Below are 72,089 nucleotides of genomic sequence, written 5' to 3' on the forward strand. Positions count from 1 at the left end.
TTTTATTACCACAAATGAAATTTAATTAATAGTTTAAAAGACATTTAAAATTATACGCCTGTTTGACACTTAAACTGGTACAGTAGACCGGAAATCTAATCCTTTATTACTTCAACCTTTACCTGTCAGGTAATCCAATTACCCATTCAGTCTTGTGCCGGTATAGATCAAAGTAGGATAAGGGCAATTAATTCCTCGGTGTAGAGAGTGAGCTCGTTATCACAATAAACATTTACCTGATTTTGGGAGAGATTACTCCCAAATTCCTCCCAACATTTTGGGAGGAATATCGGAGTTTTTCGGAGTGGCTCCGACATTTTCCTCGGTGTAGGGTGTGAGAGAGTTGGTACTCTTGAAGGGTACTGTACATGTACATTTGAATACATTGTATGAGACAACAAACCTTTACAAAATGTGAAATAAAAAGATAAATACAAAACATAAAATGTACAACAAGAGAGTACACACTGAAACGTCTCACCTGCTTTACTTTTCACTGATATTATGTTGAAAGTCCTAAATATAAAGCTTAACTATAACTATCACACATGATCCAAGAAAATGAGGTCATATAAACCAATCAAGAAATACAGCTGAAGGATGTCTCCGGCTGTGGGAATTTCTCTCTACATTGAAGACCTGTTGGTGACCTGCTGTTGTTTTTTCTATGGTCGGGTTGTTGTCTCTTTGACACATTCCCCATTTCCATTCTCATTTTTAGCTCACCTTTCCTGAAAGGAAATGTGAGCTTTTGCCATTACTTGGCGTCCGTCGTCGTCCGTTGTCCGTTGTCCGTCGTCGTCGTAAACTATTTCAAAGATCTTCTTCTCTGAAACTACTGAACCAATTCCAACCGATCCTTAGGGTATCTAGAATAAAATTTGTGTTTTATTTTCCATTTCTTCAAAAAACATGGCCGCTATGGCTAAAAATAGAACATAGGGGTAAAATGCAGTTTTTGGCTTATATCTCAAAAACTAAAGCATTTAGAGCAAATCTGACATGGGGTAAAATTGTTCATCAGGTCAAGATTTATCAGCCCTGAAATTTTCAGAGGAATCAAAAAACCCATTGTTGGGTTGCTGCCACTTAATTGGTAATTTTAAGGAAATTTTGCAGTTTTTGGTCATTATCTTGAATATTATTATAGATAAAGAGAAACTGTAAACAGTAAAAATGTTCAGCAAAGTAAGATCTACAAATAAGTCAATTTGACCAAAATTGTCAATTGACCCCTTAAGGAGTTATTGTCCTTTAAAGAAAATTTTACACAATTTGTTCATCATATTTGCTAACTTTAAAAAATCTTCTCCTCTGAAACTACTGAACCAATTTCAACCAAACTTAAGGTAAATGATCATTAGGGTGTCTAGAATAAAGTTTGTGTTTTATTTTCTGTTTCCTCAAAAAAGATGGCCGTCATGGCTAAAAATAGAACATAGGGTAAAATGCAGTTTTTGGCTTATATCTCAAAAACTAAAGCATAAAGAGCAAATCTGACATTGGGTGAATTTGTTCATTAGGTCAAGATCTATCAGCCCTGAAATGTTCAGAGGAATCAAACAACCTATTGTTGGGTTGATGCCACTTAATAGGTAATTTTAAGGAAATTTTGCAGTTTTTGCTCATTATCTTGAATATTATTATAGATAAAGAGAAACTGTAAACAGCAAAACTGTTAAGCAAAGTAAGATCTACAAATAAGTCAATATGACCAAAATTGTCAATTGACCTTTAAAGGACTTATTGCCCTTTAAAGACATTTTACTTAATTTGTTTTACTTGTTAGCTTACTTTAAAAAATCTTCTCCTTTGAAACTGCTGAATCAATTTCACCAAACTTAGGCTGAATGAGTTTCAGAGTATCAAGTATAAATTTTATATTTTATTTCCTTGTACGTCAAGAAAGCCTGTATGGCTAAAATAGAACATAGGGGTAAAATGCATTTTTTTGCTTTTGAAGAAGATATGACCAGATTCAAGAATATTTATATAAATTGAAAAGCCAAAATAATCATTGATGAAAGATTTAAGCAAATAATTTAAGGTGAGCGATTCAGGCTCTTGAGAGCCTCTTGTTATGTCGTGTACATGTTACAATCATTCTATACACTAAATATAGTAAGTTGACCTATTGCTTATAAATAGCTTCAAAGAAACAGACTGAACTATGGAAACTAAACAATGAACGATGAAAATGAGGTCAAGGTCACATGAACGATACTTGGCAGACAATTACAGCCTACTATACTTCCATACAACAGACATATTTGACCTATTGCTTATAGTTTTACACCAAAACACCTTGCAATGAACAGTGAAAATGAGGTAAAGGTCAAATAAAACCTGTGAGACCGACACATAGATCATAAAATATTTCTATGCATCAAATATAGTTGACCTATTGCATATACAATTAAATATTACAAAAAGACTAAAACTAAAAAATAATAATTTTTTTTATCTCTGAGCCATGAAAATGAGGTAAAAGTCAGATGACACCTTACAATCATTCCATATAGTAAAAGAAAAAAGACAACAAAAAAATAACAACTGAACCATGAAAATAAGGTCAAGATCAGAATGTCAGTTTTCCTATCGAAGGTCGGTGGTTTTCTCCAGGCACTCCGGCTTCCTCCACCAATAAAAACTGACCGCCACGAAATAGTCCAAAAGGGGTGCTTAAAAAAGGCGTAAAAACACCAAAAAAAAAAAAAAAAAAAAAGGACAGATGACACTTGCCAGTTGTACATTTTCACCTTTACAGTACTTCCGTACCAGAGAAAAACGAAGACCATTTGTTCAGGACATGTCATAGATCATGACTCTTAAGTTTCAAGATTTTTGAAAATCGGAGGCTCACAATGACCCTGCATGTGTAGCCCTTTTGGCAATCCTTTTTTGGTCTATCTTAAGAGCTTTATAATATTCAAATATATGTATGGTTTAATTTGTTCATATATCAGCTACTTTGTACTTGAGAAATTGGAAAAATATGATTTCCCGTAGGGTTTCTATGTAAACTTTGAACCCTGGCTGTGGCCATTTTTCGTCAGACCAGAACAAAATAAGGATTTATGTAAAGTTTCAAACCATTTTGTCTAGTAGTTTCAGAGACAATCTTTGAAAATTGGCCAAACAGAATCTAAGATTTGCTCTAGCGGACATGTTTTTCATTGGACTAGAACAAAGTAGGGTCATTTGTTAAGGACCTTGCACTGACCATTCATGCGATTTTTACTTAAAATCTGTCAAGAGGTTTCAGAGAATGAAAATGTGAAAACTTTATGACAAATGATGGTCATAACTTGATGGCAATTGGACTTTTACTTAGGTGAGCTAAAAAGTGTTTATGAAAATCTTCAAAATTTATTATAAATTTCCAAAAACATACATGTAAGAATGTGGGTTTTTGCACTTGGACCTATATATACACATAACACATACTTTAATAAAACATTTTAATGAAAATAAACCTGACAGTTATGTTCTCCATAAATTGCAAAACAAAAGTTCATAGTATTATGATAACATTAGATCTAAATATTTTATTTTCAACAACTCATCAGTTTCCCTAACTGTTATACATGTTTTACAAAATAATCAAACTCAGATGTCTGTGCAGTTTGAGTCAAACAACAATTTAACATATAAAGCACCCAAGTTTCTTTTTGGAACTTGTTCAAAACTATAACATAATAAAATGTTTGGCAGGGCACAGCTTGACACGACCGCAGAAGTGGAACCCTGAAAATGGGGAGCAAATATGGACACAACATTCGAGTTTCATACAGCTCTAAATTTGGATTGTGATTAAAAAGTTGACACTGCATAGGTTTCTGACACAGAATGAATGGGGTCTAAAAGCTGAAAAGTTTTAAATTGGACATTCACTTTTTATGGTCCATTTTCCAAAATTTAAATACATGGTTAGATTCAGCGTATCAAAGAACCACAAGAACTCAATTTTTGATGAAATCAAATAAAGTTCCAATTTTGGACCCTTTAGACCATAATGTGGACCAATTTGATAATGGGGACCAAATATCAAAAATCTAAATACATGGTTAGATTGAGCATGTCAAAGAACGAACCCCATATATTCAATTTTGGTTGAAATCAAACAAAAGTTTAATTTGAACCCCTATTTGGACCAACTTGAAAACTGGGCCCATAATAAAAATTCATACATTTTCAGATTCAGCATATCAAACAACCCCAAGAATTATTTTTTTGTTAAAATCAACTAAGTTTAATTTTGGACCCTTTGGATCTTAATGTAGACCAATTTGAAAACAGGACCAAAAATTAAGAATCCAAATACACGATTAGAATAGACATATCAAAGAACCCAAATAATTCAATTTTTGATGAAATCAATAAAAAAAAAAAAAAGAGTTAACATTTTACCCTTTTGGCCTCTTCCTCCTAAACTGTTAGGACCAAACTCCAAATATCAATCCCAACCTTCCTTTTGTGGTAAAAAAAACATGTGTTTAAATTTCATAGACTTTTATTTACTTATACTTAAGTTATTGTGTGAAAACCAAATGTCTATGGACAACGACAACATGATACCATTTGTATAAGAATTTATATAATCAATATATTTATACAGAAATATTCAAATTTGTATTTGTAACAACCTTTGTACCAGGCAAGACAAAAAATGAAGATGAAGTATGGAAGAGTATTAAAATTAAAGACTCCCATGAATGGTTTATGCCAGTCCAAAGCCTGGTGAGTTTGCAATTCCAAAAGTCATGTTTTTTTTGAATGTATTAAAATCTTCTGAAACTGGAAGCTTCAACTCCATTGAGCATGTGTTTGCTTTTGGAAACAATCCTGAGTCATGAAGAAAAGTAATAGATGGTGATGGATCAAATCCTAATGGAGGTACACAGTCTGCTCCAGTTGCAAATGATAAAACATCACCTAAGGTAATTTCACCATCCTCATCTTCTGAAATAAGACAAATATTAAAACTTTATACAAAATGTTGACTTCAGTTGAGGTTTACTCATGTTTATACAAACCAGGTAAGTAATTGATCGACCAAAACCAACAGCCAAGCTGGTAGTAGATTGATCACAGGGAATGTCCATATAGTCATAATTATACAAAAATCAAAGAGGATAACTGATTCATTAAATGTTATGTAACAAAGTTGAACTTTAGTTGGCTATAAAAGCTAAACAACCTCACTCAATAAACTTTCATATTACTACATGAACAATATTTTTTATGCTTCACATCTCAATGAGGTCCCAATATGAAATCAAAGCCTTAAAGGCTGTAAAAGCAATTGCTGTATACTAGTAGTAGTTAACATTTTTTGAAACATCTTATTGACAGTTTCCTTGTTTTAGCAGTGGCGGATCCAGAATTTTTCATAAAGGGGGGAGCTCCAGTCATGCTTCAGTGATTCCCTATATAATCAACCAAATGTTTCCCACGAAAGGGGGGCCGGACCCCCAGGGTCCCTCCCTGGATCCGCCTATGTTTAGCTAATTGTTTACGTCCACGTACGACTTCGGACCGTGCGTCAAAGTTACTGTGACAGAGTTTTGAACGTGCCCCGATCGCAACTTCTCCTTTCTCGTGAAGAAATTGCAATGTTCTTTTATGCATAGAAAAAAAACACATTAAGCTCCAACTGTCTGTGTCAACTACATTTCACATTCCGTTGTCGGCTAAGTTTTGCAAAGGCATAATTGAGGGTTTGGATGGGGTTAAATGATTATAGAATAATGCCCTTAAAAAATGAAGATTAGAGAATAACGGGCAAAAAAATGAAGATTAGAGAAATGTGTGGTCTAAAAATATAATGAATATTGAATAATTAATAAAAGAAAACGCTAAAAGTTAAGTGTTTACAGAATTTTCCCTTCTTAAAATTTAAAGAAATTTGTAAAAATATAAAAGTGAAAACAAACTCTGTAAACTTTTTTTGGTTTCGTGATAACAGACTATAGGATTCAGTCAATGTGAACTGGTTTCCGATACTTCTATCAAAGAAAACTGGGGAAAAAATTAGAGAATAATGCGTAAAAAAATCACTTTTGAAGAATAGACTAATTTTTTGAAGATTAGAGAAAAAAAGGGTAAAAATTAAATGTTTACAGAATAACAGACCACCCCCCCCCCCCCCCCCCCCCCATCAAGACCCTCATAATTGACGAAATCGTTTTTCCTCAAAAGTCGTAATTTCACCACGAATTCCAATCAAATGAGACGCAAGGGACATCCTGCAACTTGAAATTCGTCCACCAAAATCAGGGTTTGATATATTTCCGACGTGCAAACAGAGGATTCATTTCAAAATCTCGGCAAATCGGTGATTCACAGATCTATGATGAAAGCGGTCTCACTAATTAGAAACAAAAAGCGTCAACAAGCGACTAAAAAGGCGATTTTTGAAATTAAAAAAATGGCGACAAGGAAATTAAATTAGCGATACCAAAGGGGAAAATAAGCAACAAGAAATCAAATCAAGGGTCAATCGAGTTGAAAATATGTTTGCAATCTTGTAACTTATTTCCATTTTCTTGTCGCCAATTTCATTTCATTGTTGCTTATTTGCCCTTCCTAGTCGCTTGTTGACGCTTCTTGTCTCTAATTAGTGAGACCTTGTTAATCTATTTATATTTTCGTGGGAGTTGATTTGAACAAAATCGTGTTTTGGGGCTATTTTAACGACCCCTAAGATGAAATTGAACAATTAGGTTAGTAAATTCAGTGTCAATGTAATCAAAACGGGAACATTGTGCTTCTTTAACAGTGAATAACCATCGGTTTCTTTACTATAACGTGCGTAATAATTTAAAACAATTTTATGAATGAACCATAGTTTTATGAATGAAAAAGAGAAAATTTACTACATGCAAATAAAAACACGAAACAATCAAAATAAAATCGTATAAGGAATAATTCATTGAAATAATCAATATTAACTCAACAACAAAAATGATTTAAAATTTATATGAAACATAATGAGAACGAAATATCAGGGGTAAAAAACGCACTTTTTCCATGCGGACTTTCAAAATAATTAGAGAAAACAAATGGCAACTTAAATGTTAAAATGCATCTTCATGAAAATATTTTGTAACTTCACAAAACAACGGTTGTTTGTCTATGTTTGTCTTTATGTATGTAAGAAGAAGACAAGTAGGATTTTGTCAGAATATTTAATGAAAAATCTGTTTAAAATTTGGCTTGATCTTGATCTTGATAGGCTTGATTATACGGGATTATACTATGTAATGTAGGTCAAAATGGCTATGTCCCATAAGAATAAAGCAACTTGCCTGGCAATTGCTTTAAAAAAACAAAGTCTGTCTTTACATGGTTTATTATATCACTGGTCCCTAATTTTTTTAAAGATAAAAACAATGACAAGAATGTGTCCTAAGTACAGGGATGCCCTACTCGCATTATCATTTTCCATGTTCAATGGACTGTGAAATTGGTGAAGTTTCAAAGTTGAAGGCACATAATTTCAGTCAAATCAGCAGAGCAGAAAGAATGGTATACTTTTATCTGCAAATTTTTGAAAAAAAGTTGGGATTGACTGTGGACAAGTCAAAAACATCATTTCCTTCGCAACTTGGTTGCCTTCGGTATATTAACATGCATTGTGAGATAGAGGCTGAATTTGGATTTTAATTAAATATTTGACACATAATAGTTTTCTGTCACAGAATAAATGTAGTCAAAGAACTTTAAATTGGTTAAATGATTTGAATTTATTTTCAATTGAAGATTTCATGCTGTTGCGCAATACAATTTGCTGTTGCGCAATACACTGCTGTTGTGCAATACCTGTGTTTAGACTATAGACAAAAAAAAAGCAAAATAAATTGTGAGAAATCCTAAAATTAAAAAAAAAAAATTGCCCACCCCCCCCCCAAATATTTTTTCCAAAAAAAGGGTAATTTCGTTAATCTTGAAGAAAAAAAAATCCCCCCCCCCCCAAATATTTCCCCCCCCCCCCCACAAAAAAAAAATGTTAAGAAATTTTATTTTTGTAAAATGTGGTACAATTTCAGAGATATCCATAAACTTTAACACAAGTTAGTCTGAAAACTAGAAAAATACTTGATTTGGGCCCCTTTTTGGCCCTTCATTCCTAAACGGTTTTGGCAAATACCCCCAAAATCAATCCCAACCTTCTACTTGTGGTATTGAACCTTGTGGTACAATTTCAGAGCAATCAAAAATTTATTCACAAGTTATTGTCCGGAAACTAGAAAAATGCTTGTTTTTGGCCCATAATTCCTGAACGGTTGGGATCATTACCCCCAAAAACAATCCCAACCTTCCTTTTGTGGTATTGAACCTTTTGGTTAAGTTTCACAGAGATCCATTCACTTAAACTGAAGTTATTGTCCGGAAACCAATCTGTCTACGGACGACGACAACGACGACGAAGACGTGATAGCAATATACGAACGCAAATTTTTTGCAGTCGTATAAAAATCAAAAGGGAGCACATGTGAATAGAATTAAACAGTTTCTAGTAAGTTGGTGATTTTTTTTTTCAAGTTCTTGTCCAAAAACTGGAAAATCACCCCTTTAGTAAAACTCCCAATACTTGGAAAACGTAAATTTGAAATTTGTAAAAAAACAAAAGGGAGCTCAAATCAAAAGATATAACAATTCAATACAGTTTTATGCATAGTGGTTAAAGCGTATTTGAGATAATGTCGGAAATGTTGAAGACGGACGGTAAACGTTATACCATAAGTCTTGTAAAAGGGCATACATGTATAGAAAATATAAGAATGCTATTCAGTCCTTTTGGGTAGTTTTACCCTATATATCCAAACAAACAATATTTACTTTCTTCTGTTTCTGATAATGCTTGGTTTCATAAGTTTCTTTCTAATGACTGTCCCTTACAATATTGCAATGCAGGAAACTCTAATTTTGGTTAAGAATTAAAATATACATGTATTAAAGATCAAGAGCATTCTTATGTTTTAAATTAAGCCTTCATATAGAAAAATTAAAATTCCAGATCAGAATATGTGCTTCCAGAAGTGGTGGTGTTGAATCAAATTTTATGTTTATATAATAAAAAGAAGATGTGAGGCATATATTTTACAAGTACCTTGCAAGTCAATTAAAAAATCTCTCCAATATCCAACAATGTTCTCCTCGTCCCGTCTTCTGTTGCTGCCTGGAACTGACATTTTGATATCCATAAACACCACCTCCATCATTTCAGCGGTCAATTTTTCATTTCCTTGACAGACAAACAAATCCTTAAATGCTTTATAATGCTCTTGAATGTACGTTAATACATCAAGTGTCTGTAACCCATCACGCAACCTGTAATTGTATACCAGTTTATTAAACACCAACATATCAACCATGTAAACATATTTAAGATATGCATTGTATTCAGCTGAATTAAACAAAAATAGAACCTATTAGAAGAATAATATTTGTGATAATCTTTAAATGGCAATCTTGAGAATGATAAGTGAAAGACACGACAGACAATTCACCTCATCTCACTATTTGTTTGGTGGAAGAAAATGCATATATCCCTTTTGTGTTGCACTTGAAGATGTTGGGGACATAAATAGACTTCATTTAATTATTTGACCTTAAAGTCAAAGGTCAAGGTCACTAATTTTTTTAAATTAGGTGATATATACTCACATACAAAATACCAAAAGCCTATAGCCTAGACAAATTTTTGAATGTATTTGACTTCGAGGTCAAAGGTTACTGTGATTCGTTACTGACTCTAGTTAGCAACACATGTCCTCGACATGATGCACCCATGTACCAAATTATAGATATCTACTTCAAAAGAGAAACAAGAATGTGTCCCCAGTACACGGATGCCCCATCCGCACTATCATTTTCTATGTTCAGTGTACCGTTAAAATGGGGGATAATTGCTAATTTTGCATTAAAATTAGAAAGATCATATCATAAGGACTTCAACTTCATCAAAAACTACCTCGACCAAAAACTTTAACCAAAACTTTAACCTGAAGTGGGACAAACGGACGGATGCACAAACGAACGAATGAACAAATGCACAGACCAGAAAACATGGGGCATAAAAAGTCATGACATGGATAAAATTTTGTATGAGGAATTCACACTTAAATAATATGTCTTCATTCTTTGAAAGAGAGACATCTATATTAACTGTTCACAAAAGAATTACACATTATATCCTGCAACAAGACTTTAATGTTGTTGAAAAAACCTAAGTTAAAAGTTTCATAATAGCTATATAGTTTACAAACATCTTCAGGTCACCATTTCCATTTTCAGCAGGGTCTTTTAGATGAAACAGGTTATCAGGTTAAGGATGCTTTGTAATACATTCAAGTTCAACAGAAATGATTGCATGTGAAAAACTTCTCATTGATGACTTTTAAAAAGAGTTTATACTTAATACCCTCCACTTTTCATGTCATTGCATGTATTGATGACATTTTCCTTTAAGGAGATATTAATCTATAATTTACCCACTCAGTCCAGAGTATTTCATTTTCTGTTGAATGGAAGTGTCAGTCCTGTCTCTCTAATACCATACAATACTTAGGAAGATGATGTATGAGTGCCAATGACATAACCAACTGATAACTCTTCATCCAAATAACAATTTAAAAAAGTAAACCGTTAGAGGTCAATGTACACCCTTCAACACGGAACAATAACCTATAAAGGGCCCCAGTTTTCCAATCAAAAATAAAATATTACTCACTGGTGAAGAGGAGTACTGGTTCTTTCCAGGACCAAAAATCTGACAATATCCATGATTAATTTATCTTTTTGTTGCATGTTCAATATAGGCCTGAAACATCCCGCTGTTATCAACAGGGTTGACATTGCATTCATTTGTTTGTTCAAGTCTTGCAAACTTGATGCATCTTTTAACTAAAAAAGAAAAACAGGTTATTAAAACTCTATCAACAATCTAAGTGTCAGGTGACATTTAGCACATAGGTATATAGCCAGCAAGAACTACATATATATATATTTAGAAAATAGAATTATCTGCTAATTTGTTTAAATTGGGTTAAAACAGGCATTCTGTGAGTATTGCATGACATTATACAGTCAGTTAAAAATTCATTTTATTGGAACAATATGCGATCATGATCTATAACTTGTAACAGTGTAAAGTATATAACAAGCATCAAGTCAAATTCTTCAAGCTTGAAGAATAAAAAAGTTTAAACTATCCAACGACCATAACTGTGCTCAACATCTCATCAAACCAGAACAACATTTGATCTTGATCTGTAACCAATAATCAAATCAATATCTTCAAGCTAATTAACAAAACTAGAGGCTCTAATGAGCCTGTGTCGCTCACCTTGGTCTATGTGAATATTAAACAAAGGAAGCAGATGAATTCATGGCAAAATTGCATTTTGGTGATGGTGATGTGTTTGTACATCTTACTTTACTGAACATTCTTGCTGCTTACAATTATCTCTATCTATAATGAACTTGGCCCAAGTAGTTTCAGTGGAAAATGTTATTAAAAATTTACAAATTTTATGAAAATTGTTAAAAATTGACTATAAAGGACAGTAAGTCCTTATGGGGTCAATTGACCATGTTGGTCAAATGTTGCCTTATTTCTAGCCTTCGAGGTCTTACTTAGCTGTACATTATTGCTGTTTACAGTTTATCTCTATCTATAATAATATTCAAGATTATAACAAAAAACGGCAAAATTTCCTTAAATGACCAATTCAGGGGCAGCAACCCAACAACCGGTTGTCCGATCCATCTGAAAATTTCAGGGAGATAGATCTTAACCTAATTAACAATTTAATCTCGTCAGATTTGCTCTAAATGCTTTGGTTTTTGAGTTATAAGCCAAAAACTGCATTCTACCCCTATTTTCTATAACAATTCTTATTATCAATCCAATACTTTCTAAATACTACCTTTTGAACTTCTCCTCTCAAGTCACCATCTGCTATATCTTCAATATTCCTTTCTCCAGCTTGTCCTACCAACGCATTGTACATAACTGGAGAAAGGAATTTTGGTGATGGTCCTCCGTGTACAATGGATAGGGAAAAGAATAATCCAACATCTCTGTACAGATTGTCTTCTAGGGCTACAATAAAACAAAACTAAATATTTTGCTAAAATGTGATAAAAGATTTAAGATATATTAAATTTAACATTTAGAGGCCTTAATAGACATGATAGATGTCAAAGAATAAATTTTACTATTCATAACTATATATTATCAATCCCTGATTCAGTGATATAATATATATCATGTTTGTTTTGTGTTTCACAGACCTTCCAGAAATCAGAACCAAAATGAGGGAAACAAGAATGTGTCCCTAATACATGGATGCACCATCTGCATTATAATTTTCTGTCTAGTGGACCGTGAAAATGGGGTAAAAACTCTTATTTGGCATTAACATTTGAAAGATAATATCATAAGGTACAAGTATACTAAGTTTCCTCAACTTCATCAAAAACTAACTCAACCAAAAACTTTAACCTGAAGCCGGACAGACAGACGGAAGAACAAATGAACGAACAGACCAGAAAACATAATGCCCATAAATGAGGCATAAAAATGGTCCTTCCCTTTAAAACCGTAACAAGTGTCTAGATCCCCAAAGTGTCCCCTATTGTAAATGGTGTGAGGGTTATTGTGAGAGATGGGTCAAGATCCCTAATGCACCAGCTCTAGATGAGGAACCCCAAGTAATGTGTACAAGAAATCTCTGTGTATTGATATTGGACATGTTTCTATTTTTTACAAATGATTGAGCTTAACCATTTGTGGTGATAAGGAAAGTAGAGGGACATAGAATAAATGTGTAAAAACTATGGAGCTATTAAAAGTTCAAAGAACTTATTGTGTTAAAACAGGGATTTTTGACCACAAGGAGCCGCATCACAAAAGAATACTCTGGGTTTGCTAATTTACAGAAAAAGTAATCTCACTTCGTACCCTGAAAATTTAACCACAAATAAGAAATTCTCAGCTTCAAAACGAGCCATCATATATATCCAAGTTAACGATATGGACTGAGCAACAGAAGAAAACGTTACCATTACGGCCTATGGAGAAACAATTGCAAACCTTCACCCAGATGACTGATAATTAAACATGACAAAATACCTCTCCATCCCTATAAAGTGGGAGACATAAAAATGTAACTGTATAGAGAATACATGAAATTCCTTTTTTAATCTTTCACCAAGATGAGACAATATAAATTCACCTGATGTACTATAGGCCAAAATTCTTCTGTTTTCAGGACCTTCAAAAATGTGCAGGTATTGGATCTTTTTCATCAGCATTCTCAAGAACTCTCTTTTTGGTCCACCTTCATCTACGGCACCTTCTGCGATTCCTACATCGTCCGTAAACTTCACACTTATCTTGCTTTTAGCACAGAAGGATTTCCTTTTGATGGCTCTCCGAGCACCATCTAAAACAAGGTTTCTGTTGATATTGAATTTCGTTATCTTCTCCAGGTCAACCTGTGACTGTAACTTTATTAATAACTCTGGCAAACTGATATCACTAAAATGAACAAAAAAGTATCACCAATGAAAGGGATAACCAGATGCTCCGCAGGGCGCAGCTTTATACGACTGCACAGTTCGAACCCTGAACATTGGGGCAAGTATGGACACAACATTCAAGCTTGATACAGCTCTGAATTTGGATTCTGATTAAATAGTTGACACAACAGAGGTTTCTGACACATAATGAATGTGGTCTAAGAACTTAAACTTAAAAACTTTAAATTGGACATTACCTATTATGGTCCAATATCCAAAATCAAAATACATGGTTAGATTCAGCATATCAAAGGACCCCAAGAATTCAATTTTTCACGAAATCAAATAAAGTTCAATTTTGGACCCTTTAGACCTCAATGTGGACCAGTTTGATAACCGGGCCCAAACATCAAAAATCTAAATACATGGTTAGATTAAGCATATATCAAAGAACCCCATATATACAGTTTTTGTTGAAATCAAACAAAGATTAATTTTGGACCCCAATTTGGACCAACTTGAAAATTTGGCCTAAAATCAAAAATTTAATACATGTTTAGGTTCAGCATATCAAAGAACCCCAGGGATTCAATTTTTGTTGATATCAAACAAAGTTAAATTTTGGACCACAATTTGAACCAACTTGAAAACTGGGCCCATAATAGAAAATCTAAGTACATTTTTAGATTCAGCATATATCAAATAACCCCAAGGATTCATTTTTTGTTAAAATCAAACTTAGTTTAATTTTGGACCCGTTGGACCTTAATGTAGACCAATTTGAAAACAGGACCAAAAATTAAGAATCTACATACACAGTTAGATTAGGCATATCAAAGAACACCAATTATTTAATTTTTGATGAAATCAAACAAAGTTTAATTTTGGACCCTTTGGGCCCTTTATTCCTAAACTGTTGGGACCAAAACTCCCAAAGTCAATCCCAACCTTCCTTTTGTGGTCATAAACCTTGTGTTTAAATTTCATAGATTTCTATTTACTTATACTAAAGTTATTGTGCGAAAACCAAGATAAATGCTTATTTGGGCCCCTTTTTGGCCCCTAATTCCTAAACTGTTGGGACCAAAACTCCCAAACTCATCCCAACCTTTCTTTTGTGGTCATAAACCTTGTATCAAAATTTCATAGATTTCTATTTACTTAAACTTAAATTATAGTGCGAAAATAAAAAAATATGCTTATTTGGGCCCTTTTTAGCCCCCAATTCCTAAACTGTTGGGACCAAAACTCCCAAAATCAATCCCAATTTTAGTGCAATTTAAGTATACATAAATAAACATGAAATCTTCAAATACGTACCCATCCATTGGTATGGTTTTGTCACCTTCATCATCGGAGTCATCAACTGTTACTATTTCAGTTTCAAACAGCTGGACATATGACCTAAGTAATAAATAAATCTTGGTTTGATTAACCTATTATTCATTCTGTTTTCCTTTTTACTCAATGCTATTTTTTATGTCTGTAATGTTTATATGAAGTTAGACATTTATGACACAACTTACGTTGAAACCTCCAGGTTAGGTACTTGTCACCAATACGGATATTCAATTGAAAAAATACATATAAAGTATGCTGGATTTTTGTATCAAATCTTTGACAAAAATATAAATAATCAACTATCACTTAGTTTGTCTTGTTCTTAATATTGTCTGAGTGTTCAACTGCGAAACACATGACTTTGCCTAGATGATAATCTACTATCTAGGATGCATGCAAATACAAGGTTAGATGAATCTACCATGTATAGTTATAACACTTCACATACACAAATTTTTCTTACGATTGCTTACGAATCTCAAAACTTTACCAGATTCATAAAACTTTCACAAGCTGCTGATAGGGCATTAAACCTTAACCAATCAATCAAACCTAAATCTTAAATCAATATCAAATACATTTGCAAAGTACTCGAATATATCCCAAAACAATCGGAAATGTATATTCATATACATCAAGAAAGTATTTAAATTTATTCCTAAACTTGTGGCCAACCAATTATAAACTATACTCAATCATTTGTAATTGATTCATAAAGCAATCGTATTCAATTACACACAAAAGACTTTTCACCATTCTTTAAGAATAGTGTTTGTGTTGTTACATTAAGTTAACAATGCTTTACAAATGACTAAGACTGGATGGCGAGCTATTTACGAATGAAGTTATCTAAAAACAATCAGCCATTTGTTGAAAATTATTTGACATGTCAAATCAGGGATCAGCAGAATGTATAAGAGTTGTTTTAAGAGTTAAATTCCAATGCTTGCTGTGAATGACAAAAAATTTGTAGATTTGTGAGCATTTATAAGAAAAAAATTCTGTATGTGAATTGGTATTACTAAGAAAGATGTGAACTTTGAAGTAAACTTAAATGTAAGTCAGTCAACAGTCAGGGGTATGACTCAAACAAGTGATTTCATTATCGCTTATTTCAGTGATTTTCAAATTTCAGTAATCACTTATTTAAGTGATTTTGGTGTTTTCTTTGATCTTCAAATGCTGATTTCACTAATTTTCCATAAAATGGCAATTTTTTCTGTAATTTGTCTACATAGATCAAATATCTTAATCTTGATATATCAATTTCATCAGTGCGCTGGGGCAGTAAGTTAGTGTGCTGAAGCTTTTAAAAGAACCCTTGGGAATTTTTCTGTAATCAAATTTTCATTAACTACTCTATCAATAACATAAAAGTCAACACATTTATGTAACCTGATTTGTTTTCTTTATAATTAGAATGATTTACTTCAAGGTTTTGACCTTATCTACAGATTATTCCAGTTTAAGCATAATCCAAATAAATTGTTAAAACTGACATACTAATTTAGCAAAAGAGCATTTTTGTATGTATTCAGTAGTTTTTTCAATAGAATAGTTGTTTTTTAAACCCAATGTAGATCTAGCTTGTGGATAAATTATCAAGAAAATGTTATAATCACTTTCATAAGTGATTTAATGTTTACATCTCAAATCACTTATTTCAGTGATTTTAAAAAGTCTGTTTCTAATTTTGTAAACATTTTTCATTTTTCAATAGCGAAATCACTTTTAAAGGTGATCCTGAAATCACTTGTTTAAGAAGTAGCCCTGACTGGTCAAGTAAAAAATATAGGTAACAGTGATTCATTATATCAAGAAATTGTGTCCAGATTATCTACAAATAAAATACCTGTAAGTTGAAGGACATGCCAGAGCATCATTACCAGTAGATGACCGCAAGCTTAATCGAGATCTACGCTCTCTACGTTCTAAGCACGATGGATGAAATGTTATCTATAAAACAGGGTAATCCGTCTTAAAATTAACCAATTTCAAATTGTAAAACAATTGCAGAGTATTCTTGGTCAGCACATATAGCATTTCAACGTATCATACATGCATGTTATTTTAATTCATTTTGATTTTTTAACAAATGTATACTGCTTGTCATCTAAATCAGGTTTCACTTTCTAAGACCTACTGCTCACTATTTACAGATTCAGTTAATACTGCCATTTTTCTGAAATGAAATCTCCCTAGCCACTTTTGTTTTCTTTTTGACATTTCTTTAATAATAGTTTCGGCAGGCATTGAAATATCTGAATTGTCCATTACTAAAGATTACAGAAACTCAGTTCAGAACTGATACTGGTAGATTTAAATCAAAATTGATCACCTGTGGCGTAAAGAGCTATTTAGAACAAGAGATTGAAATAAATTTGGGGCCTTTCTTTTAATGCAATAACAAATTTTCAGTACTTGTTGTATGTAAAATGCAAATTTTGTAATAGTGCCTCCTAGAACATGTAGAATACTCTGTAACTAGTTTAATCAAAGTCCATTGAAATATATTAAATCCACAGTGCTCACAAGGATGAAACAAACTGAAAATTTTGAAGTTCTGTTTGCATATGACAATCAATCTAGGATCTTAAAAAAGCAATAACATTTGAGGTCATGATAAAGACTTATAATGTAATGAGTTTGTTAAAAAGATGCATGACACACATTTCATAATAAAACCTTTTCACATCCATTCTAATGGAATAGCTAAGTTACATGTAAATACAAACTGTCGGTGTGCCTGTATCTTCCGGATCACCTTCCACTATATCTTGACTTTGCACAGTTTTGGTGATGTCTGTTTGTGGTTTCTACAATATTCATAAAACTATATTATCCTAGTTCAATAAATTCCTTCAGGATTATTATCCTACAGGAGTGTGTCAAAAATACACACCAGAAACATACACTTCAAAATATTGAAGTAATATTTAGCACTAAATTCATAGAATACTGCATATAATAATTTATTAGTTTAAACATATTTAATTATACTGGATTGGGAAACAAGTTTTTCATCTTATATTAATCCCTTTCCACTTGCAGGTGCTAGTGCTGCTTGTAGCGGCATTACCCTGCTCTTTTTTTCGAAATCTACAAGGGTGTCTTTTACGTGCAAGAGATATGACTCTCTCTGAACACTAATTCAATTTATTGCATACAACATGTACAAAGAGCTGTTCGGGAAGTAGTTTCATACTGTACACTTAAAACTTATAGCACATCATGGAATGCTGTTTGCAATTGGATTTACATTAAACATAAACACTGTCATTGAAGCAAATGCCATTTTTTTTTAAAATAAAGCATATGTTGTGGAGCCCAACAATAACCATATTGTATATTTCCATGAGTGTTTATTCATTTCATCACAAAAAAACAACAACAAAAAGTCTAAAACTTAAATCATAAATACTAACTGCGGATGAGCCTGTATTTTCCTGGTCACTGTTCATACTTGCATTTGTGTCTGCTTGGGGTATCTGCATATTAACACATGAAAAAAGAAGTGTACATTTAATTGCAATTCAACTCGGAATATCATGTTTACCATTAAAATAGCTTTCATATGCTTTTGACTTTGATACAATAGTTTACATGCAAAAATAAGCAAATAAATGCATATTGACCCCTTTATTTTGTTCTGTACCCCACTGCTAAGACCTATTGTTTGTTATTTTTTCATTTTTTGTTGTGAGGACTTTTTAAAGCTCTAGTAGATGAGCTCAACATTAATTTAGTGCTTATAAAACTGTGTAATGGTTTTCAAGATACAAGCAAAAACATGTGAAATTCTGACAGTTTTGCCCCTGATGATTTCATTGTAGCCCTAAATCAACTGAACAATTTGCAATTTTTTGGATCTAGCTAATGTACCGTTTTCCAGAGTCATAAGCAAAAATATGCGAAGAATACAAAACTTGAAGTATTTAAAGTGAGATACATCATGTACATCATGTACATGTACAATAAAACTGACAATTTTGCCCCTGCTAACTTTTTTGTAGATCTTAATGAGCTGAACAATTTGCAATTTTCATTTTGCAGTTTTCAAGTGCACAAAAGAGAAAAATTAAATAAAAGGCCATACCACCTGGACTGGTTAATATCAGATTGACTTTAAAATGTCTGTATGGGTAGATCTTATTATGTACTTATCAATTTAATCTTATACTAGAATTTTGATATCTGTAACAGTTTTTAAGTAAATACATGCAAAACCCAGGTGTTGGATGCCATGGTCTATTTTTAGCCATGGCAGTCATGTTTTTGACGAATCAAAATTTTCCTTACAATTTTAAATAGAAACCCTGATAATGTTTTTGCCAAGTTTGGTCCCAATCTGTTCAGTTATTATCAGAGTGGGAGAAGATTTTTATTTAAATTTATGACAAGGACGGACGCTCAGTGACAACAATAGCTCACATGGCCCTATGTTGTTTGCTCATTTTCAGACAATTTGGATACTCAATATTTTTTCTTTCCCTTTCCTAGACATCCCCCCTCATAATTTTAATGCAAAGGTGTCATTTTTCTTCTGAAAAGTGTTAATATGGTAAATGTCACAACCATAAACAAACTAAAAAATCATTTTTAAAAATGCATGAATTTAGCTAACAAAGTGTGGTCATGAAAATATGTTTTATAAAAGAATGAACGTCAGCGAGTCAATCGATCTATATAAAAAAAAATTGTTGTAGGGGCAAAAGATATAAAATTTATTTCATGAAAAGCTTAACGTTAACATCATCATGATGGTCCATTTATCTGAATGTGTCACAAGATTGCTATTTAGTGTTACATGCACAATTGTTAATTACAAACTAGACTGTACTGTCTTCAAGGGAACCTGTATGTCGCCTGCATTTTATTGATAGCATTGCACACATTATTTATGTCCGCAGTCCACCATGTGTAATTTCAAAGTTTTTGATAAACAGGATGTAGTTGAGTGACAGTGCAATGAAAAACAATTCTAAAGGATAAAGCATAGAGATGCAAAATATCAAATGTCTGTACTGCATGTAGTTGTAAAGAAAACTGCAATGAAATTTTGCATACATATTTGACCAGCATGCCTTAAATATCAAAGTTTTTGGTATTAAATAGGAATTAAGCAAAGCCATGAAAATGCTTTACGCGTCATAGTACTTCCAGATAAAGCATTCTCCAAAATATTAAAAGTCTGCTGCATGTAGTTAAGAAAACTGCAATGAAAATGTGTGACAACATTGCGGTGCATGCGGCAAAGGTTTTGGAAAGATGGATTTTGTCAAAGTGACCCCTATATAAAAAACAGGCGACATAAAAATATATTATATGTATCAGTATATACATGAAGTGCACTTGGATAAGAATATTAATCTATAGGTACATAGAGTGAGTATGATAGGATTACCAAGCATTTCATACCTGTTGTGTGTCGAGTACGAATACAATTTTCTGCCACTGTACAAATATTGTTTTTATCCTGTATTTATAAAATGTACAAATTATTTTTTCATACAAAACAGAATTACAGAAAGACATTCTTAAAAAAAATGATTCCATATGAACAGTGAACACATCATATAGGAAAGCATGAATCATGTAAAATTGAAATGGGTCAAAGACAGAAAGGGCCAGTTTTTGTTAAAACAAGAAGAAGAGCTACAAACCTCACTCTGAAATCACATCTCATTGATGTGAGAGCCCATACAGAAGCTGCATACCAAATATGAAGAGCCTGCGATTTTTAGTTCCTGAGATAAATATTAAAAATACAGTATTTCCCTGCGACCAACATTCACATATTATAATTCAGCTGATTTTTCAACTCGCAAAATCCAGCCAAAAATCATTAATCTAACTTGAAGGTAAAAGACCATCATCCTACATGTAGCAAGAGCAGATTTTATCACCTTCATGTGATCTATCCACATGCAAAATAATAAAAGCCTAAATCACAAATTTTAGGTACATGCTAGACATGATTTTGTTTTGAGTGGCAGCTGTAGACTGATTACTATAGTGCGACCACCACTAAGAAACGTTTGATTTATTGTCGATTAAAACTACATGTGTTATATCCTGTGTTCTATGGTTTTGAGCTCTAAAATGTTATGATGCTGCATAATTACCTGTAAAGAGTGTGTCTTGCCGAATACTGGAAGTTCCTCGTCTGTCATGTCTGTGTCATCTAATTTGTTTTGATCCATCATGTCCTTATCATTTTCAAACTAAAAATTAATTCATACTTGTAAAACAACTAGCTATCAATATTTTTGCAGTAATATACTATGTCACTAATTAGAAAACTTTTTATGTGTGTTAACGAACATTGTAAAAATCTGCACCTAAAATAAGAACATTACATTAAATTATATTTCTTTCCTTTAAATGGATATTGCAACTCCCTCAAGACTCATAATACATTTTGATGAGGGGGGGCAAGGGGTATAACTGTTATGCTGTTATGGGCCAATTTGAATCTTTGATATCTGTTATTCTGAAGAAAAAAAATGCTGTTATCTGTTATTGACTATTTCTGTTGCTGTTATAGGACTTTTACTTTTTTTGTTATCTGTTATTGTGAGAATGTATTTTTTGTTAACTTTTATTGGACCCCCTCTTGCCCCCCCCCCCCCCCCCCCCCTCTTTGATGTTATTAATTCTTTAATAAATATTTTGCGGCCCATATTTTGTCATACAACTATAAGTAGGTGTTTTACTGTTTACTTTCTCAGGTAACAGTTAACTTTGTGATCAATGCTTATGTGTAGTTGTCCTTCATGTATAGTTATACAATATTAAACTGTATTTGTCATATAAGTAACATTATACTTTTAACATAAACAAAAATAACAACAACAATAAAATAACTGAGTGGAACACACACATATCTAAATATACACAAGTAAAACTAACTAAGAGTTCCCTGTCCTCAGTTCTTAAAAGACTGTTGTTAAAAACATAATAAAGGAACCTGTTTTTTCTGACACTTGGTTTATATTTGACGGATTTAGTAGGACTACTAGTTTTTCAGTATCAGATAGATTTGGAAACATAGCATTATCTATTGCCATGGCATTAAAAGGTTTTATATGTAAAGCATTATTGATTTGACAGTGGAGGAGAAAGTGATTTTCATCTAAGGTTTTACAAGTTGGACACGACGTAACGTTCTATTGTTTTGAGGTATGTTTAGATTATCTGCCCTTCAATGATCAAATTATGGTAACTAATTCTAACTTTTTGTAAATAAATGTCTAGTTTGTTTCAAAAATTTGGATGAAGATAAAATTTTTGGTCTTGTTTGACTTTAATATTTTTGTATAAAAGAAAGAGTTTGTTATTTTCCTTTAAACTGTTCATGTTATTTTCCAGTAATTCTGAATTAAAGTTGCATGTAATATTCTTAATCAAAGTCTGTAGTTTTTCACTTGTTCCATATTTTCACAGGACACTATTTTTTGTATATCAATATTCATTTCTTGTGTTGAATCTACCAGAATTTTTCTAATTCCATTTTTTTGGAAATATTGTACAATGAATGATAAAATACAATGTACAAACCTCAGGGCCCTCGACGAGAACATAAAGCTTCCCTTGACCAATCAGAGCCTTCAGCCCTATTCCATCAAATTTGAATGTTGATGGTACATTTGGTTTGGATAATTTTTTGTGTGAGCACGATAAAAAAATGATCTTGGTGGGATCTTTGTCAGTGCTGTCAAATATGTCAAGTAGTTTGTTTTTAATAGTGTCCTCTGTATCCTCCGAACTTATGTTAATTAATCCTTCTTCTAGGATAATATCTGCACACAGAATGCCTGGCAATTTTATATTTCCAATAAAAACAACTTTATATGACTTTTCAAATAACTTCTTCTTCTTTTTCATTTGTTGTCTAATGTCTTTTCTGGAGGCAGCTCCCTGTATTGGTGAGAAATGTGTCCTTGGGTGTGAAGTGGCTTTTGACGACTTAAACACAGAAGTAATCTGCTGAGCCAATCCACTTGTACTTGGCCTGTTGCCAATGATATCTCTTGCTTGTCCTATATTAAGTAAATATTATCATAGTAAAATTAAAAAGATAAAATTAAAGCAGTTGGCGATTATCATGACAAAATTTTAAACTAAACAATTATTTGGAAAGATATTACTTCAGGTACATGTATCCCAACTTAAAGACACAGATGAAGACGGTATCATACCATAATTTTTCAACACATTTTTTGGCCGTCATGTACTCAACTAAAAGTACTGAAGTTTAAATTAGGTATCAAAAATCCTTTCACCCTTTTTATCATCTGTTTCAACCCTTATTTTCCAAAACAGTAGAAAGCTCAAAATCACTCACAGTCGTCGTATAGTACTCAGATATCTTATTTTCAAAGTTCCTATAAAAGAACAATCAACTAATACTTTTAAATCCTTCGATAGTATTGCAAAAAAAATTCATGAGAATTTGCTCAAAATATATAGGTTTAAAAAGAGCCTGTTCGAGACATAATTCATTGAACTTTTTTTTCATCAATCTGCAACAAAAGTGGGCAACTGATCTTTGCCAAGCTATTAGGTTTTTTGTTGAGTTTCATCAATACAAAGAGCTCAGCACCTGTACATCCTGTAGTTCTGTTGTACAAAAAAATAATTGATTTTTCTACCAACCATGAATGTACATACCAGCACATTCTGCTGTTGTTACAACAATATATCTTCTTGTTCCCCAACCTCCATCTGGAGAAGAAAACCCTCTTGTATCAGCTGCAACAGCTTTCAACACCCCTCCTACATGGTACCTCAAACCCACTGCTGAAGGAAACTGTGATTTGAGTGTCTCCCTCTCCAAAACATCTTCTTTAAGTGGCAATAAGACCTCAGCATCATAACAAAGTTCACTATGTGAAACCTTTATATGACCTGACATCATATAAACCTAAAAACAGAAATATGGAAACCAATTATTGATCAGAGCCTGAATCGTTCACCTAAAATATCATGACAATTGCCACCAAATATTTGAAATTTGGGAACACAACTGGACTATTTTAACTCACTTGTGCATATAATACTGGTTTCCATTGGCATTGATTTTGAATATTTTTTCTAATACATGTATATCCCTATCCTCTCCTCTCTATTTATATTTCACAGGCACTTGGGTTCCCAGCCAGATATACAGGGAAGTAAGAATAGTCCATTTTTATAAAAATTAGCAACCACGGGCCTGTGTTACAATGTATCTGAGTGCCCAAGAAACCCATAATGGCATTTATAACAAGAAGTAATTGTAACAAGATGCTGTTACGAACTTACGAAGTCTCCCAAACAAAGCTCCCTTAATTTGCAATTCCTATGGTCACATATTCATTTGATTTGTTTTATTGTCCCATACAAGAACATATATATGGTCTAGGTACAAAGATCTTGATCGTTTACAATTTATCAAACATGAGGGGGCGGGGGTGACCCTCACAGACTTTACCTATATTTCATTTGAATTGCATTGTTATCCCATGCAAGAATATGGTTAAGGGGTGGGGATCTTGACCATTTACAATTTAACAAACATAAGGGGATGGGGGTGCTCCCCATAGACATCCCCTACATGTAATATTTCGTTTTATTTGTTTTATTGTCACATACAAGAATAAATGGTTTAGGGGTGGGGATCTCAACCATTTAAAATATGTTCAAACATGATGGGGTAGGGGTGACCCCGATGGCAATCTCCAATTTTTAATGTATTATCAATTGAATATTCAATTAATAAATTAAGATGAAAGTTGTAGTGCAAGATGACTGAATTCAGTCATGACTTTGGTATACAGATAACTGGGACAAATAGATTTTCATCAAAAATTAGTCACAATTTAACAGTTTGAATAAAACGTAAATTCTCATTTATTTTGTTTTTGAACATGCTAAATAAAATATTGTTGTACTGTTTTCTCTGGCTTCTTGCATATATGTTACTGCATGGTCCTATTTAAAAAAAAAATAGTATATCCAGCTTCAGATTACACAAATGGAAGCAAGTACCCATTGTGCCTTATATATTAAAAAAGGGACTGAAATCCTCAGACTAAAAAAATAGTATATGTACATTTGCAATCGTGTACTTCTCACAAAATAGCTGAAAATACTTAAAGACAACGATTTGCATCAACAGGAGTCAAATTCTTCTAAGATATGGGGAGAAACCTCAGTTATCTAAATTTTAAGGAGGTGTTATTAAGCAGATTCTTGCATACTCTCCCTATTTGACAAAATCAGAATATTGACAAGTTGAAACAGAATGTGTTATAAACAATTCACCAATTGAAAGTTACAGACAATGGTATACAATAAAATGTCCAGTATTAGACAGGCGTTAAAAATGACACTTTTCTGTCAAACAAAGAGCCATAAATCCTGTTCTTGGGCTTATGCATTTTAAGCAAAAGTATCCATACCGAGGTGCCATAAAGAGAGAAAATCAATGGATGGAGAACAAAACACCAACAAGATGGTGACACATTCAACATACAATTTGGAATATTTACTTGTATATTAAAGGACTAATTCCCCCCTCCCCTTCCCCATTTTCCTAATGTAAATATAAATTTAATCCATTCAAAATATAAAACAAGTGAAACTACAAGCTACTGCTCACTGATGATACCCCCGCCGCAAGTGGATAATATTAATAGTGTAAAAATATGCAAGTGTTCGGTAAACAGGAAGTTGTTCAGTGATGAATCTGAAAACACATCACACAGTATAGCTGACTTATATAAACCCTGAAACCAAATTTCAGAAATCATTGTATTGTAGTTCCTGAAAAAATGTGATGAAAATTTTCAACTTGGCTATCAAAGACATGTGTAAAATCATACAAGTATTCGGTAAACAGGAAGTTGTTGAGTGATGAATCTGAAAACACATCAAACGGTATAGCTGTATTACATAAACCCTGAAACAGAATTTCAGAAATCATTGTATTGTAGTTCCTGAGTAAAAATGCAAAAATATTCATGGGACGGACTGATGGATGGACAGACAGAGTTAAAACAGTATACCCCCCCCCCCCTTTTTTAAAGCGGGGTATAATCCTAATCAGTGCTAACAAGTTGGAAACGACAAATTTTCAATCATATAAAGGGCAATTTCTCCTTGAAATAAAAGTGAATCTGGCTGAAATTCAAAATTGTCCTATGAGAGGCTATGAATAATATATAGCTCGTGTATAAATATGAACAAAATATGCTGACAAATAAAAGTTCTAGAGAGCTAACAATTCCTGAAGAAAAATATGTTTTGAAATATGCAAAGACATATAGTAATTATTAACCACAGTGGGGCGTTGAAAAAAAATCTACTTCGGGGATTCAGAGATGGGAACTAGAACACATTCCAATTTTTCCATAAACGGCCATTGTGGTGCATATTTCGGCAAGAGAAAAAGCAAACTAGAGTGTCACGGATTTTTCGTTAAATTTAAAAAAAAAATTATTCCCGGGATAAAACGGGATCTTATGGTACGGCGAAATTTATCTAACATTCTTCTAGCTTTATAGATTGTTCACTGATGAGTCCTTGGTCGGTATAGCCGCGGAAGAATTGATATCCTTTCCTTTAAATAATTTCTGAATTGTTAGCCAAAAAAGTATGGTCTCTTCACTATATCTAGTGTGATGTGTTGTTGATTGTGAGAAAAAAAAGTGCCAATATCTAGGAATAGATGGACAGCTATATTGTTAAACAGGACTCAGTTTATTATAGCAATAAAAGTAGATTTAAAATATTCTAAAAGTTTCATTGACCTCAGGGATTTAATAAGATCGGGTATCAAATCATACACATCTTCTTGAGAGGTTTGGACTGATTCATCTATGTATTTCTGCTAAGGATTGACCTCCGAACTTGTTCTCCTAAGATCATTTTCATATGTGCACTATTAATGTAATATCTACAGTTGGAAATGGTGAGATTTATAACCTGCATGTCATGATTTATCATCTAAAACTTAAGCAGTAACGATCTATAAAGCCAGTAGAATGTAAGATGCATTAATTTTGCCGTACACTTTTCTACATAAGAAAATGCCTGTACCAAGTCAGGAAAATGGCAGTTGTTATCCATTCGGTTGAGCTTTGGATTTTTCCATTTTATAAGGGACTTTCCTTTTTGAATTTTCTTCAGAGTTCAGTATTTTTGTAATTTTACTTTTTAATGCCTGTACCAAGGCAGGAATATGACCGTTGTTTTCCATTCGTTTGGTGTGTTAACTTGAGCTTTTGGCTTTGCCATTCTATAAAGGACTTCCCGTTTGAATATTACTAGGAGTTCGATATTTTTTTTATTAATCATTTCTTTTTTTTTATAATTACATCTACGAATAAAGATTCTTTGAAAGTTACCGACATCATCCTAAAGTTACGGACATCCCTATTGGTACAAGGAAAAAAGTAACGGACAAGTTGTTTTGAAGTTACGGACATCATAAGTGTTTTGGAAAATCGTGCTGTAATCGTTTATTGTGTAGTAACAAACCACGTTTTACATTGCAAAGTTTTCCTAAAAGATTTATATAACTTTTTAATTACTGAACATTTCTTTTGTATGCATGGTATTGTAATTATATAGGAGCAAACTTCCTAACCGAAGCCAGGCGGCTCCATCTTGGGCTGTGGGTAACTTAAGTTACCCACGGCCGTTTAAGCACAGTGAATATAGAATGATAAAAACATGATTTGATAATTTTTACCAATCGTAATTGTACATGGCTAGGTTGGGCTTATAAGATTTTGTTTTGCAGCAAGACTTAGTGTTAAAAAAAGCGATCAACAAAGAAGCACGTTGACAGAATTCAATGCCATTGCTTTAACTTTTTTTTAAAGAATGAGTGGATACAGGGATGTGGGTTAACGAACTTTATTTTCTTCATAGCGTTGTACTTTCCGTTCGTTAGATTTATGCTATTTTTTACGAATCATGACAGAGCGTCAGAACATACTTCCCACTCAGTCAAGTTTTAAAAGATTAGAAATTGTGAATGTCGATTGGTTTTCTAAATGTGCTCATTTATTCTTATGAGTATAAGTAATGTAATCAATTTTTTCCAGGAATTAGTTAGAATTGAAATAAAATTTCGCGGTATTATTGTTTGTCCTTTAAAAAGAATGTCTGTCAAATCACCAGTTTAACGATATACTGTTCGATAAGCTAATCACATGATTGGAAATTAAATCTAAATATAACAGTGTTTAATTTAAGAAAGCATGCGACCGTAGCAATTTGAGAACAATAACAGAAAAAAACAAATCATATCACATGCTTTTGTCAAATGCACCAGGAAGACAACTTCTAAAATCCTTGAGGTAAGTTAAAAGCTTATACATGTATTGGACTTGAATAACAAAATTACTTTGTGATAAATTTCAGATCTTCATTTATGGACAGCATATACTTTTTTCTCGGATAACTTATTAGTGGTATCAACAGGTATAATCATCAAATCAAAAGATTTATTTTAAAAGAAGAACAACAATTTAGACGCTCATTCTTTGCTCTTGGTGAGGATTTTTAAGTTCCATGTCATGATATGAAACAGTGTATTTCTTTTCCTGGGATGAAAAGCTTTGATAGAATGACCAAAAATATAAAACTTTACCTTCACTAGTAAACGAATTTTAGTCTGAAAATAAACTCATCACAAATACCAGGACCAAATTTAACAAATACGCCAGACGCGCGTTTCGTCTACAAAAGACTCATCAGTGACGCTCGAATTCAAAAAAAGCTAAAAAAAAAAAAAGCCAAATAAAGTTCGAAGTTGAAGAGCATTGAGGATCAAAATTTCTTAAAAGTTTTGCCAAATACAGCTAAGGTAATCTATGCCTGAGGTAGAAAAGCCTTAGTATTTAAAAAAAAATAAGAAAATTGTAAACAGTAAATAACCGTGAGTTTGAGCTTAATATCATCTAAAAAGTCTGAACATTAAAATTAAAAAGTCAGGTTCTATCTTTCAGACATTTCACATATTTATCAAATTCAGTACTAATCAAACCATTCGCTCAAAGTTAATTCAGTACTGTTTAGAATCTTTTGAGATAATTCAGTTCGATTATAATTTGTACAGTATTAAAGTAACTTCTAAACAGTCTGAAAAAATAAAATAAAAAAATACTGAACTGCGAGGAAAATTCAAAACCGAAAGTCCCTAATCAAATGTCAAAATCAAAAGATAAAACACATCAAACGAAAGGACAACTACTGTCATATATATGAACATTACTCTTAACAGATATTGACTACAAGCGATTTGTCTGAACAGTTCTTATTTTTTACCGTAGGGGAAAAGTTTGATAATGAGTTCATACTAGGTACTAGGTATAGGGGGAGGGTTGAGATCTCACAAACATGTTTAACCCCGCCGCATTTCTGCGCCTGTTCCAAGTCAGGAGCCTCTGGCCTTTGTTAGTCTTGTATTATTTTAATTTTAGTTTATTGTGTACAATTTGGAAATTAGTATGGCGTTCATTATCACTGAACTAGTATATATTTGTTTAAGGGCCAGCTGAAGGAAGCCTCCGGGTGCGGGAATTTCTCGCTACATTGAAGACCTGTTGGTGACCTTCTGCTGTTGTTTTTTTATTTGGTCGGGTGATTGTCTCTTTGACACATTCCCCATTTCCATTCTCAATTTTAGTATTAAGTGAAATAGCCATAATATCGAAATCCAAGAAAAATCGAAACGGAAAGTTCTTTGTCCATCAACAAAATCCAAAGTTCAATTACATCAAATTGTCATACTCCTGACTTGGTTCAGGCATTGCCTTAGGATGAAAAATTATGATATACACAGGTTTTATAGCTAGCTAAACTTTTCACCTGTTTCACTGTTGTATTTTATTATTCAGTCTGTAAACAGTGCTTTGACAAATGTATATGGTCTTTTTTATAAACATTTCGAGTCCACTGAGTTGTTATAGCTAAATAAGTCAATCTTGAGGTCAGGGGTAGGGCGGTTGTTTTCAAATTCTTGGATATGTTTAAGCTTTTAATTCTGTCATTTTATGGGGCACTTTCTATTTTGGATTATACGTCAGTTCAATTTCAGAGTTTCATTCCGAGTTATGTTTTTTTGTTACTTTTAGTTTAAAATCAATAAATGAAAGTCCGATGAATATAGTCTAACGAAATAGTACCTTTTTTTTAATAGCACTTTTAAAAAGTCTTTATTACCTAAATATATTGCATAATTTAAATGGTCAAGTAGAAGATGATTCTGTTTGTGTAATTGTATTATTGTGTGTACTGATCAATCCACACTCAAATAGATGTGTATGTTATGTGTGGATATAAAACACTCATCAGATATACTCGGTTTGAAATTTTGTTTAACGCCAGAGCAAAAGCTCATTTGTGTCACTTGAATAAAAAAAAAAAAGATATAATACGAATATGCTAAGTTATATTCACTTTAAATATATGCATGCATTTACTTCCGCGAATACTGTTAACCTAAATACATTGTTTCGACGAATTGTAAAATACAATAAGTTTTGTTTTTAAAAAGAACATCAATTGTTCAATTCCACGACAAATGTTATCCCACCTATTAGAAGAACTTCATTATACCATTTTCTATAAATAGAATGTAAAATGTGTTTTCTTTGTAGACAGATTAAAATCACCACTATGTGTTATTTAATTTGACAATACATGAATTGGAGCATTGGGAAATATTTTTACATTACAAAGATCCTACAATCCTCCATTCAAACAACATAACAAAAATATACGATTTAGTTCAATAACCTGTCATCTGTGGAAAATAATTGCAAAATCCAATTCTGACAATAAACCTTTGTAAAAAAAAATATGATTTAACTACCCTCCAGAGATCAAATAACATAGAAATTTACACTTACTGTAGGTCACTGTACAATCTCCAACATTGAGCAAAAACTATAAGGCTTAGTAAGGTTTAAATCCACGAAATGACAAACAGAGAATTTGAAAAAGAGGGACAAAAGAAACCAGAGGAACAGTTAAACTCACAGATCGAAAATGAACTGACAACGCCATTGAAAACTATCGGCTTGATTTAAGCATAAAAGAAAAATATGACATACATGTACAAACCATTGGTTTTCCCGTTTGGATGGGTCAACACTAGAAATGTGTGGGGGCCTTTATAGCTTGATGTTCGGTGTGAGCCAAGGTTCGTGTTGATTACGTTTTTTTTTTACCTGTAATAGTTATCTTTTATAAATAGTGACTGGTATGAAGCATTGTCTCATTGCCACTCATACAACATCTTTTTTATATCTAAAAAAATATATTTAAAATCACAAAAATACTGAACTCTGAGGTAAATTCAAAACGGAAAGTCCCTAATCAAATGGCCTTATCAAAAGATAAAACCCACCAAACCAATTGACCACGCCTGTCGTATTTCTGACTTGGTACATGCATTTTCTTATTTAGAAAATGGTATATTGAACCGAACCTGGTTTTATAGCGCTAAACCTCTTACTTGGAGGAAAGTCGCATCAAACTCCATTGTATAAACAACGATGCGTGAACAAACAAATATATAAGTACAGGCACAGCAGTCATCGCCGTGTCACAATCCCAATCAAAACCAAACCAAACAAATATCCAACAAAGAAGCACAAAAATGCATAAAATCAGATTTAAAAACCACGTTCATTGCTTACTTATCTTTGTATTTTATTTATATTTGCTAAATCAACCAATAAAGGAATGAAATATTTTAAGTCCTGTGATCAAATGGCTAGATAATCATCAACTCTAATGTAGAAACGTGTGTTTCACGTGACGTCAGAATGTAAACGACACTCAAATAGAGATATGAAATAATTTTGTCGTTCAAAACATTATAATAGAACAATGACATGATGGCGGAATGTTTAAAAGTACAGAGCCACATCATGTGTACAAAAGAACACAAAAAAAGCTCTCATATCAAAAAAGAGTTTTCAAACCTATAGCCGTTTTCAGAGTTAAAGAGGCTTAAGAGACTTACTCAAAATCGCACTTCTGCGTTTATGATGAAACAAAGAAGTATCTACTGATCACACAATTCAAAAATAAATATCTATCGTTGCATGTTAATATTCTGGTCCGAGACCACAATTGTCGTCCCTTGATTTTCGTTGTTCGGACCTACTATTAATAATAATACTCTGTCTTGGATAAAAAGCATGTTCTCAATAGTAAGATGATCTTTAACATATACTAGTCAACAAAATAAACGATACACGACTTTAGAATAAAATTTATCAAAAAGTATAAAAACTAAAACAAAATAAGATACACTAATTTAAAAAGATTTCAATTGCAATGTATGCACATATGATAATGAAAATCAAAACCTGTCGGAAAGTAACTAAATTCCATGTAAATGATCATAGGGTGCAAATTATTTTTGCGGAAAGTTGGACACAAAATCGACACATAACTTTCTAAGTACTAAATGAATTTTCAAATTTGTTTAAAAATATTCAATATGCTAATCAAGTATTTAAATGTTTATATTGTCACTAATTGGTTGAATTGTTTTTTGTTTTTTTTTTATTTTTGGTAAAATAAGTGCTATATGAAATCTCACAAAACTACAAAAAAAGAAAAATAAATGTTTTCGTCTCAATTAATGTTTCAGATATGAAAACAACACACTGTTAATTTGGAACCTTTTGGATTAGTTTTGAGATTAGTAATATTTAAAAAAAAAATCAATTTACACATATTGTCAATGTAAATCAATTGATAATGTTTACATTTGAACGATTTCTTATGGGGCCGAACTTTGCTTTACAAATACACAAAGAACCTGTACGATTTTTGAAAAAAAATTGATGGCAAATATTGTCTTTATCTTTGAATGAGAGGTTGGCATCATTAATTGAAATTCTGTTTTTAGAATTTTCGTTTTATGCAATTGTTGTCAATTTTTTTTTTTTCCATCGTCATTAAATATATCTACAAACAATATTAGTTCTATAAACGTAAAATTTCATTTTTAATTTGAAAAAAAAATCGTGCATCGTTTCTTTTGTATACTAGTATATTTGTAAATTAAGTAACATAAACACTATCATAAAAAGGATAACTTATTATCATTTGTACTTGTCTATTTAATTATACTTTGATTGTGTTTCGTTTTAGTTATTATTTCGCCTAACATGGGAAATTCTGAAAGTATCCCGGAAATTGTGATTTATGTATGGGTACCACGAGATGGAAATATAATTGGTCACGCTTCTATGACTCTAAGTGATGAGACCCATATCAGTTGGTGGCCTGATAATAAGGATGAAGATGAAATAAAAGACTTTAGGGTGTGCTTTTATTTTTAGTTTGCTTGTTGTTGTTTTTGTTTAAGTGCATCCGGTTCATAAATTATTACTTTGAAAAAAAAATGTAGCTGAGTAGAGAAAATACCGGAACCTTATCCAGGCCTCGTTAAGCATTTAAGTAGACTTAAAATTATATTACTCCAAATTCTGAAATATACATTACTATATCATTTTGTATTCAATATTTTCATATATTGTTCTATGAAGAAGGATCTTTATTTAAGAAAGGAAAAAAAACCCGATAAATAACAAAAAAATAAGGACATCGATTGGCCTAGTAACTTTTTATTCGATCGTAACTGAAAAACCGCGCGTCTGGTGTACAATATTATCGGTCTGGTATCTTTAATGAGTTTTATTACTGGGTATGTCAAATAAGACAGAACTATTTTTTTCTGAATTATCAACATTGATCTTATTAAGCAGATCACGTTACTGTAAAAAAAAATACATATACATAGTAGTTGTGTGAATAAGATATTGATATTGTGTAGCCAGACTGGCTTAAGAAACACAAACGCACTCATGTTTTTGTTTACAAAGAGAAATCATACGTTGTTAAAACACTATGGTACAAGCATAATATTCGCAGAAACGCAAATTATCAAAACGGTCTGTATTTTTCTATAAACAACATATATTATCAGAACTGGGGCGTTTCCCCTTACATTATGATATTGTAAAGTCAATTGTAAAATACTGGTATAGATTTGAAAATCTTACAACTGAATTCAGTCTATTGAAAATGCTTATAAATGCAGCCAAGAGCTTCGCAAATCTAACATAACTTCTTGGTACTCATTTGCTAAGAAAGTATTAGAAGTTTTTGAAATTAAACAAGAAGTAAAACATTTCGGACAATATAAATTTTTGAACATATCTAGCAAATTAATTCACACTAAATATATTAGCAATTGGTATGCTAGCCAAATTAAAGCTTCTGATGGAAAACTGTTTAATTATGTGAAATTTAAGCAGAATTTTGGTTATGAAAATTATCTTTCTTTAATTAAGGACTTTGATTTAAGAAGATCTATATGCAAATTACGTATTTCTGCTCATAAGCTTCAAATTGAAGTTGGACGTTTTTCAAATATTCCACGAAATGAAAGAATTTGCAAAAAATGCTCCTCTGGCTGTGTTGAAGATGAAATCCATTTTTTAACTAAGTGTGAAAATTTTAAATCAGAAAGAGATGCTCTCTTTGACTTTGTTTGCCAAAGAATTCCAAATTTTTCTATACTGGATAATCAGCATAAATTTATTTATTTATTAAACTGTGAAGACAATCAGGTCCTTAATGCTGTTGGTAAATTTATTAAAGTGAATATGAGTTAGTAATTGTATTGTTACTGTATGTAAAATAATGTTTGTATCTATGTATCTATCAAATTAATATTCTTTTTCCTTATTCATGTATGCTCTGTATACCCCTTGTGGGCCCTTAATTGGAAATAAAATATGTTCTGTTCTATATGGAACGCAAAGAAGACATAATTTCATACATACTTATTTGAAAGAAAAAAAAATAACGTATGAATAATAATTCTCTCAAAAATGACTATATTCTGAATGCAAAGCCGACTGCCCTTAGTCTTGGTGGTCAACTTCTTTGTCATTTATTCGGCGTTGGTCTGTTGTCCTGCGGTCCCTATATATCATTCAAAGACCATTCTGAGGCGATATCTTGTTCTATGTTCATGAGAGTTGTCTATATTTCTAAATTTAGTGCAAGAATACCGCTGTCATTTATATCGGTGCAATTGTTATATTATCTGGGATAAATTATTGAACCTACTTTATTAGTGTTTGACAGCCAAAATACTCGCACAATGTTTTTTTAGTTATATAAAATATTAATGTCTAACTTACCATAACATGCAGCAATTTATGAACTACTTGTTTATTGATCATACTATTTCTCCTTTTTTCAGGAAAACGTTAGAGCAGAAACAGTTTGCAATTATGAGGTCGATAAGATTTGGCAAAACAGGGATGCAGATCACATTATAAGATTCAGAAAAGGTGATCTGGACGAAGACGACATTAAAGAATGGTGGGATGACTTCAAAAGTAATCGAACATACCATCTGTTGACTAATAATTGCTGTAATGCTGTGTATGATGCTTTAAATGCTGGAGGTGCAACTGACATTGTGGGTGGTCATCTGCCTAACATACCACATCCAAATGCTGTAAGACGATATGCAGAAACGCTACGAGAGGCCGTGCAACAACGCAACCATTAAAAACTATCTATAAAATTAAACAAATGAAACACTTTGATAATAAGTACAGAAATAAGGGAATTACAGATAAACATTTGGTACCTATTGTAAAACATATATTGAATTAACATAAAGAAACTCATTAAACGAAACATTTATTTTCTGTCAGTGGTGTATGGAAGCCAGTTTCTCTTGACATATGGGAGGTAACTCTGTCCATACTCCAATTTGGGCCAAATGAAATGCAGAAATGGAAACAGCACTATATACATTTTAGCAGTCATAATGCTATATTTTATTATTCTAGTGCTCAAAGAAAATAGGAGGGGTTCATTTATGTTTTACTTCAAGAAGCGTTAGTTGAAAAAAATGTGGAAAGTGAAGATTTTGTTTTAAATTGATGTTTAGAACTAATTGGAAAAAAACTCCTCAGTACTAAGTTATTTTAGAAGCTTTTATTTATGCTTGTTAACTTCTTATCTAACTTCAAAAGAATATAGCTTGAAAAGAAGCACGGTTGCTAAACACTTTCTTTGCACCAATGGATTCGTCGTTAATTTTGAATTTTGAATTTTAAATTCTGTTTACCAACGAACAAAAAATCATAATATGATGCTGTCAGTTTAAAAAGATTGTATCTGAAAACGAAAACGGCCACCTCCTTTCTTATTTTATATTCTGTTGTATATTTAGGAGCAGCAGAGTCTACATGCAAAAAAAATTAAAATTATGTGGAGTAGTTAATTACGTTTACTTCGCCGTAGCACACAGAATAATGCAAAAAATTACTGTTTACGGTTTTATAGGAAAATAATATGTATTTTGTCACAAGTTGTCTTTCTTTTAATGCTTGTAGCCAAATTATTAAATGATTTTAGTAAATTAAATCTGTCAAATTCCTTAAACGTTTGTGCTTTTCGAGGACAATGAACAATCATTGTAATTGCCATTTTTGCGGGGATTAGAACTCTGGCATTAAATGAGAGAATCAGTATTTTCGACTTTAGATTTACTTTAAGATACATTTCTACTATAAAAATTGAGAGTGGAAAAAAACTCTCATTTTTGCAGTTTAGATATTTCTAATGCGAACATGCACACAATTATAACTCCTGAAGTGGTCAAATTCAATACACCGTTAACATAAAATACAACTATGATTTTTCTAGAGTCTTTATCAAATGAAGCCTGGATCCTTATATTTCAAAAGCGTAGATATAAGAAAGTTGAAGCAAGAGATAAATTTTGGGTTACTTCCCTTAAAACATTGAACCGTCGATAGGTAAGGGCTTGCATACTTGTACATTCTTAATTACAACTAAATGGCTAGCTGAAACTTCTTAAAAACAGGGAATGTCAAATTTGTTTTATATTGGGATCAAAATTGTGTAGTTGTGAGAAATACAATTCGGTAAAACCCCGTGAAGAGACAGACTTTTATTTTTATATTCTTAGGTATCTTAGAAAGAATAAATCTAACTAACAAATAACATTGCATGGAATTAACTGCTGACGGCGTGTTGCATTTTAATAATGAGGTGTTTAAGACAAACTGAAAACGCTACGGCAAAATACGATGAACGACGACAAACCAAAATAAGTCGCAAAAAAATAAAGCATATAAAGCTAATAAATGTGCAACTTGAACCCAAAAACTAAATTGAGGTGATATCTGGTTCTCTTGAAGTTTAAGCAGATTTGATCAGAACATGGTCTTGTCAAGTCTTAATCGGACGTAAGAACAATCGGCCTATTTTATCTTGACATGTCTAACAGGACTTAACACGGCGTCTGAAAGTCTGGAAATTCTTGATGTTTTTCTCTAGTAGTGAATCCTGTCGATTAAAACTTACAATGTAAATGATCAATGAATTAATTTATATAATTATAATCGGTCTGTTGGATTAATTATACAATAATTTAATTTTAGATGTAACGCGTCTTCTTATTGGCTGACGTTGTTTGGCTATCAGCTCATCGACATAATTTTGTCATGTGACCGTGACGTCATCACAATTTTTCATGGTTTACAACGGTTTAAAATGGAATTAAGAATAAAATTATAAGAAATGACTGTTAGATTTGTTTTCCTATCTATTCGAAATAACATTAAAAAAAATGTGGTGCACTCTTCAGAAATAACTGATGCAAGCTTTACTTAATTGTAGTTTCAACACGGGTAGGCATTTAATTCGTGATTATTTTTGACCGAGCGACAGTGATTAGGACAATTAAGGTAATTTCTATGTCCGATGTGTATTAAGTGTAGAGCGTTTGTGTAGCCTCTCTCCTTTTTGTTTGTAAACAAGCAAACGACTGGCAATGTGATTTTTCAGTGGGAGGAGTTTTGAACAGCCAGCATGAACGGTTATCGTATGTAGGTCAAATATGTCAATTTCGAACTGCAACACATTACAGTCATAATAAACGAATTAGTAACAACATGTGCATCATTCAAGAGTTTGAAAATGTTTTAAATTAATGAAATATGAATGCTAATTTGATAACATTCATTATTCTGCAGATGTCAATATACGCATGTGCAAACAAATTTTATTGGATTTAGAGCATGGGTTTATTCACAAAGCGAAAGAAGCACGTCATATTATAATTTAAAATAACTCGCTCCGCGGGTTATTCAGTGTGCACCCTAGTTTTTATAATATTTCTTCATAGACAGAAAAATTTACAGTCATTCCTAAATAATTTTGTTCCAAGAAAGATAATTCAATAGTATTTTTATCAATTTGTCGGTATCCTTCTTACTTGACTTGACAGTGGTTACAGAGGTACTTTGGGGTATTAGGCTAAGTCTAGATAGTCGTGAAGAGGAGGTATCCTCTTTGTCAGTAGTTTGTTTACCCTTTTTCTCTTTTCTTTATATTAAAGCACCAGTTGAATCTCTTCTTTACATTTTTGACCAATTTTCCCTATTCTTTGTAGTTTAAAATTTTATATCTATTTTGTATCATTATCAGACCATAGCTTAATTTATAGACAGGAACATTCACTCTCGCGTTAAGATCTTAAATCTAGTACAGTATGGGTTGTTCTAGACCAAAACAAATTTACTTTTTATTTGTAAGCAAATTATCGCCATTTTAATGCTAATATATATTTTTTTCTTTTAGCATACGAAGCTGTTCTGATAAGTAATTGTTTTGATGTTAAAGCAAAACTGTTGTTTTATGTTTTGATTTTAATTGTTATATCTTTATTTGAAAACTGGTGAAATGATAAAAGAGATTTCAAAATGAAAAGTCATCCTGTGCGTTATTTTTATATATATATTGTTCCAGCCCGTTCTATAACTGTTTTCTTGATGTTAACGTCAAAAAATATTGGTTATCTGAGATCATTCGAATTTTTTTTATGGGTTTCGTAATGCTTAGTCTTTAGTTTTCTATGTTGTGTCTTGTGTATTATTGTTTGTCTCTTTGTCTTTTTCCTTTTTAGCCATGACGTTGTCAGTTTGTTTTCGATCTATGAGTTCGACTGTCCTTCTGGTATTTTTTCCCCTCTTTTATCTTATCATTCAAAAGTGCCGGACAAAATCCTCAAATACTATAATTCAAACATTGTCTGATATTGTTCATTGTTGTATCAAATTTGAAGATAGATCTCATTTGGTAATGTCACAATCGTTGTAAAGAGGACGGGATCATGGTGACGTCAACTGCAACATATCAACGGCAACTAGTGCCACAGATATTCCATAAGAGTCAATTATCTCTTAATGGTGCCCGTGAAATTTTCGAAAGGATGACTACAACTTTACCAATTGGAACCCTTAATTTAGTAGCTTCCTTGTGAGCAGGAATCCTCTATCAAGGAAAACAGGATATAAACCTATGTAAGTATGTAATATTGTAAAAGAGATGTGTCTTGCGTTAAGGATGTATACCTCTGAGGAGCCAAATAATTTCTAAAATTAAACTTTTTGAATTTATATAGATATCGTAAGATGTGGTGTGAGTGCCAATGAGACAACTCTCCATCCAAATAACAATTTAAAAAAAATATAACCATTATAGGTCTATGTACGGCCTTCAACACGGAGCCTTGGCTCACACCGAACAACAAGCTATAAAAGGCTACAAAATTACTAGTGTAAAACCATTCAAACGGGAAAAACAACGGTCTAATCTATATCACGTGATTACTGAAAAATGGACGTATATTTTTTCTCTCTCAAATCAGTGTTCGAAATTTGATATTTATGTTGGATATATAGACTATGCAAAGACTTTTGATGACTTACAATGTTAGTATATAATGTCAAAAAACAATAGTAAGAAAAGAAAGGATAGAAATAGTAGTGGAAGTGGAACTGATTCTAAACACAACAAACAAAGTAAACAGTCACGGCGAAGAGAGTTAACAGAGTACATACACGACTCAGATATATCGGTGAGTGAAATATTAAATCACACGAACTCAATTTTATATAATTCTGATGACGATCTAGAAAGCAGTATCTTTAGTGAAACATCGAAACCAGATCATAACCCTACGAAAAAACACTCAGAAACAAAAATGGCCTCAGATGCGAAAAATGTGAATAAAAACAAAGACCCTACAGTCTCTGAAAAACTTGATACTATCGTAAATGCTATACAAGATCTCAAAACAAACCAAGAAGGGATGAAACGAATGTTCGAGTCAAAACTTGATAAACTTAGAACTGATTTAATGGCAAATGTAGACAACAAAATTAGAGCACTACGTGATGAGTTATCAGTTGACATTGGTAGTGAAACAAGACGTACAGATCAACTCCTAATTACTGTTCAATCATTACAAACACGTCTAGAGGGCATTGAAGAACACAATAACACTCAATCTGCATTTAACGGTATCGGTGTCTTAAACCCGGTCAATCCGCTTGACAATCCAGAAATTACTATAACAGCCAGCGGCATACCCGTTACAGAAAGTGAAGATTTGCTATATAAAACTGAAAATCTTATCCGCGCACTTGGCGAAGATGTGTTTTCATATGTTCATGTTACCGCTGCAACTCGTCTGCCGAATAGATTTGATGATCGCCCAGGGATTGTAAAATTCAGTCTAAGAAATAAGGATGAAAAGGTCAAAGTTTTGAGAAATAAAATGAAACTTAAAGACAATGAAATTTACAAAACTGTATACATTAAAAGCAGCAAGTCGCGTGTGGAACGTATAATAGAGATGAACGCTCGTGCTGTTCTTAGAAATCTGCCACAGGGTAAATCGTTCCGTGTTGACGCAAATGGTCGTATTAAACCAAAGAACAACCAATCACCGCCAACTGAAAATCAGCAAAATGAAAACGAGAACCCACATCCATAGGACCAGAACCGGCCCATTTCATCTATTAAACTCGGACACATTAATGTTGGGGGATGGACTAGAGAAAATTGTGATTTAAGAAGAGGCATCATCAATGCAATTGAATGTGATATAATTTCGGTGTGCGAGACTCACTTAAAAGCGCAAGACAATATTTTTATGGCGGGTTATAGATGGTTCGGATTTAATAGAACAGAAATACATATCAATGCACCAAAAGCCTCGGGAGGAGTTGGAATCTTTGTGAAAGATCTGATATTTAAAATTTTCAATGTTTCGGTAATTGACAAGTCGGTCGATGGAATACTTGGACTAAAATTCGAAAGCCGCAATACAGATTTCAGTTTTATAGTTTTCGCATGTTATTTGCCTCCTGAAAATTCAAACAGAGGACGTGATGCCCAAGGATTTTTCGCACATTTGCTTGCTCAAATTTACATGAATAATGATAGCGATGACTTTTTCTTCTTGGTGACTTTAATTCACGAATTGGATCCCTGTCCGAACTGTTATTCGAGACCGATGAAATTGCAAAAAGAATCCAAATAGACAAGTGTATTAACCAGCACGGGCATGAATTTATGGAATTTCTAAACGAATCAAAATTTTGTGTACTGAACGGTAGATTTGCCGACGGGGATAATTTTACTTCAATTTCGAAGAAAGGAAAAGCGGTAGTTGATTTCATATGTGTCCCGCAGGATATTTTTCAAGATATAAGTTACTTCAAGGTGTTAACGGTTCAATCGATTGTTGATGACTTTCAATTACACGATCTTATAGGTGCCAAGTCTAAATTGCCTGATCACTCAGCTATTGTGGCGGAATTCAATATCATGCGTCACTGCATCGCAACGCAAACAAAAGAAAAACGCAACACAAATCTTCGTTATAAACTTAATCAGATACCGTTAGATTTTATGACTAGTGATATTCAACGGTCTGCCTTACTTACTTTAATAGAAAACATCGAGCGTTGTAGAGAAACTCAGGATAATATTGATAAAATCTACAATGAATTGTGCGAAATAATTTTTTCAGAGATGAACGATAAAATTCCAAAATTCGAGGATAATAGCTCTAAGAAACGTTACAAACACAGAAAACCGTATTGGAATGACAATTTGATGAGTCTTTGGAACAAGATGTCGATTAAGAAAAAGGAATTCACCCACTGTAAAGGAAATCGTAATACAAGAGCGTCATTACGGAACAGTAATACAAGCCAGAGATATTTTCGATAAAACACTGCGACGAACCGAAAGAACATATAGAAAAATGAAAGCGGTAGATATTGAAGCTATGACTACGAAAAAACCGAACGACTTTTGGGAAATATTCGCAACCTCGGACCGAGAAATCACAAGTCTATACCAATAGAAATTGTCGACGAAAGTGGGAATATAGAAACAGATGAGCAATTAGTGTTGGATAAATGGCGGATTGACTTTGAAAATTTGTACACCGGAAGCAATAGTGACGAATTTGATTATGAACACTATAGAACTGTCATGTCACACAAATATCTACTAGAGACTAACATGGAGGATCCTTTATTTATACAGAATGAATACTTGAACCGAAACATTACATTAGATGAAATCCACGATATCGTTATGCACTCAAAATCAAAGTCGGCCAGTGGTTTCGACGAAATCCCATACATTGTACTGAATTTCCGATTGTGATAGAGACTATATTAAAACTATTTCAACTCATTTTGGACACTAGCCTTATACCGTCAATTTGGAGAAAATCTGTGATATGTCCGATACTTAAAGATCCTTCATCGGATGCACGAATGCCTATGAACTACAGAGGTGTAAGCTTGTTGTCTTGCATAAGCAAATTATATAGTGCTTTTATGAATAAAAGGATAACATTCTACTTAGAAAACGAGGACATACTGGCAGACGAACAGAACGGCTTTAGGAAAGATCGATCTTATGAGGATCACATTTACACACTCAATTCTATCGTCCGCAACAATAAATCACTCTTTGTGGCGTTTATTGACCTCAGAAAATGTTTTGACTTCATAGACAGGGATATGATGCTATATAAGCTACTTAAAAACAACATTGATGGCAAACTGTATAACTCTATCAAAAGCATTTATCAGAATTCCGAATCCTGCGTCCGATTAAATGGCAAGCTTACAAGTTGGTTTGACTGTAAATCCGGTGTAAAACAAGGGGACAATTTATCACCAACACTTTTCTCTATATTTATTAATGATTTGGTTAATGAACTGAACGATCTAGGTGTAGGAATCGATTTAGCTGATAAGAACTTGTCAGTTTTATTGTACGCTGATGATATTGCACTGATAGCTAAATCAGAATTGGACCTGCAGTGTATGTTGGATAAACTTCATCGGTGGTGTAAACAATGGCGAGTCTTGATTAATACTGACAAATCGAAATGTATCCACTTTCGAAATGGGAAATCCAAACAAACAGAATATAATTTTAGTGTTGGTAGAAATTCTTTAGAAATAGTGAATCAGTATAAGTACTTAGGTGTAACATTTAGCTATAATGGCAGTTTTCTATTAAATGCGGAAATACTTGCTAAAAGTGCTGGCCGAGGACTTGGACACATAATTGGTAAAATACACGGATTCAAAGACTTTGGATATAAATCGTATGAGAAATTGTTTAATTCTTGCATTGTTCCTATACTTGATTACTCGTCTGGTGTATGGGGGTATCGGAAATATCAATCAATAGACAACATTCAGAATCGAGCTATTCGGTACTATTTGAGAGTTCATAGGTACGCACCAAATCTTGCTATACACGGAGATATTGGTTGGATCCCGAGTCAATATAGACACTGGAAAAATATGGTTAGATATTGGAATAGACTAATTCGATTTGACAGAAACCGCATTACAAGAATAGCATTCGACTTTGATTATGAACGATGTGAAAATAATTGGTGTAGCGATTTAAAGGATATTTTCTACAAGCTTGAATTAGGACATTATTACGAACTGAAATTACAGGTTGATATGTCATTGGTGGAACTTAACATTTCTCGTTTTTATTCAGACATTTGGAGTAATTCTATCGAAAGCGTCTCAAAATTACGTACCTATAAGACATTCAAAACTATTTTCGAAACTGAACACTATATTGAATTAAATTTAAGTAAAATTGAACGGTCGTACTTGGCACAGTTAAGATGTGGAATTTTACCATTAAGAGTTGAAACAGGCAGATATTCAAGTGAAAAACCTGAAGAAAGACTTTGTATTTTTTGTAATCTTCAAGAAGCCGAAACTGAACTACACTTTATCTTTAATTGTCCGCTTTATTTGAATTGTCGAAATAACATTTTTGGTGAACTTTTAACTACAGAACTCTTCTTAGATCTGAATCATGAACAAAAACTGAACATTTTAATGTCTCATCACACAAGAAAATTAGCAAAATATATCGTTCGTGCATTTCATATCCGACGTCAGGTGCTATATAATCTATGAACATTTAATTTTTGTGTATATTTATTCTAACTTTTTGAACTTTAATTTCAAATGATTTGAGAAATTGTGTATATATACATGTATAACGTGATTATGTTTAACCTTACTGATATTTTAAAAAGGTGACTTATAGGTCCAATGGGCCGGGTGTAACTTTGACTATAAACTTTGTAATTGTATTATATTTATGTTCACAAGTCACTATAATAAACAAATTACTTACTTACTTACTTACTATATAAAAAAAATAATAATAATAAAAATAAAAAAATAAAATGGGTTTATATGACTGTAAAACAATAATAGGTGAAGAATAATTATATGGTGTTGCACTTCTTTTTTTGCTACGGCCCTTTGAAAGAACCCAATTCTGATGATTTTTCCATTTTTTATCAATTTCCACCTTTTTGGGGGCTTTTATCGTGAACAAAATCACAGTTCCACAATTAAACTTTTTTCACACTTTCAATAAAGATGAAGTGGACCAAACTGGATAAATTTAACTTTAAAAAAAATTATAGGTAGGTGTAAATTTAAGAAAGTTTTATCATATTTTGATGCTTTTCTGTGATTAACTATGCTATCAATTTCGTCAATTTGTAATTTTTTTGTTTGTTTTAAAAACACAATGCATATTATTTCAATTTCTTTGTTATAAAAGATTGAAAAAATGTATCTCTAAGAAATTTGAAAAAAAAAGTGATACGGGATGTACATGTTTCTGGTAAAATCATTTCTTGTACTCCTTACCCATTTTCGCAACAGTTGCCAAAAGACTGACTTAATAAATAATAAAATTTAAAAAAAAAAAATGTATTACTCAAAAACTACTCATCGTAAATACACATTTTTTTCACAGAGTTAAGTTTTATGATAACATTTTTTAAGTCATCGATATTTTGCACTTGTTTCACATGTTTTTGAAATAATTTCAAAACGAGATTTTTACGAGACTGATATAAACATACTCATGCGTTTTTTTAATTGATAATTGACAACTGAATTCAAGACAGATGTTTTCATCAGGTAATGACAATCTACTGCAGCCGTACAAAGTCAGTGGACATTACCTAGAAGACGAATGGTATCGTCTTAAATAGTCATTCATATTTCTGCAGCGATATCGATTTAGATTTAGATTTTGGGGTCACCAAAGGTTTCTTAACGCCTTTAATTATAAAATAATTCGATAAATTAATCAGGAATAACCTTTATGTTTTGATTTATATAATTGGTATATATCAAACATCGTGTTTTTTCTGATTAATTTTCGAATTACTTTATGAAGGTGTTGAGAACCTTTGGTGACCCCATAGTTTAAGTGTCTTTAAAAAGTACATAGTGAGCAGTGGTCGTTACATACAAACGGTCACCTAAATTGTCCCAGTCAATGATGAATTTAATGTGTCAATCAATGGCCACAGCTACACTGTTTTGAATTTCATTCTATATTGTACACTCACTACAAGACGGTTGGCAATGAGAGCGTTCCAGTCTTACATGGACTTCAAGACGGTAAGTATCTTCAAAAACCAATATTTAACAGCAACGATACCGGTTAAGTGTTACAACGTGTACAAGACTTTTGCATACTAATCAGGAACAGGCAATCTACCGCAGCGGTTTCTATCTATCGGTCAGCTGATTGCAAGACGGACAGTTCATTTGAAAACTGTAGTAAAATCCTGCATCGGTCACTATCAAGAGCTACACTGACTAAAAGACAAAAACTGACAGTACACTACTTCGGAAAAGTACTGATTATTACCAGACAAGTTAGATTCACAAATATGATTTGTTTTACGAATGTATTTATTTTCAAAGCATTTGAAATATGAGGTTTATATCAGCTAGTGCCCCTTTAAGAATCACATAATTAAAAAAAAAGATTCACTCGAACAAATTATATATGAATGGTGATTTACAAGGTATTAAAATGTACTTCTTTAGTTTGGAAATCGGAACGTATTTCGTAGTTTGATTGTGTCTTGTGATCAGGCAATGTTTTTTTTATTTGTGTCCTTAGTCAATATTTTCAAAAGCTCCCTGAGTTTTTGAAATGGTATATAGGGGTAATGGGGATTAGGGATATATGAGATGAAAAATATAGGATCTGAGATAAAGCACGGCAAAGTGGAAAGGTTTTTTTTACCGGAACTTGGGAAATCTAATGGAAAAAAATGAATACATATAAAATTGTAATTACAATTGATTATTAGACCCATAAGGGTCAAGCAATAACAAATAAAAAAATAGATATCTATGTAAAAAGAAATGCAACAAATAGATATATAAGAAAACGTGGTATGAATGCCAATGAGACAACTCTGCATCAAAGTCACGATTTATAAAAGTAAAACATTTGCATACACATTTTACTAAATACTTTGGCTTGCTTTGTTTCATAGCATTTTTTTTTTTTGAAATATTCTCGACTTTAATCGTCCTTTCTACTATTTCTAGCTCGTCTGACATTTTCTCATAAAATTAGTTTGTAAACATGTTATGGTCTTTAAAACCAAACGAGAACAAAACGTAGAGTGTGGGTACTTCACACAGAGTGTGTTTACTTAATGGTCAGGGTGAAATCAGAAAATATTGACAAAAGCCACTGTAAATTTAATCATTGAACGGTTTTAATGACACATATAAATAAGAGATTGTTTTTCGTATAATATTTGAAGTTTATGATACGTGCTACGAGACATTTTCATGAAAGAGAAGTAGGCGACTTTTGACAAAAACAGATTTAGTTTGAAGGTAAGTACTTCAAGAGTTTTATCATGCACATTAAACAATGTAAATTAATTTTGACAACAATCATCGAGTGTGGGACCTGGAGATAGTTTTTGCATTTTTTTTTAAATTTATATTGTTTTTAAATCAGTTGATTGTAGAGGGAGTCAGACCTTTTAAAGCAGTGTTTGGAACAATCCTATTTGTTTATTTCATAAAATGACGTTGTATCATTTTAAGGTCATGTTTTCGATTGAACAGTTCATGTTTTTGTTTTCGAATATAATTGTGTATGTTCAAAACAAGTTTTATTATGACATTTAGTGATGCCATCATGTACGCATGATCTTATGTCTACATCAATTAATTTATATTTTATGGTTTATCGTCAGTAAGTTTTTAGGCGGAATACAACGTTTATTCAATGAAATTCTGTTATTTCAAATTTTCTTTTCACGACATCGAAGGCTTTGTCTTATTTTCTAAATTTACATGACATGACTTTATTTCACATTGGAAAACGTTTAAACTGAACTATTTAAACTATTCAAGAAATTCACATCCTTGTGTGTGTGAACTTTGTAGTGTGTGGATCTCTGATGTAGTATAACGAAATCATAAATCTATCATATTTTAATTCGATTGGGTTCTAACAATAGAGCTCTGTTCTATCTCGAAACCATCAGCCATGTTTTCACTCCCGAAGATGTAAACTGTATTTTTCCCTTATTTGGTTTTGGGGCAAGTAATCCCAAAAATAAATAAAAAGGACATTCCCCTATCAATGTCATTGACGCAAAATTAAACAAAACATTTTTAATTTGCAGAATGCTCTAATTAGCAGTATGTAGTGTTAAATGACACAATTTAATTTTATTGAAATACATAAAACTTTTCGATTTGACAGGTTTAGGATTTAGACCTTGTAAATGAAATACATGAGATAAATTTTTGATGTGATGCTAACAAGCTATATGCTAAACTTTTACAGTACAAACAAGGTTCGGCAAAGAACATAGTTCGTCATATACATTATATTTTTCAACGCAGGCGTTGGCCAAGAGTCCGAGATATTGACGGGTTGTTTATAGAAGATAACAGCTCTCCAATTAAAATATAAATGGAATAATTTGTATAGATTTATTAGAATGCTAGGAAGTAGCCGGAGTCTGTATCTGTCCATGACGGTCCATTACTGTCTTCTATTGTTTGTGGTTTGTTTGTCTATCTCACAATGACGAAAAGTCTTTTTTACTGGTAAATTCTGTAAGCAAAAATCGTTTGTAAGATAGAAGAGAAGATGTGATATGAGTGCCAAGAATTTAAGACAGCTCTCTATTCAAGTCAAAGTTTGTAAAAGTTATCCATTATAGGCCAAAGTACGGTCTTCAACGCGGAACATTAGCTCACACCAAACAGCAAGCTATGAATAGCCCCAAAATTACTAGTGTAAAACCATTCAAACGAGAAAACCAGCGGTCTAATTTATCTATAAAAAAAAACGAGAAACACTCATGAACCACACCAACAACCGACGACTACTAAGCCTCAGATTCATATAACTTCTTTAAAACATGTTTTAATTCTCTTAAACTAGATGTATTTGTATTTCTATGATAATAACGAAAACAATTGTTGCTAAGTAACCATTGATTATTGCATGCAAGTACTTTCAAGTTTCTTCTACTTCCGGTCGTGACACAATTTATCTTTCTTTGTCGATTAACAATTTACCGTTATGATAATGTAAAACAAATATCAATAATTAAATCCAGGTTAAATCAAATTAAACAATCATGATATTTATTCTTGTAATTATATATCTACAAACTAGATTTAGATTTAATTTGTAGCACATGATTCGACCTCTGTTGATTTTAATGATTTTAAATGAGAATTTCTATTTCACAAAAGATTTAACTAACCTTGAATTAACGATAATATTATTCCTAACAACATGGTGGCATTTTCAATTTCCAGTTTTAGTTTTCGTGAGTTAATAATGTATATTTTGATTTAAATCATTTTATAAGGTATTTCTAAATAAATCAAAATCTAATTCAACATATCTATTTTAACTGATTGAACAATAAAGAGAGTTTTAGTAGTTTTAGCTATTTTTAATGGAAATATAGAAAAGCATTATATACTTGTAATGATAAACAAATGGAATTTCTCGTTTTAATGTCATTATTCATAACACGAAATTTTTATTACATATAATGGTCTGTTTGATTCCTTTGTGTTTCAAGAATGCATTAATCATATAAATTCGAACTACAATATATTTAAAAGTTGACGATGTATCCGATTTACTTCTTTCGTAAGCTATAGTATTATTTGATTTATGTAGTAAACTTAGGTAAATGAGCAAAGTTTTACAACTAAACTTAATGGGTATTTTTTTTTTTTATCAAAAATTACCGTTAACGATTTATTTCTTTTTTCATAATTATTGTACACTGTGTTTATCGTGTAGATCTCATAAAACTTAATGTCACTGCGGGAAGAAAGATTCTTTTTATTAAAATACACAACTTTAATTTTCTACATCAAATTTGACACCGTTTGAAACGAATCGGTGAAATCTGATCGGTTAATGAACAAAAGCGGAAAGTACCGTATAACACGCAATTTCCTTTCCTTTGATTTCTAATGATATACCTGCAATGTTACCTGGGATTTAATAACTTTATATATTAACTGACTTTTTCACATTTCGTACTGATATTAAAGTGTTCATTGATATAGAGGGATAATAGGCGAGTTGTTACATTGTTAAATATTCCCCTGTTGTGTCGAGTGGTTGGAGTTACCCTGGAGCAAGGCGAACCTCAATGTAAATCAAGACAGTTTATTTAGTAGATGATAATTTAAAGTTTTAATAATCGAAAACAAAATTATTCCGATTGTGATTTAAAAAGTCATTTTAATATTTCATATGCCCACGGCGAGATTTTACTTTTAAAGAGATAATATTGACATAACGTTTTAATCTTTATATTCTTGTTTTATCAGAACGACGTTAGACGTGTGATCAGACTGCAGTGATAACAAAGTAAACACAAATCTGTCAACACTGTATATCATCATTAAACACTCATGGAGACCAAAGGTTTGAGTGCAGAGGTTTTAAAAGCCCACAACGCAAACGTCAAGAAGACATTGCCAAACATGGGTCCACCGCCGAAGTCTCTATGGGGAGCAATGGCTCCAAAAGACAAGCAGTCCGATTCTAGCAGCAAGGTGTCGTCTGTTCTGGTCAAAGATAGATTTTCCAGACTCCGGACTAAGTTGAAAATGCATAACATGATGGGCGGGTCATTTACAAGGAGTAAAGCCGGATCGGAGATAGTTCCAAGAGGAATTAAAGCATTAGAAAATACATACCGAATGGAACCGCCTGAATCGTCAAAGTTCAACCCGGATAGAACTAATCAGATCATTACCTCGACTTTCGACAATTATTTGAAGGACAGAAAATACGATCCTAAAACATTCCCACAACTGTGCAAAACTTTGGCGGATTTATTAAAGGAGAGAGTGAAGGCAACAGGCCCAAAACGATTTAAAATTGTAACCTCCGTATCCATTTTGGAAAATAAAGAACAGTGTGCCGTTTGTGCCAGCAGGTGTATCTGGGATACATCAGTTGACAATTTCTCAACAGTAACCTATAACGGACAAGATTTCTCAGCGATCGGATCAGTTTTTGCGTTATATTACGAGTAGGATTATCTGACTGAGAAATGATTCAATTTCTGTGATATTTTTAATGGCTGACGTTATATTGTTAGAGAATTAGGGTTTTATGATGAGGAATAACTCAACAAAAATGTAGGTAAATAAATCCGTCCTTTAAAAGATATAAATACCCATCCTTTTCACTGTTATATTAATATCTTATCTTATTTATTTTATAAAATATGTGCATTTAAATGTCATTAAACAAAATGTTCTGTTACTTAGGTTTTGTTTACTTATGATACATCAATGATAAATTTTATTTACTTTTACATTATAAGAAATAGGCTTGGTTTAAAATTCAGAAATCTTTTTTTAAATAACCGACCTATTTATCAAGTTTAAATTAACTATGCGTTGGTTCAATTTGAGAATGCTAGAACAAAACAAATGAAGAATACAGAATTGAAGGACTCTTATAGGAGTAATATCAGGTGCAATATGGTCTCCGGAAATTACATAAAACCGTGGCCCATTAAAAGCACATGGAGCGAATACAAGACGACTGAGTGATAAAACCGTTTGGTGGCCTTCGGCTGTTTTCCGCTCTTTGGTCGGGTTGTTGTCTTTTTGACCCATTCCCCATTTCCATTCTCAATTTTATTGTTCATTCTATTACTTTGGATGACACTTATAAATGATTAAAATCACATGGGGAGTATTTAAATGTATATCTTCCTTCGACAGGCGTTTCTCCCTGGTTGCTGAGTTCCCAATGTAAGTCAGTAGATTGTCTTTGCTTTCACGACCGATTTTCCGTGTCGTAAAAAGTTAATTTATATAAACCTTACAAAATCGTAAAACATTTTTGACAATTAAATGAGAATAGTTAAGTTTGGAACGTCACATGGATCTTTAAAAGATAAAGATATGTGTGAACTATTTTTTGCTTCTACCAACAATACCATTTTACGTTCCAAAGTGTCAAAGTTTCAATTCCTAACAACAGTAGAAAAAAAGAGGGAGGAAAGATACCAGAGGGAGAGTCAAACTCATAGACAGAAAATAACTGACAACACCATGGCTAAAAACAGTTGGTTTTATAGCATAGGTCGTAATTTATTTAATTTCTTTCCATTATCAATTGGTGTCATGCACACTGGGTTACTTACATGAGCCTGTCCAAAGTAAGGAACCTCATACGAGCTATGTTTAACGCGCCAAATTTTTATGTGCCTTTCCCCAAGTTAGGAAACCCATACGTAGTTATATATTTTAACACTCATATTTTTAATAGGCATGCCCCATGGCAGTAATGGTCGTTTGCCATATCTAAATGTTTGGGGTCATTTGCAGATATAGATATGCATGAAGACGTTTGATCGTTGTCAGTGAATTAAGTCGCAAATTGTATAGACTTGGACCTATAGTTTGTCATATTGTGTAGACATCTGTCTTATGTTTTTCGTCCTCTTGTACTGTAGGTGTCTTTTGGAATATTGTATACTAGTACGTTGTTATGTGCGACACTATGGTTTGTCAGATTGTTTGAATGATTGGTTAACTTTATTTTTGTAAAGTACTTAATTTGAAAAGGCGGTGTACGTAAACAGCATTCATTAAAATTCGGAAAGAGTTTTCTTAAATGATACTAGAACACACCCGTGATATCGCGGGTCTGTGACAGAATTAAAGTATATAACTATGCGTATGCCTTATTTTGGTATTGGTATTGTCATCTGATAAAGTCCTGCCGGTTATAAGATGCACAGTTTTCTCTGCTTTCAAAATCTTTCTGTTTGAACCCGTCGCCCTGTAACCTATCAGTTATTGGTAATATTTAAATTTGGAAAACAAAAGGGGACTGGAATGGAGTATTTTGTATTCAACAATATACAGCAAAATTCGAAATACAACGTTTGGTGGTGCGCCTGTCAGATGCGAAACGTATGTGTAGATAAGGTAATATATAGGTAACAGGTGAATATACTATTGGTATCGGTGTCGGATTCGATCCGGAACTTCTTAATTATTGGCAATATTAATCACGTGGAAAACAAAGGGTCCTTGAGTGGTGTAATTTTTAATCAACACCATTGTACTATATAAGTTATATATAAAGTTGAATTCTTTGATTCATCGTTTTTACGTGATGACGGCTGACAAATTGGACCTCGTAATTTTAGTATTATAGATATTGCGTGCTTCCCATTTAGGGATGGCATTTCATCAAAATGAGGGGTTTAGGCATATGATTTTTCTGCTATAAAAAACAATTTCGAATTGAGGAATGCATCTCCTACATGGATAGCCTAAGGATTTGTTTCGGGATATTATAAATCATTTTGACCTTTTTGGTTCTATCAACTCTTCAGCGGTCACATTGTGTTTTCTATTTTTTATTCTATAAATTGATGCAGCTAATGTTAACTTCTGCTTGTGTAAAGTTATTCCCCGAGGATTTTACTAGCCCATTAGTTCATTACTTAACTACTGACATGACAATACATATTTTTTGTTCATGTGCCCTGGTGTTTTTTTTTTTGTCCGGATTTGACTCTACTTTTAGGCTCTTTTTCGTTCTTTCAGCTCTTTCACGTTTGTATATTAATATACTGGTTTTTATTTGTTATCATTTTAGCTTCGAGCTGAGCCATTACTTGCCGACATTTTCATTGGATGCATTTATATTTGATTCAGTTCATCCAATTACTATCACTGGGTCGGTAATTCGGTACTCGGCCAATGTCAGGAAAATACAGATATTGTTTTAATTCCGAACAACGAAGAACGTATACCTTCCACCATTGTCTGGATTGTTTGAATATGTGTCGGTCCTTTCCGGCTCTATTATTTCATCAATGTTTCAAGTTGCATTAAAATTTTAATTTTCAAATAGTTTTGCCTCGAGTATATCTAAAGCGTCACAACTGTTGAAATGCGCATCTGTTGCAGTAAAATCGGCACTGTTCAAGTTATTTTCTTCTTATATACACTAGACAGTATAGCGAGTAGACTTTTCAATCAATAAAACATATTCTGTATGTGCCTGTCCCATGCCAGGAAACTGTAAATCAGTGGGCATTGTCGGTTGCTGTCTGTCATATTTATTTTTCATGAATTATTTTGTAAAAAAAACTCAGGCCGTTGGTTTTCTCGTTTAAAAAAAATCCATTTTTGTCATGTGAGTGTACTTTTGTGCTTACTATATACGGTAGGGATTTTGTTCATTGTTGAAAGCCATACATATAAGTTATCATGCTTTGACCCAACTAAAATTATTAGTTAGACGGTGTCGAAAATTGTTGAACGGTGAGGGCGAAAGCACAATCATTTATGTTTTATAAAAAAAACAAAAAGATGTAGTTTGATTGGCAATCTATAATACTAAAATTACGAAGTCCAATTTTTCAGCCGTCATCACGTAAAAACGACGAATCAAAGAATTCAACTTCATATATCACTAATATAGTACAAAGGTGTAGATTGAAAATTACACCACTCCAGGCCCTTTTGTTTTCCACGTAATTAATATTGCCAATAATTAAGAAGTTCCGGGTCGAGTCCGATACCGATACCAATAGTATATTCACCTGTTACCTATTACCTAATCTGTACGTTCCGCATCTGACAGACGCACCACCAAACGGTGTATTCAGGGTTAATATGCTATATACACGGGTCATAATCACAGGGTTGACACTACTAAATTGTCAAATAGCTACCTATTGTAGTATTTTAATCAGTAAGACTTTCTAAGATAACAAGACTAAAAATGAGGAACAGTTTTCAATTTGTTAGTGGGCATACATAACGTAAAACAGCGAATCAAAGAATTCATCTTTATTTATAACTAATATAGGACAATGTTGTTGATTAAAAAATACTCCATTCCAGGACCTTTTGTTTTTCAAATAATTAATATTACCAATAATTGATAAGTTCCAGTTCGACGGGTTCAAACAGAAAGATTTGAATGCAGAGAAAAACTGTGTATCTTATAATCGGCATGACTTTATCAGATGACAATACTAATACTAAAATAAGGCTTGCGCATAGTAATATACCTTAATTCAGTCACGGACCCGCGATATCACGGGTGTGTTCTAGTGAGACAAAATCTTCTAAAGACACCAAAATGACACAGAAATTAGAAATCATATGCCACCGTATGGCCTTCTACAATGAACAAAGCTCATACTGCATAGTCAACTATAAAAGACCCCGAATTGAAAAATGTGAACAATTTCAAACGAGAAAGCTAAGAGCTTATTCTTGTACAATACATGTATAATAAACTAATTGTTGAAGGCTGAACGGTGACCTATAGTTGTAAATTCCTGTGTCATTTTGGTTTCTTGTGAAGAGTTGGCTCATTGGCAATCATATCGCATCTTCTTTCTTTTCTCTTTTTTTTTTTAAATAAAAACAAATATGTAACATGTGTAACACATCAACAAACGACAACCACCGAATATCAGGCTCCTGACTTTATACTCCTTTTTGTATTATCTGATCGACGATTAAAAAAAAATCTATAGGCATATTTATGGTTATATATGTTAAATTTGTCGTACATTTATGAAAATCGGAAGCGCTTTTCTGAATTACCTTCATATAAAACGCTCAACGTTAGGTATTTGAAAGAAATCAATGAATAAATGTGTTGAAACAAAAGGAACTATTTGTCCTAAATACATGTAAATAGAATAGGCTTAGCAAAAGAAAATCAAGAAACAATCTGACAGCATGTATAATGAAGACTAAGACGATTAATCGATTCATTCCATTCGGCAATCCTCGGTAGAATCCGCTATTTTACGGAATTGGCCGAGTTGAGACAAACGCGATTCTTTCGTTAATTTTGATAATCTAAACGTCCAGTGGCAAACCCAGTTCGATATAATAGTTAACCCAATGGGAAGGTTCTGAAAAATGTCGAAGGTTGGAAATTGAAGTTCTTCTTAGAGGTGTTGCTTTGCTAACGACAACTTAATGATTTGCAGAATTGCCTCTTATTTTAAAAATGTACAGAGAAATCATTTTCGCAATGAATCGGTTTGGTGTCTCTACTGCGTTCGGACTTCGTATTTAAACACCACGAACAGCCTAAAAAAAGATGCTCTGGCAGTATGGATTTTAGGATGATAGGCAGAAGAATTTCAACTGATCATTTTTTGTCTAAATTCAAATTAATCATTAGTTGTTTTAAAGTACGAAACAGACAGTGGTCTACAATAAAGACACAGTTTTATTACGTTCGAACTTAATAACTTATTTTATAAAGAGAGTGACTTATTTTTGGTATTTCAGAATAAACCCACAGTTTATATTTTTTTATTTAAATTTCTATATAAGGCTTATTTTGGTAATTCAAATAAATCAACCGTTTACATTTTTTCAAATTTTTACTACTTAATTGAAGAGATGAATGACTCACAAGTTTAACCGACTTGACATACATTATGTGGTTTTCCTTTAATACAGTTATACTCTTATAATGTTTAACGAGTTTTAAATGTACTAGTTTACATTCCAGTTATATTTGATCTACCAATTACCCTACAATAACAAGCTTTATGAAGACCATCATAACCAAGTGATTATATTAAAGGTGTCAGTTCATTTTCTGTGTTTAATGTCTTTAAAATCACCTATAATAATTAGATCCTGTTCTAACAGGTCCTGATCTTTTACCTTGTCATTCCGCATTTGTTTTTATTTACTTCTCACTTATCCGTCTGTTTCTTTTCCAATTAAATATTGATTTATTCACACGAACTATTTGAATTATTTTAAATCATTTTACGGTCCCGGTATTACTTGAGAGGACACTTGAATAAAAAAAAGATTAGATCAAGCAGAAGTTTAAATATCACCCCATTTTATGTGAATATATTCAAATCTGTGACTCTCCTATTAAATTGCATGTTGAAATTTTAATTAACTTTTGTTTTCCATTATTGAGGGGGAGGACAGGGGTAAGGGAGACAGGGAGAAAGGGGGTAGGAGAAAGGAGAAAGGAGAAAGGGGGTAGGAGAAAGGAGAGGAAGGCTGGGAGAAAGGAGAAAAAGTTGGAGAAAAAAATAAAATATGAAAAAATAAAATATCTCTCTTTTTTCCGGTAAATTAAAAAAGAAAAAAAGGAGAAGAGGGGTAGGAGAAAGGAAAAGAGGGGTGGGAGAAGGGAGAAGGGTACCCCCTGTCCTCCCCCTCATTATTCTCATGATGGTAAACAAGTCATATTCCCAATGTTCATTTAAGACTAAAACCCAGTAAAGAATAAAGGTATATAAAAATGTGGGGTTTAAAGAATAGAGAAAAAATGGCCAAAAATATAACGAATAGGGAAAAGCGGTCAAAAAATATAATAAATAGTAAATAATGGTGTAAAAAGAATAATGAACAGTGAATAATCAATAATCAACGAAATTAACATCGTCGTCGCAGGTAAAATAGCGATAACTTGACCAGTTTACGTCATTGTGGGTCACCTCAACTCGATTGCTTTTCTCACTTTCGCTGTGCCTGCTCAATCGAGAAAATCAATCTCGTTGAGATGATCAATGATAAACTATTAGTTTATACTTCTGGAATTTTGGAATTACATTATAAATGTTTGCTTCCTTATTTAAGGTTGCAGTATTCCTTTTTTAATCCTTTTATGGTATAGGTATGTACTATGTGTATGGGCAATCGTCTTTTTTCATGGGGTTAAATGAAAACATTGGTATTTTGTAAGCGTTCATATCGCTGAATCAGTGATGGCTTATATGGGACAGTATTAATTGATATATTTATATTAAAAAGAAAAGAATATAAGAGGGAGTTGAGAAGGTCTCAGATATGGCGTACCTGCATTGGAATGAAAATGTACATGTGTAAGGTATATATATATATATATATAGTTGGTTTGAATTAACAGCAATACGCTACGTGCATGGTACTAGTAAAAACTATTTTCAAATGAATAAATTGGCCCTGGAATGAGCTGTAAATGGTAACCAGTAGTCAGAGTCCTAGGAGATGCATGTGACACATGTTTAAGCCAATAGAGGGATTTAAGAAATGTGTATGCAACTGTGAACTCACTTGACTATAGGTTCCACAGTAGTCACCATTGTGTTATAACCTTAATGACTATAAAAACAAAGACGTAAAGTCAACAAATAACCCGTAATTAAGAAAATAAACAAAGTCAGTACCTATAATCTATATTTCAAGACCATCGTGTATCATTTGTAAAGTTGATGCGGAATATCTATCAACAAGGTAAAAAACGGACTGGTCTTTCACTCCATGTTTTAAAACTAGCGTTGTAATACAAAACTGGTTACCTAAAGCGTGGCGGCCACTTTATATTTGTTTCACAGAAGCCGGAGTACCAGGAAAGCACCACTGACCATCGGCAGAAAAACAGGCACTCTAAATAGTGTTGTTACAAAGATATGCACAATGATCTGCAATCTGTTGATAATCTGTATCATGACATTGCACAAGGTCATGCTTTTCTCTGACTGTTTATTACGTCTTTACACTAAATCCATCGGATGTTGGATGTGTACTGATTGATAATTTAGTCTTAGATGTTTGATTTTTTTATCAGTTATTATTGACTTTTAACTAGCTGTCAGTAACTGCGAGAACTCTGCCATGTCCACTCTGTGTTTTTGTTAGATGTATTTATATGTACATCCATCTAATGAGTTAAGAATTTTCATCTTATTTGTATAGCTCGTTCTTATGTTGTAATGTTACACCGCTATCCCGGGTTAGGTCGAGGGTTACGATCCCGCTTACATGTTTAACCCCGCCATATTCTGTTTTTATGTGCCTCTCCCAAGTCAGGAGACTGTTATTCAGTGGTTGCAGCGTGTTGCTTTGTTGCATATTTGTTTTCGTTTATTTTATTGTGCACTACTCTGGATCCTAGTTTTCTTGTTTATGTGACCGTCGACAGTCTTTGGAGGTCATCTCAATAATTAATTAAATAGCGTCTAGGCTCAAATACACACGAAATTCTGATATACTACATTGATATAACTGTTTATTTTACACGTATCGTAATATGAATATACGTTTAAGTATGTTAGAAATTAATTATGAGAATTTGAATCAAATCGGAAGAAATGATATATTACATACTACAAATTTTAAATGTAATAGTAAAGCGGATAATATATTCATTCAGTGAAATTGTCAGTTTCACGGATCAATAGTACACCACAAAGTAGAAAATTAACTATAAACAGAGATACAAACTGTCGTTTAAATGAGATAGAGAAATAACTGTGATGTTACATTTAAAAGCCATTATTGACATGCTATAACCAGGATATAACTATAAAATATTAATTCACATGAAAGATGCAAAGGAGCAAACGAAATACTAATAGAAAATGGAAAATCATAATATTGAAGTATTTAAGGTAATGTTTTATGGGTTTGTTATTTCAGTAACATGCACTTTAAAAACCATATGAGTGAATTGAGATGTGGGGTGGTCAATATGTCAATAAAACAGCACTCTCACTACAAAGAAATAACTAAGAAGGCATCTAAAGGTTACAATACTGTCTTCAACACAACAAGTGTATATACCAAGCCCATAAACATCCAGAATGATCCAGAATGTAGTAAACAAGGTACCGACAACAATAGATCTGTCATCATGACTGAATTTCCTCCAAATGACAAAACATATAAACTCATCATAGATACCAGGATTAAAATTCATAATTACGCCAGACGCGCGTTTCGTCTAAAAGACTAATCAGTGACGCTCGAAAAAAAAAATGGTTATAGGGCCAAGTAGAAGAGCATTGAGGACACAGGCACTTGTCTCAAAAAAAAATTCTATATACCTTAATATAAAACAAGGTACTTAACTAAATTTTTGAATAATGACACCCAGTCCCAATTTCCCGTTATTTTTTTTATTTCTCGGTTGTCAAACCTACTTAAAACTTAATATGCCGTAAATCTAAATTGATTTATCTACACAATGGTGTATGACACGACTATCATTGTTGTCGGGATCATTAGTAGCAGGCCTCAGAAGTCGGTCAACGGGATGTTTTATTTGCATTCGTCTCAATGTTTGGCAACACCCAGCCCGCAGTGATTGAATTATTATAAAAAATTATTAAAATAAAAACTGTCGGCTTCCCTCTGAGTATGTATTATTACCTTTATTGTAAATTCTTTACAGATTATGTGAAACAAACCCAAATAAGTTTGTTATGAAACACACGTGTACACAACGACACTAATGTAGAGTTATTAATTGATCAAAATTTCCCACATTTATTTTTAGCCAGACGATTGACCAATGAGAAACCAGTATAAAATTACATGCGGGCTGGGTGTTGCCAAAAAATGAGACGAATGCAAAAAAACATCCCGTTGACCGACTTCTGAGGCCTGCTACTAATGATCCCGACAACAATGATAGTCATGTCACATACCATTGTGCAGATAAATCAATTTAGATTTACGGCATATTAAGTTTAAGTAGGTTTGACAACCGAGAAATAAAAAAAATAACGGGAATTTGGGACTGGGTGTCATTATTCAAAAATTTAGTTTAAGTACCTTGTGTTATATTAAGGTATATAGGATTTTTTTTGAGACAAGTGCCTGTGATTGAGGACCAAAAATATATAAAAATATTACAAAACATGTACACAATGTATAAAGAAATAACAAAACATATACACATGAATGTATTTATAAAGAAATATCAAGACATATACACAGTGCATAAGAAATACCAAAGCATACTATACGCAATTTACATAATATATAAAGAAATGTCAAACCATATATATAAACGATGTATTAAGAAATAACAACACATATATACCAAATCAATCAAAAAATAACAAAACATAACGAGATTCCTCAATTAGGATCATGATCATTAAACTCCTTTTCCAATCTTAACTCTCTTCTCTTTAGGTCTCAATGAGGAGACTTATTAAAGGTTAGATAAAGGACTATGAAAAAAAGAAATACTATCGTTTTAAAGGTGTGATCGCCAGCCGGAACTGAAAGGAAACTTAAAACTTGCAGTGTATTTAAATTTTTCATATGATTTAACAGAAATGAAAAAAAAACTTTCAACAGGTTGGTCCCAGTCACCCAAATGAGTTATTTTATCTCAAATGTATATTAATGTACTTTTCAAAAACAAAACACATATATCTCAAATGTATATAAAAGTACTGTCAAAAACAAACCACATAGAGAATAACATAAATATATCGGTTTTCAGTTTCTGGAAAAATTGCTTATATTGATCTTAACATTATAATCAACTGCAACAGGACGATTAACTGTCATAACTTTTTACAGCGTTTTCCGAGGATATGGTGGGTTAAACCTGGTTGTACAGCTAGCTAAACCTCCCACTCGTATGATAGTTGTCAAGAAAAGGTCTGTTGTAATGACAATAATAGATGAGCAACCCAAACAGAAATTGACTATAATGTCTAGAGGTAACATACATTTGTATCTACTGCAGGTTATATAAATGTATTTTCAACCCGGTCACATACTAAATTAAGTATATCATTCTATTTTTCTATCAGCTTAGATCAAATTAATCTCTTACCCATACAAAAATGTAATGTTTTCATTCCGTGAATATGATTTTACAAATCAATACAAAATTTTATGATAAATTAATTATCAATTTTTAGATGTTGACGTTCCCTTGTCATCATCTTATTGGGTTTATATATCCCAACTTGTAGATTTTAGCAAGAGAAATTTATGTATTACTAAAAAAATATTACACCAGGGTTTTCGATATCACAAACTGGTCAACACATTTACCAAATTTTATCACCGATATAAGGAAACAATTCGTAAATGTAACTCAACATACAGACATCTTATACGTTCAGGTATTTCACATCCATTTTTTTATAGTAATATTATTTACAAAGCACAAACATGTCAGTATTCACCTTAAAAGCTTACTAAACCTTTACGAAGACATATTAAGAAGGGATATATTGCATATTTTGGCTTTAATATTGTTTAACTAATAGAGTCTTTGCATCGGCACTAATATAAAAAAAAGAAGCTGTGGTATTATTGCCAATGAGATAACTATCCACTCAACCAAAAAGACAAACACATTTATTTTTTAGAAAATAGTTGTAGGCATGACACGGGTTATGTTCTCATATATTTTATGATAGTATGATACTAAACCCCTAACGGGAGGGATTGTGCCTGATATTCATATGATGAAGACATAATCTTTCAATCAGTTTAATTGAGGTCTGGAGCTGGCATGTCAGTTTACTGCTAGTAGTCTGTTGTTATTTATGTATTATTGTCATTTTATTCATTTCATTTTGTTACATCTTTTGACATCGGACTCGGAATTCTCTTGAACTGAATTTTAATGTGCGTATTGTTATGCGTTTACTTTTCTACATTGGCTAGAGGTATAGGGGAGGGTTGAGATCTCATAAACATGTTTAACCCCGCCGCAATTTTGCGCCTGTCCCAAGTTAGGAGTCTCTGCCCTTTGGTAGTCTTGTACGATTTTTAATTTTAGTTTCTTGTGTAAAATTCGGAGTTAACTAATATAAGACGTCCATTATCACTACAGTATATACTAGTATACATATTTTTTAGGGGCCAACTGAAAGACACCTACGGGTGTGGGAATTCTCGCTTCATTGAAGACCCATTGGTGACCTTCGGCTGTTGTCTGCTCTATGGTCGGGTTGTTATCGCTTTGACACATTCCCCATTTCCTTTCTCAATTTTATCTCTTAACTGCTATTACAATGGATTATGAGCTAGTGGTACTCACACTGATCTACCTACTCAAATTACCCAATACTACACGAAAACGAAACGTTTCTCCTATCCTTCAGAAATTCTATTGATCAACCGCCTTACCATTCTTATCATTTCATTCATTCTTAAAAAGAAACTGGCTATGCGGTGTATACGAAAGTTCTATTTACTATAAGCGAGACAACCCAGTATTCGAATTATCTTATTGAATCGGTAAAAAGTGCAGCCAAGATCACGACACGTACAGTGTCCGGCTGAGATACATAAATTAATTAATATGTTTTACTTCAAGAAAATAATCCCAATAGTTAAAACTTATCTTCCTGAGATTCCTCAAAATAATAATGATTTGTTTATATAGTAAAGAAAATACTGTAATGATGTATAGGTATAAGAAGATGTGGTAAGAGTGCCAAAGAGACAACTCTCCATCCAAATAACAATAAGAACAACAAAATTATGAGTTGGTAAAAAAATATTTCCGTTCACCGTTTATGATTGAAATAAACAATTAATTTCCTCTGTTTTTTAACAGATATATCATGTTAAGGAGGGGTATTTGCGACAATGGTTGCCTTTTTCGAGATACAGACTTCAGAAAGTAGATTTTTTTAATCGAAACCTTGCTAGAATCAAAGATAAGTTATTAGGACAGTATTTTTTAGTCCAAAAAATATAGGTTCCCGTTGCTTTTCTTAGCGTATTTTGTACTTATCTCCTATGCCTATCAATTTTGCCCTTAAAAATACGTGTCTTGCCCTACCGTTGAAAAGTCATCACAGTGCCTTTAGAGCTACGGAATAATTTTTATTTTGCCTTTTGTATAAAGCAGAGTGCACGAAGTCTCTAATAATACAAAATAACTGGCGCACATATCGACCAATCAGGATTCGCCATATTCTTAATTCTGAATACCATATTATGCTCATAAAATGGCTGCGCCCATAAAATCTAATGGTGTATTGTAACCTTATACTGTATACCTTACAACAAAATTATTTTCATTTACCAGTGTGTACATTATGTCATATATCATATAGATCATAAGATCCCTTTTGGCCCCAAAATATAGCAGTTCTACAAAATTGTTTAAATGTAAACTTTAAGCTATTTATTGGAAAGAAGAATACTTCTGCTACATAAATATGGGCTGTTTTTAACAATAAATTGCACATATATCGGGTAATAGCATCATTGAGGCCAGCTGAAGGACGCCTCTGGGTGCGGGAATCCCTCGCTACATTGAAGACCTGTTGGTGACCATCTGCTGTTGTTTTTTTCTATGGTCGGGTTGTTGTCTCTTTGACACATTCCCCATTTTCATCCTCAATTATTATGTTAAATTAATGAAACCTTCACAATTTTAACGTTTGAGTTTAATTTTAGACGGTTTCCGTCTTTAATGGAAGTGACTGCATTTGTGTTCATTTTTTAATATTTTTAAAAATGTAAGTTGTATTTGTCAATACTACAAACCATATACAAAGGTTAAGAGTAAACACAGCTGCGGCCACAGTTTTTTTTTTTTTTACAAAAACCATCTGAAAATGACATATTATGGCATATTTGATAGTTTGTTTATATTGAAGCTTGAATTTGATCGTCTGAAATGACTAAATCAGTTCAAATCTTTCACATAAACTAATTGAAGCGTCTGAAGTAGACACTTTTAAAAGTGTCTATAAAGTGTCCAAAATCTTTCTTCAGATGAGTTTAAAATTTGAGGCCAAAATCGGCCCTTACCAGATCTACTCCTTTATCGCTCAGACTATGTTCACTTGTGTCAATATGTCTTTTGATTGAGTTTAGCCATTTCAATTTATATTCTATAAAGTGCATCTTTCTATGTTGTGATGTTACACTATTTTTTTAAGATAAGGGTGAAGGTTGGTAGCTGTTAAAAGGTTTAAACCAGCTGCATTTGTTTGCACCTGTCCTCAGTCAGGAATCTAACTTTCATTAGTTGTTGTCTTTTGATGTGGTTCATAACAAAATTGAAAACAACACGTTTAATAATTGCATGCGTCCAAAGCGCTTTTCTGGATTAATCTTCATCGGGAACGCTGAAAGTCAAACAAAGAAAAACTTTGCCTGAAAAACCTTAGTTTCCTCATAATTTCAAAAACGGACGACAATTTTAGAAAGGTTTGTTAAATCAGTACCGCAGTACTGACTACTGAGCAGATTATACCCTCGGTGACTGATAGTCCACCAGCAGAGGTATCGACCCAATGATGTGAAAATTGAAAACAACACGTTTAATAATTTCATTCGGCCGAAGCGCTTCTGGATTTACCTTCATCAGAAACGCTCAAAGCCAAAGATAGAACCGAAACCGTTGAAGAGCTATATGTCAAAAATACCTAAAATAAATAGCCAAATTTATATAAAGCTAACTGTTACTCGTTTCTCGTTTTTTTTAACAGATATATCATGTTAAGGAGGGTTTTTGCGAAAAATACCAGTCGAGAGGGATGTTAAATTTCGCGAGCCGTAAAGCGATGGAAATTCATTTTCAAGACTGATATGAACTTAACTCCGTACAGTGATCGTTTTCGTTCCAGAACTATTTTGCTTTACTCCATCAATCACTGCCACCCAGCTGGAGTTATAATATATTATCAACCAACTAAGTTGTACACATGTCCCCATTCAAATGCATTAATCGTCAAAATAAGGGGGGGGGGGGGGTTCAAACCCCCGAAATTCCCCCTCTGGATCTGCCGCTGATCAGGGTTATTCAGGTAAAAACATATCATACTGGACATTGTGATGTGAATATATTTGCTACCGGTATGTGATCACAAATTCTTCAGACAAAAAGCACAAGTTGGAACTCTTTTTATTGTTGTAAAATTTTCTAAGACAAATTCCTGCTTGATCAGTCTACCAAAAGGATACTTTCCCTCAAAAGTCCAGCCGTGTTTATTTTCTTGTTAGCATTACAAAAAGTGGGTTGAACTTTAAGGAAATACCAGCTGTCAAATAACCCAAGTAGAAGAAAAAGTATTTGTACTGCTCATGTCAGACTTTTCAAAGTCAGATTTGAATACGTCTCAAGTCCTACCAGAGTCCAGTTGAACTCCTGTTGAAATTTTCATACCAGGCATCATGTGCTAAACAAGAAAACATTTTAAAAATAAAAGAGATGAGGTGCAATTGCCAATGATTCAAATATCCATCAAAGTTCAATTGAACTGGATATAAGTATTATAGACAATAGTATACATGGTCTTCAACAATGAGATAAACCCATGCCGTATAGTTTGCTGTAAAAAGCCCTGACATGGAAAAAAATGAAACAATTCAATTGAAAAAACTAGCGGCTTAAGTTACAAAATAAGAATTTACTAATAGTATATATGACAGACATGAACCAATGAAAACCACTGAACTACAGGCTATAAGGACAGGCACATAAAGAATGTAGCAGATCCCTATTTCTTTACAAATCCTTAAAGTTGTGTCCATATCGCCTTTTCAGAATCTAAAGGACAATGGGTAACTAAATTTTTTATTGTACACCAAAATGAAAATAACATCACATCATTAGTTGAATTTCATTTGTTTAGAACGTTTGAAACCAATCACATTGGTTTGGTGTGCACTTTTTAAAGTATTACCCAGGTTGCATTAGATTCTAAAATGGTGAATCTTAACTGACTGAGTATCTGGATTTTCGGTTTAGTCATACGTCTGAATAATCCTGGAGTGCAAACTTAAAAGTCATGATTTTGTTTTTCTCATAGTAATGTAGGACAAGATTTAGTTATAGTTAAAGATAATTTACACATAACACAACTCAAAGATCAGTTTCTATTTTCTTTAAAAACCACCTTACAATCAATAATTAGTTTTTTGCATTCAATAAAACATGCTATTTCATATTCCAGCTTGTATTTCAAAATGAAATAAAGGTTATATAATGTTCAAGAATACAAATTGATTCTAATGATTTCTCCTTTCTAAGAAATGGATAGTAGAAGAGGTACTTAGAATAACTGTCACTGCCTATACATTTCTATAAATAAAATTGAAGTGTGAAAAAAACTTCCTCCCTGGTACGAAGTCAGATATATCAGTACGGCTATGCTGCTAGTAAGCTATCCAAACACCCATGCATGCACTCATTTATCATAAAATTCCGTGAGGGCCAAATCAGTCAGTAATAAAACAGCTCATGCCTTATAAATAAAATACTATTTTAAAAAGATATAAGCAAACAAGTATATTTTTAAGTATAAAACACTTAGAAAAGATAATTACTAATAAAACATGATATGATCAAACTGTCGTTAAATTTTCATTTTCTAAGAGATGTTATCAATTTATTTCCTTCCTTGTTTTGTGTAATTTGCTAAAGCAATTATCTTTTGTTTATATGTAATATACAAAGGATCAATGAAATGAGTTTCTACACATAAAAACATTTCAGTACACTGCCAAATACTTTTCTCAACAGATGAAGCAACAACTACATCTTTGAAGAACAAAAAATGAAATAACAGCTTAAATTTTCATTCAGAAATTATATTTTACAATAAGGTACTCATACATTATACGTAACTGCAAAATAAGTAAACCCTTACGGGGTTATTAGGCAAACATTACATTACAGTTTCTGAAATTACACAAAGAAGTGGATGTCTTGCACATATCACGCTTTACCATAGAAAAAGAAACTATACCTGAAAGTTCCCTCTACTAAATTACTGAAACCTGTCATTATGCATCATGGTGTAAATTTGTTACATCCAAAAAGGTTAATATGACAATTATTATACTAAAGGGGGCGGGGGTCACATGACGGTCTCTTATTGTAGGTGTTATATACTGTATGTTCAGTTTACATGATTGTACTTTGAGTCGATTATGAACTAATGTATTAAACACAATTACAATTTTCCTGCCAATATTACAATTTCGGACGGAAATCTTGGATTTATAATGATTTTCGTGTTTTTTCATCCGATAAGGTTTGCAAGGGAAGAGGGTCAAATTCATACAGGGTGCCTTATCCCCCTGAATGTACAAATTATGATTACATGTATTAATTGAACTTCCTTGGTCTTAAGAACTACATGTGTACTGTGCTGTATTGTCATGATAGTTCTATTAGAAAACTAATTCTAATTTAATTAAAAACCAATTCTTCAGAGAACAATTAAAGGTCTTTCCACCTCGATAATAAGAATGAAAATTAAAAAAAGATGTAAGAAAATGTCCCTCCTTGTTGATGTAATTTGGTGCCTAGAACTGATATAAAAAAATAAGATTAATAGGTATATGCAGAAGACTTAATTGTTTTATAATGAACAAGAAGAATTTAAAGCAAAGATCAAAATCTAGAACGTCAAGTTGACCTTTGACGTGACCTCAATTTCAAGGTCATAGGTCAGTGATCTCAAATCAAAAGACTCCAGGTCAATCACTTATATGGTTGTGGAGAAATACCGATTTCAAATACAAAAGGGGAGAAAACTCCTATAAGGGTTGACCAAAACACTTCGACTTAAATGGGTTGAAGTTGCGCCTTGTCGTAAACAGTTATTTTGAAAACATATCATATCATTAACTGTTACAGTTTCATTTGAATATTGATTACAAACAAAATTGAAATTTTAGAATATGATCGTGACCTTTGACATTGCCATTAATTTCAATGTCATAGGTCAGTAACTCAAATCGGAAGGGCCCGAGGTCAATCTCTTGTATGCTTGTGGAGAAATAATGATTGCAAATACATAAGGAGAGAAAACTCATATAAGGGTTAACCAAAACATTTTCACTGAATGGGGTGAAGTTGCGCCTTAATGTAAACAGTAATTAGGCAAACATATCTTATCATTAATTGTAACAGTTTCTTTTAAATAACGATAACAAGCAAAAAAAAAATCAAAATTTATAGCATGACCTTGACCTTTGACTTTGACCTCAATTTCCTTCCAATGGACCAAGGACTTCATATCAGGTCCGAGACCACAATACAAATATAGTCCCTAGTGTTAACAGTGGGTTACTTGCCAATAATTTGTATACCCCTTCCAAATTTATTTCTCCATGTTTAATGCCTCAAATTGTAAGTAGGGGGCTGAAATTACACTGTAAAAAAATTTGGGTCCAGAATTTTACAGAAAAGTAGTGATTTGGTCCAGCTGAAAAAGGTTAAAAATTAGCACTTCGGAAGCTGTCAAAAGATTTCAAGATACCCTAAACACAAAATTGTCCATATTTTGAGTTAGAGGCGATGAAGTTTTCTATAATTTTGATATAATTTGTCCCAAAAGTAGTACAACACACTGTAAAAATTTCATTAAGAAAGCGCAGGTGGGATTTTTTTAATTTTCATTTATGTTCTAAAAGAAATGCACTACGAATTAATTGTGTTCTCGGACCTAAGAGGTGAAGTCTGTAAATATAGAATCTGTACTTTAGCAACTTCCCTAAATGTTTTGGTGGTGTCAATTTGTCAAATAGCATGAAACTAAAGGATTTTAACCTTTTTTTTTATAGAATTTCTGCAAAATTGACCAATTTTGGCATTTTATGGTCAAAATAGGCATTTTAAGGCTTTTTCAATACTGATGCATACATGGCATCCTGACTTTCTATCTGACAAGTTTTCATGTGTCAATACTTGTGTGTCTATGCCTTTATCTAGTTCTTTTACTTGTTTATGAACTCAGAATCTACAGAAAAGAAGATTATCTCAGACAATATGTACAAAATGTGTTGTATAAATGACCCTTGTCTAACGCCCTGTTTGGATGAAGTCAAAAGTGGGGTTCTTGGTACATAAAATTTGAAGTTCACAATAAAGACCTCACTAAATTTGTATCAAAGGCACTTTACAATGTCTATTGTACCTGTTCCATCTCACATAATATCTTTCTTTTCTTCTGTAGGATAGCAAGTGGTTTAAATATAAGCCTGTTGAGACTAAAATTGCATTCAAGTTTTTCATTAAAAAGGCAGAAATCTTTGTACCAGACCATACTGTCTGTTAGAAAAGTTAATTACAAGAGCCTTTTTGTGCTCAGATTTGTTGTATCATGTCACATGAGTATAGAAATGATAAAAAAAGACACAATTTTTTATTTCTTATAGCCTCAATATGCATTTTTTAATGTAAATATGTGGCACGGCCTAAATTGACCCTTATTTTTTTCCAGTCTTACTTGGCTTAAGACCCTTTTAAACTAATATGATATGTTATTTGTGACTTTTCTTTCCATTTAAAGTACATTCAATACATATGTAAGGATTATTTATTACCAAAAAGCTTCACAAATTTAAAATTACTGGAAAATATTACATCTTCATGTAAGGCCCCCTTTCATTGAAAAATCTCAATTTTTAGGCCCAGGCTGATATAAATTTGACTTTTGAATAATTGTGCTAAGTCTGATAAATCAAATGAGTACTCCATTGCTTTTAGTACATAATAAATGATATATTAGGGCATTTAAAAAGTATTTTTTTGCAATGTTTTAATTTTCAAAGCCCAAAATGTTGATAGTTGAAATTATTCAATTTTAACGTCAAAATTTAACACGCAAAGATGAGTATAGAATTTAACATATTGTCTATAATATATATCCTATTGTTACGAAACTTTGCAAGCAGTGTTATAATTTATTTAGCTTTGGTCATACCAAGTTTTTTTAAGATTTGTCAACTCTTTCTATCCTATTAGGTGAAGTCTGTAAATATAGAATCTGTACTTTAGCAACTTCCCTAAATGTTTTGGTGGTGTCAATTTGTCAAATAGCATGAAACTAAAGGATTTTAACCTTTTTTTTTATAGAATTTCTGCAAAATTGACCAATTTTGGCATTTTATGGTCAAAATAGGCATTTTAAGGCTTTTTCAATACTGATGCATACATGGCATCCTGACTTTCTATCTGACAAGTTTTCATGTGTCAATACTTGTGTGTCTATGCCTTTATCTAGTTCTTTTACTTGTTTATGAACTCAGAATCTACAGAAAAGAAGATTATCTCAGACAATATGTACAAAATGTGTTGTATAAATGACCCTTGTCTAACGCCCTGTTTGGATGAAGTCAAAAGTGGGGTTCTTGGTACATAAAATTTGAAGTTCACAATAAAGACCTCACTAAATTTGTATCAAAGGCACTTTACAATGTCTATTGTACCTGTTCCATCTCACATAATATCTTTCTTTTCTTCTGTAGGATAGCAAGTGGTTTAAATATAAGCCTGTTGAGACTAAAATTGCATTCAAGTTTTTCATTAAAAAGGCAGAAATCTTTGTACCAGACCATACTGTCTGTTAGAAAAGTTAATTACAAGAGCCTTTTTGTGCTCAGATTTGTTGTATCATGTCACATGAGTATAGAAATGATAAAAAAAGACACAATTTTTTATTTCTTATAGCCTCAATATGCATTTTTTAATGTAAATATGTGGCACGGCCTAAATTGACCCTTATTTTTTTCCAGTCTTACTTGGCTTAAGACCCTTTTAAACTAATATGATATGTTATTTGTGACTTTTCTTTCCATTTAAAGTACATTCAATACATATGTAAGGATTATTTATTACCAAAAAGCTTCACAAATTTAAAATTACTGGAAAATATTACATCTTCATGTAAGGCCCCCTTTCATTGAAAAATCTCAATTTTTAGGCCCAGGCTGATATAAATTTGACTTTTGAATAATTGTGCTAAGTCTGATAAATCAAATGAGTACTCCATTGCTTTTAGTACATAATAAATGATATATTAGGGCATTTAAAAAGTATTTTTTTGCAATGTTTTAATTTTCAAAGCCCAAAATGTTGATAGTTGAAATTATTCAATTTTAACGTCAAAATTTAACACGCAAAGATGAGTATAGAATTTAACATATTGTCTATAATATATATCCTATTGTTACGAAACTTTGCAAGCAGTGTTATAATTTATTTAGCTTTGGTCATACCAAGTTTTTTTAAGATTTGTCAACTCTTTCTATCCTATTAGGTGAAGTCTGTAAATATAGAATCTGTACTTTAGCAACTTCCCTAAATGTTTTGGTGGTGTCAATTTGTCAAATAGCATGAAACTAAAGGATTTTAACCTTTTTTTTTATAGAATTTCTGCAAAATTGACCAATTTTGGCATTTTATGGTCAAAATAGGCATTTTAAGGCTTTTTCAATACTGATGCATACATGGCATCCTGACTTTCTATCTGACAAGTTTTCATGTGTCAATACTTGTGTGTCTATGCCTTTATCTAGTTCTTTTACTTGTTTATGAACTCAGAATCTACAGAAAAGAAGATTATCTCAGACAATATGTACAAAATGTGTTGTATAAATGACCCTTGTCTAACGCCCTGTTTGGATGAAGTCAAAAGTGGGGTTCTTGGTACATAAAATTTGAAGTTCACAATAAAGACCTCACTAAATTTGTATCAAAGGCACTTTACAATGTCTATTGTACCTGTTCCATCTCACATAATATCTTTCTTTTCTTCTGTAGGATAGCAAGTGGTTTAAATATAAGCCTGTTGAGACTAAAATTGCATTCAAGTTTTTCATTAAAAAGGC

At 32.5% G+C, this 72,089-nt stretch overlaps 3 protein-coding genes across 5 annotated transcripts; 2 read left to right on the forward strand and 1 right to left on the reverse strand.

The window, feature by feature from the left end:
- Positions 1-3,447: 3,447 nt before the first annotated feature.
- Positions 3,448-25,586, reverse strand: LOC134710199 (uncharacterized). Its single transcript, XM_063570433.1, has 12 exons — positions 23,548-25,586; positions 22,435-22,916; positions 21,000-21,098; positions 18,300-18,362; positions 17,610-17,690; positions 16,727-16,830; positions 14,854-14,937; positions 13,248-13,552; positions 11,937-12,112; positions 10,739-10,911; positions 9,116-9,336; positions 3,448-4,962 (listed from the first exon to the last, which is right to left on the reverse strand). The coding sequence occupies exons 1-12, from the start codon at positions 23,792-23,794 to the stop codon at positions 4,721-4,723; spliced, it is 2,277 nt and encodes a 758-aa protein (XP_063426503.1). The 5' UTR covers positions 23,795-25,586; the 3' UTR covers positions 3,448-4,720.
- Positions 25,587-28,143: 2,557 nt separating this feature from the next.
- Positions 28,144-35,616, forward strand: LOC134709245 (uncharacterized). The gene is made up of 3 exons (XM_063569414.1): positions 28,144-28,226; positions 33,046-33,218; positions 35,171-35,616. Exons 2-3 carry the CDS (start codon positions 33,063-33,065, stop codon positions 35,483-35,485), a joined length of 471 nt encoding a protein of 156 aa, XP_063425484.1. The 5' UTR covers positions 28,144-28,226; positions 33,046-33,062; the 3' UTR covers positions 35,486-35,616.
- An 11,201-nt stretch (positions 35,617-46,817) lies between these two features.
- Positions 46,818-50,985, forward strand: LOC134710200 (dynein light chain Tctex-type 5-B-like). Of its 3 annotated transcripts, none has more exons than XM_063570434.1 (2): positions 46,818-47,045; positions 50,040-50,985. In XM_063570434.1, the coding sequence occupies exon 2, from the start codon at positions 50,124-50,126 to the stop codon at positions 50,751-50,753; it is 630 nt and encodes a 209-aa protein (XP_063426504.1). In that variant the 5' UTR covers positions 46,818-47,045; positions 50,040-50,123; the 3' UTR covers positions 50,754-50,985. The 3 variants fall into 3 exon arrangements, with proteins under 3 accessions (XP_063426504.1, XP_063426506.1, XP_063426505.1); XM_063570436.1 differs by lacking the exon at positions 46,818-47,045 and adding an exon at positions 48,992-49,012; XM_063570435.1 differs by lacking the exon at positions 46,818-47,045 and adding an exon at positions 49,728-49,860.
- The last annotated feature ends 21,104 nt before the right edge of the window (positions 50,986-72,089 follow it).

The sequence above is a fragment of the Mytilus trossulus genome, chromosome 3, assembly GCF_036588685.1.
Source record: "Mytilus trossulus isolate FHL-02 chromosome 3, PNRI_Mtr1.1.1.hap1, whole genome shotgun sequence".
NCBI classification, from domain to species: Eukaryota; Metazoa; Mollusca; class Bivalvia; order Mytilida; family Mytilidae; genus Mytilus; species Mytilus trossulus.

What these genes read in the sequence shown, in the direction of transcription:
- LOC134710199 (XM_063570433.1), bottom strand. Translation starts at nt 23,794, where the DNA reads ATGATGTCAGGTCATATAAAGGTTTCACATAGTGAACTTTGTTATGAT. An exon ending in GCAAGACACACTCTTTACAG is followed by an intron (nt 18,363 to 20,999) that starts GTAATTATGCAG and finishes GTTAATATGCAG; the next exon opens with ATACCCCAAGCAGACACAAA. An exon ending in AAAATACAGGCTCATCCGCA is followed by an intron (nt 17,691 to 18,299) that starts GTTAGTATTTAT and finishes TGAATATTGTAG; the next exon opens with AAACCACAAACAGACATCAC.
- LOC134709245 (XM_063569414.1), top strand. Translation starts at nt 33,063, where the DNA reads ATGGGAAATTCTGAAAGTATCCCGGAAATTGTGATTTATGTATGGGTA. An exon ending in ATGAAATAAAAGACTTTAGG is followed by an intron (nt 33,219 to 35,170) that starts GTGTGCTTTTAT and finishes TCCTTTTTTCAG; the next exon opens with GAAAACGTTAGAGCAGAAAC.
- LOC134710200 (XM_063570434.1), top strand. Translation starts at nt 50,124, where the DNA reads ATGGAGACCAAAGGTTTGAGTGCAGAGGTTTTAAAAGCCCACAACGCA.